Raw genomic sequence first — 70,031 nt, forward strand, 5'->3', positions numbered from 1 at the left:
GAAGAAAAAGTCCTAGCCATAACAGGTCAGGATCAAGGATGAATGACCCCCATAATTAACTACCTCAAAACAGAAACACTCCCCACATATGAAAAGGAGGCAAAGAGGTTAAAGCGGGAGGCACAATACTACACTATCATAAATAATACTCTATACAAAAGAGGGATTTCAATACCATTGTTAAAATGTGTGCCGACTTCCAATACAAAGGAAGTTTTAGAAGAAATACACAGTGGCATTTGTGGCAACCATCTCGGAGCACAAGCACTTACCAAGAAAGTACTCTGAGAAGGATTTTATTGGCCAACTCTACAAAAGGAGGCCACAGAGTTTGTAAAGACATGTCCACCATGTCAAAAACATGCCAACTTTCACATCGCCCCGCCAGAGGAGCTCATCAGCGTAACCTCACCTTGGCCATTTGGAAAATGGGGACTCGATCTTCTCGGACCCTTCCCTCAGGGGTCAGGACAAGTTAAATTCCTCATAGTAGGGGTAGACTATTTCATAAAGTGGATCGAGGCAGAACCCCTAGCTAACGCCACTGCTCAAAGAAGTCGAAAATTCCTATATAGAAACATTGTCACAAGGTTCGGGGTCCCATACTCCATCACCACAGACAATGGCACACAATTCACAGATACAGGCTTCAGAAAGTTAGTGGCTGACTTAAACATAAAACAACAATTCACTTCCGTAGAACATTCTCAAGCCAATGAACAAGCCGAAGCTGCCAACAAAGTCATATTAGCTGGGATAAAACGGAGGTTACAGGACGTAAAAGGGGCCTGGGCTGAGGAGCTCCCACAAGTTCTATGGGCATATCGAACAACGCCACATTCCACCACAAAGGAGTCACCCTTCCGATTAGCGTACGGAACGGAGGCAATGATCCCAGTGGAGATTAAGGAAGGGTCACCTAGAGTGGTCCATTACAATGAAGAAGCCAACTCCCAACTTCAAAGGGAAGAGCTCGACCTACTTCCTGAAATCCAAGAGAGAGCGCGGATCAGGGAAGAAGCATTAAAACGTCGAATGGCTTACAGATATAATCAAAAGGTAGTGCCACGAGACTTCGCTGAGAATGATCTCATTTTAATCCGAAATGATATCGGAGCAACTCGACCTGGAGAAGAAAAGCTGGCAGCAAACTGGAAAGGACCCTACCGAGTCATAGAAGTACTTGGGAAGGGCTACTACAGACTGTCCGAACTCGAGGGGCGAGAGCTTCCCAGGTCGTGGCATGCCTGCAACCTAAGAAGGTACTATAGCTAGGGATGGTAAAGGATCTCGGCATAGGATGCACTCTTTTTCCTGAAAAGGTTTTTTAATGAGGCACCAAGTTGAGATCCACAAATTATCCGACTTAAAAGGATAAAAACTCCACATGTACATATTTGCATTTTCTTTTAAATAAAATATATTAAATGTTCTACAAGTTTTCAAGACGCATTAATCTGAAAAATTCATCGCCCGATTATAAAGCAACAGATCGGCAGAAAGTGAAAAACAAATTCATTGCACGATCACGATAAAGACCAACAGAGATGAAAACCAAATTCAGCTAAAGATCGACCAAACAAAGATTGAACCCACCTTCTACAAATCAGCAAAGATGAAAACAGAATAATGCAAGAAGTTATCGAAAGTGATCCGGAGAAAGGACCTGACGAGGTCTTGATAAGATGGATTGTTAAATAATAACTTAAAGACTGGACGACGTTAAGAAGTCAAACCAAGTCAACCAAAGTTATAAGTAAACCCTGGAAAGAGGTCTGGCCAACCCTATAAAAGAGGATTACTATAACTTAGAAGGGCTCGACATGACGAAGTCAGCCCAAAACATAAAGTTATAGAAGTAATCCCTGAAAGAGACCTGAACAAGGTCCAAGAAAGAGGATTACAAAAATAACTTAGAAGGGCTCGACATGACGAAGTTAGCCCAAAACATAAAGTTATAGAAGTAATCCCTGAAAGAGACCTGAACAAGGTCCAAGAAAGAGGATTACAAAAATAACTTAGAAGGGCCCGACATGACAAAGTCGGCCCAAAAACACGAAAGTTATAAAGGTAATCCCTAAAAGAGACCTGAACAAGGTCTAAGAAAGAGGATTACAAAAATAACTTAGAAGGGCCCGACATGACAAAGTCGGCCCAAAAACACGAAAGTTATAAAGGTAATCCCTAAAAGAGACCTGAACAAGGTCTAAGAAAGAGGATTACAAAAATAACTTAGAAGGGCCCAACATGACAAAGTCGGCCCAAAAACACGAAAGTTATAAAGGTAATCCATGAAAGAGACCTGAACAAGGTCCAAGAAAGAGGATTACAAAAATAACTTAGAAGGGCCCGACATGACGAAGTCGGCCCAAAAACACAAAAGTTATAAAGATAATCCCTGAAAGAGGCCTGAACAAGGTCCAAGAAAGAGGATTACAAAATAACTTAAAAGAGCCTGACATGACGAAGTCGGCCCAAAACAAGAGATCACAAAAGTAATCCCTGAAAAGACCTAAACAAGGTCCAAAGAGGATCACTAACAACAACTCGGACGAAACCGACACGACGAAATCGGCCTCCCGAAAGACCTTAAGTGTTATACAAAGCAAAGGAATCAAGCCTATCCAAAGAAAGTCAGACAATGAAAGGTTCCAGCATTCACAAAACCTAGAAAGGTGCCAAGTCGAGTGCAGACAGACATAATATAAAAGCATAAAGTTATAATAATAACAAGCTTCAGAGGCCACCAAAATCAGCCCCAAAGGCTTGAAAATACTTTGTTTTTCAAAATAAAGTTGCTAAACAAGCAACTAAAAGAGTGTCAACAATCAGCAAATATCATTTACAAAATAAAGAGTTTAAAAAAGCCCACAAGACAGGCTATCTACATAAAGCATTCGCACAATCAGGGAAGACTCGAAGGCTCCTCGGCAGCACGAGGTGAAGGAGGGTGAGTCTGAATAGGCACAGCATCCATAGTCCCATCATCCCGATTCAATATTTGACAGTCAGGATCTGACACGGGATGATCGACCTCAGCTGAAGGAGCGGAAGAAGTCGGCACTTCAGAGGTTTTGGCAGCAAGCACAGGGGGAGGTTCAACATCGTCGTCATCAGGGTCGTCAGGAACAATCTTGCCATCCTTTACAACATTGTCCAGACTGAAGAGAGTAAGGTCGACCTCGGGAGCAAGAACTCGAACTTGCTCCTTCAGGTTCTCATAAGCAGCATTTACGCTGCCTACAAGGTGACCCTAGAGCTCAGCATAATCAACCCGGGCAGACTCCAACTCCTCCCTGAGACGCATCACTTCCCTATAGGCCATAACATAGCTATCCTTGTGCCTCAAAGTGGTATCCTCAGCCAACCTCACAGAAGCCGCCAAGGCAACAGAACTAGCCTTTTCGGTCTCCAACTCCTTCTCCAGTTTGGTCACTTTCACTTGGAGCTCCTCCTTTAAACCATTCATACGGTCGAACTCTTGCTTAGCCTCATCCATAAAAGCTTTGGTAGCATGAAGAGGGAGGTCTTGGGCAGTTCGGTCCAGGGCAGCTCCCATATGCGCCATCTTGACGCTACTCCGAGTAATAAAATCTAAGTGGCGAAGGAGAGAGACATTGTCGGTAGGAATGGTACCATAAGGACCAATCTGCTGATCGACAAACTCAACCGCATCAAAGTCAGTGGCATCAAGGTTGAAAGGCTCAGTTGTTTTTTGTTTTTTATTCGGAGGAGCACCAGAAGTGGCAACAGAAACTTGAGGAGGATCAGCCAAACGAACCCGGGGAGTAGGGATTACCTTCCTCACCCCCGGCGAGTTCGGTATGGCTGGCTTCGACTGAACCTGAGATGATCCCTCACCGGCCGCCTTAGTTGAGATGTTTTGAGCTGCAGTAGCCTTTCTTGCCCTCTTAAAGGCCTTCATAGATTCCTTATTCTTAATCATCTCTGCAAACAAAACATCACAGTAGGAAACCAAGTTACAAATAAAAAAAAAGCTCGTAAAGAAATAAACTCAACAAAACAAGGTAAGCCAAAATTGAACACTACCAGCTCATCTCGAAGGAGTGAGGGGTCCCCTAAAAATTTCTTGGTATCAAGATAGGGAGGTTCCCCCCCAATTCTCCTCCAACACAGTCACAAAAGCCTGCTCGACTTCGTCCAACATCTCCCAAGAATACCTCGACACAACAACGTTCTTTTGCCACTCTAAAGGAAAAGTGGGCTCATCATTCTCGTCTAGAAAAAAGGGACGAGCTCCTTCAACAGCTCGGACCTTGAAGAAATAGTTCTTAAAATCACGAAACGACTCGTCATACATAGAAAAAACTTTCTTCCCTTGCGAAGCTCGGAAAGAAACCCAGGCAGCCTTTTTCTTCATTACCTCAGGTTTTGTCAAGACAAACAAATAAAAGAAAAGGAATTGCGAAGCAGGGACGTCAAACTCACGACACAGTAATTGAAAAATCTTTATAAAATCCCAAGAATTGGGGTGAAGTTGGGATGGAGCTATATTGCAAGACCACAACAGGTTGGTCTCAAAAGGAGTAAAAGGAATGGTGATATTCATCTGGCAAAAAAAGTAATCGTATGCATAGAAAAAAGGACGGTCTCCAGCAACTCGAGTAGAGAAACAAACTCTCTCTTCAGGAGTGGGGGGCACAAGCTCATAATTCTTTTCCTCACTACCACTACTACAAACCCTATGGAATTGCCTAAGCTGTTGACAAAATTCGGAATCAACCAAAGAAACACACAAAAGAACCATCGAATCCACCCAATCAGCCATGCCTTCAGGGACTTGGGAAGATGTCTCAACAATGTTCTTGCGAGAAGACATGAGGTCAACTAGTCCTACAGTAAGAAAAGAAGAAAATAGATTACTAACCCGAAACATCTCCGATAAAGTCAAAAACAAACCACATCAGAACAAGCTCGGACAAGCATGACACAGAGCAATACAAGCAACAAAAGGCAACCCCAGGACTCACACTAAAAGATCTAGGGGCACCTTTTGGAGGCAAGTTATGGAACAAGGATTCAGGAAAACCTACAAGCTCACATACATCCTAACAGAAAAACAATAAACCCTTACCTCTCCTTTTTGATCTGCAACTAAAGTGACACTCCGAAAAGAAAGCTGCGAGCCACAAGTCGAGCAAAGTCATCAAAATAAACTACCCTCCAGACCCACAATCCCAGTTTAATCAACAAACGAAGCAACCAAATAAACAGCTCAAGAAGAAGTCATCAAAGACACAACCTTTTTCAAGAATAATAAAAAATAGAAGTTATCTTTTGCAAAAATTTGTCAACAAAACATCAAAGGAGCAACCTTTTGAGAAAAGCAAATGGGTTCGTGCAGATCACAGAAGAAGAAAAATAAACAACAATAAGCAAGCAGATGCATGGCAATACAAAAATATTCAAACTTGCTAAAGTCAAAAAACGCACAATGCAAGCGACGAGGAAGGTAAGAAAGAACCAACCTGAAAAAATGGAGGAAAACCCTGAAGAAAGGCTGAGAGCAGAAGCGACAGGGAACAGAACCACCTCTCGAACAGAAAAGCCTCACAGAAGTAGAAAATGGAATCCAGAGTCGCCCCTTTTCACAGTAAGGAAAGCACTAATAATCGCCAAAAGTACGACACAGGAAAGAAATACGAAAACCACAAATTTCAGAAAACAGAAAGAGAGGAAGAAAGGGGAGGTTACGGAGAAAAGAAACCGTTTTTCTGAAATATGAAATTCAAAATAAAGAGGCTAAGAGAAACGGGGCAATTAAAACCAATTAATGAGGGTATTAAGCCCTCGCACGTTCCCAAGAACAGGACGCTAATACAAAAGCGCGCGCTTTCAGAAGAAAACGTTTCACATTCAAAAAGGAAGATTCTGCAAAGAATGAAGTCGACAAATGCTCGAGTTCGGCTTCACCAGAGAAGGATCGAAGTCTTAAGAACTAGGACTCGACCTCAAAAAGAAAGACCGAGCTCGAGCAGGGGCACTGTTCACACCCTGGGTCAAGCTATCCGACCCGGGATGTTCAAAGCGACCGACCTCTTCAGGTCAGACTATCCGACCTCTTCTCAAAGAGATCAGCCAAATTGCCAGGAAAGCCCAGTAAAAGGCCCAAATAGAGGAACACGACCCATATCCAAATGCAGTACAAGCCTATAGAGATAAAGGCGGGGTTCCCTTGAGGATAAGCTGACCTCACCCAAAGATAAGATAAGATAAGATAAGATAACTAACTTATCTTACCTAAGAAGGTCAGCCCACGACCATTATAAATACACTGGAACACCCAGGTATAAATCATACTCTGAATCTACTAAAAACCTGCTTAATACCCTTGCTAACTTAAGCATCGGAGTCCCTTGCAGGTACCCCCCACCCTCCGGTGACGAAGGATCAACAGCATAGCCAGTCCACCAGTCGGATACAACAGCTCCGGCCGTCACTCACCAGTCGGACACGTCATCTCCTACCAATACAGAAGATCTCGTCCGAAATCGACCTACAGTTTCAGGTAACCCCCGGAACAATATGTGGTATAGTTTGGTCGTAAAATTAGTAAAAAAGAAGGGATAATTCTTTAATTTTAATAAAAAAGATTTGATTTTAATTATAATAAAAAAGTGATATGTGACCTATTTTAATTATAAAATTAGTGATGTATAATAGTTTTATTACCTATTTGAAAGTGAAAATCAATTCATTTTTTGTTTTTATTTTTAACAAATACTGATTTAGTTCCACCTAAGCAAGCAAGCACCCGGGGGTAATGGAGTAAAAGACAAACACACAATACAACAATCAGCGTAACGCAAGTGGGGTGGACACCAAAAACGACGCTGTGCAGAACGACCTTTTCGGCTTTCTTAACATCGCGACGTAGACGACGACTCTGTCCGACGAAACGGTTACGCTTTAGTGCTCCTTCCTGGTGCCGCTCTTGTACGCTACTTTCCTTTGTACATCGCCATCTTCCCGAAAAACGACGTCGTATCCATCACCCTCCATCGGAAGAAAACCCGATTCCTTCCTCTTAATTCCGAAACCCTACTTATAATTCGTCCCAAATTTAGTAGGTATAAGCGAGTTCCCTTTACGATCCTTTCATAGTTTTGTCAAATTCGATTTTCTCTTCATTTTTTCTGAATTGTAATTTGAGCGCTGCTGGATGACCTTTAATTCGCCGAAATTTCGTGTTTTCGTGTCTGATTTTGATGTGTGTTTTGAAATTTCTTTAAGAATCATGTATTTTTGTGAAATTTTGATGTTTAAGTTTGTTATGTTTATTTGTATCCAATGACGGGTGAATTTTGTGATTTTGTTATCCCTGTTCTGTGATCATGAGATGAGCTTAAGGGATTCTTTGTGCTGTTTGTTATTACTTGATTTTTTTAAAAAAGAATGTAAAATAAAATGCTTGGAAATTCCGAGGTTCACAGCAACCGTGGTTTGGATTTGAAATTGAGGGAACTGTTGCTGAGGGAATTAGTCACCATTCTGTGGAGAATTGAAAGTTTGATCGGGGTAACAATTATGTCGGTGATGGTGCTGCTAAATGTGACCGTTGACTAATTGTTTGTAGAGATATAATGGTGGAAAATGAGGGAACATGTGATAGGATTAGCTAATGGGTGCACTTGTTACAAGATGAAAGGTTTTAATTTTTACTGCTTTCAATGTTTGTTTTTATCAATTGTTCAAATGTTTTGGCAAGTAGGACGCCCAGCCATATGAGAAGAAAACCCTGGTTGCTATTCTGTTTGTTCGTGACATGTTTTTGGCCACTCTTTTTCCTTTTTGTTTTTTCTTCATTCGGTCTAAAGGGTGGCTCTTTGGACTTTTGAGGGCTAAAATTCAGGATGAATTATTAAGGATTTTGCTATTTTCCAGCAATTGTTTCTTCCAATGTATCTTTATCCGCCAACATTGTTTATTGTTTTGTTCCCTCTATGTGCGTGCCTGCACTGGTGTTTATGAGGTATGCAAAAGTATAAGATACCCGTTTGTAGTGTAATGTTTCTTTCTCTCTATCTTAGTAAGTTTCTTTAGCTGGGGAAAAACCATGCATATCTTCTCAGTCAATGTTGTTGGCACTTGAATTATGATCTCCAAAATATTAGTTGGCCGTATATATTTCTAGTGAGTGGAAAGCCCTTTTACATTTGGTGTGATGTATGCAAAGGGAACATTTCATATATATGTTTGAGTGCTGAGTGCTTGCCCTGAGGCAGCTGAGTAGGTAGGAAGCTAAGAGTGTTAAATTAAAAAAAGTGGGGGTAACTATAACTTGACATATTTTGATATGTATGAAGGTATTGGTTTTACGAGGTTCTCTTAACAGTTAAACTTTAATATTTGTTAGCGGTGAGGGCTGAAAAGGTTAATTATCTTATTAGAATAAATGAATTTTTGCTGATGATTTATTCAATAAAAATCGTCTGGCAGTGACTTTTTATTCCATTTCACTTATTTTCAGACCAATGGCATCGTCATCAGACTCATGGATGAAGGAATATAATGAAGCAGTGAAACTCGCCGATGATATCAATGGCATGATTTCTGAGCGGAGTTCATTATCAACATCTGGACCAGAAGCTCAGCGTCATGCATCTGCTATAAGAAGGAAGATTACTATCTTAGGGACCAGACTTGATAGCTTGCAATCCCTTTTATCTAAAGTCCCTGGAAAGTGAGTGTTCAGCTGGTGTTTATGCTAATTAAGGAAGATCTTGCTATTACAGCATAGAAACTAGGACCTGAAATACTGTACTGCAATTGTCCAGTACATTGTTAAGGGTTGTCCTGATCTTAAATATTTATTTCTTAAGATTTGTTTAGTTGCATTGTAAAAGTTATGTGATAATAGCATAAGGAAATTTGTATTATCAATCATTCATTGTCTTCTTTTCATCTGTCAAGTGTCAAGTTATATGATGAAGTTGCTTTATTGATATCTGATGCTTTCACTTCTCAATGATGCACAGATCTGAGAAGGAGATGAATCGCCGCAGGGAAACACTTACAAATTTGAGGTCAAAAGTTAACCAAATGGCTTCAACACTGAACATGTCAAACTTTGCAAATAGGGATAGTTTATTTGGTCCTGAAATAAAACCAGATGCAATGAGCAGAACTGTTGGCCTGGATAACAGTGGACTCGTTGGACTTCAAAGGCAAATTATGAAAGGTTACTTAACTTGAATTGTTTGAAATTGAAATATAATATCTGTAATCTGTAATTTGGAATTTAGATCTTGATTTGGGGGAGTGGTGTTCAAGCAGAGCAAGATGAAGGCCTTGAAAAATTGGAGGAGACTGTTGTAAGTACAAAGCACATTGCATTAGCAGTGAATGAAGAGCTGAGTCTACACACTAGACTAATTGTATGCTACTTTCCTATGTTAAATTTCTTTTTTCTTGTTTCTACAGACCATTTTCACCTCTCCTTTCTAAAATTGAATATTCTCTTTCTGTGCTAGGATGACTTGGACGAACATGTAGATGTTACAGATTCTCGTCTAAGGGTAACACTCCTTTAACTTTATTGGAACCATATCTCCCGTTTGGGCATATAAAAATTGAATGTTCTCAAAGTTTACAATATGCTCAGTCAGTTAAGGTCTTGCAATAGTAATATCCGCTTTGTGCTCTTTAGGGTCAATATTTTCATGTTTATAAATTCCTTAATTTTGGTGGCATAAATCTGTGAGTTAAGTTGTTGATAGGACCCTTGTTGGATACTTCCATTGGACATATGAAGTTTTTATTTTTATTATTCTTTTTTTTAATATAGTTGGTCTTTTTCTTAATATAGTTAGTCTTTAATATTTGTTTGGTATGTAATATACTTTACATTATATGCTTTGTCAAATGTGGACCAGTAGGGATTTGTGGTTATGGTAAAACTTTTTTTTTCCTAGCACTAATCAATTTGTGTATTATTTCACAATGTGAAGAAAAAAAAATAATATATGCTCTTGGCCGGTGTTCCAAAATTTCAAATGCATGAGCAAAACTAGATGAAAATAACTTGTTCTATTTGGTAGCATTTGATTAGGGGGACTGAGATTGAGACTGGAGGATTGGAACTCAGTATTGTGTTTAGTGGCAATAGACTGGAACTAAAATTTTAGTTTCCGTCCCAAAAATTTCAGTCCTTTCAGTACCTCTAGAAAGTAGAGACATAGGGGACTGAAATTTTGGGATGGAAACTGAAACTTTAATAATATTTCTTCTAAAAAATATCTTAATTTAACTTTTCAAATTCCAAACCTTAATCTCCATGTTTATTTTAAATTAAACATAATATTGAGTCATAATTCAGTCCTGCACATTTTACACCAAACACAATATAGAAATTTAATTTAGTTTTAGTCTCTCAATCTTTGTCTTCCAGTCTCAATTTCTCAGTCTTAGTCTCTTTGACACAATATAGAGATTCCAAATGCAGCTTTTATGTGGTTCCCTTGTACTCTTAACATGTTTCCTGCATGCATGCCTACCATTTTTCATTTTCCAATGGTATCTTCTCTTTTACTTTTTAAAGCTCCAAATCCCTCGAAATTCTAATATCTTTTCTTAGAACAGGGAAACATCAATATTTCACCACTATTTTGTAACTCATCATTTCTTTTTATCTTGTGTTAACAGCGTGTCCAGAAGAACTTGGCAGTTTTAAACAAACGTACCAAGGGTGGTTGCTCCTGCTTGTGCATGCTTTTAGCAGTGGTTGGGATAGTGGTTTTGGTGGTTGTGATATGGTTGTTGGTCAAATATTTGTAGACACAAAAATACCCTACTAAGCTTTTCCTTTCTTGTTGTGCGTACTGAAACAGCATAATCAAGTTTCTTTGATTCTTGGTGTCTTGAAATGGCATTGTATCTCAATTTTCGTTTTCTAAGTGGTTGATGTCTGGGTTTTCTCACTTGTAAAAATATGAGCTTCCTTTGTGACAGATTGATCGTGTGCAAAGAGAATATTAATGCCACGTATTGCCTATCAATCAAAATCTAATGCTTCATCAGTTCCAGCTTCGTTGTACGTCTGAATCCGAATTTCATACTCGTTTTTGGGTTATATAAATACTTATTTTTCAATGAATATATTAATGTATCGATGGTATAAAATATTTATTACATTTGATTAATCATATTTGATTTTATTTAAATGATCATTTATGCTATTAATATAAAATGTCACTATCTTTGTTGATATGACATTATGTATTTATATTAAAATTATATATATATACTTAGTAAATTCATATCCATAAATATATAAGTATGATGTGTATGCTTATAAATCTTAATCAAATTATTAATAAATCTAAGCACTATTTATAACATAAACAAATTATAATGCTCGCGCAATATGCAAGTAATTAATAGTAAATGTTCCTAAAGGCACTAATTTTTAATAGATTTAGCTTAAATTTGAAATATAATTTATTTCAATCTTTTTATCTCGTGAGGAAAAATATTATATGATAAAATATCATATTTTATAATATTATTTAAAAAAAAAAGATTTTTACTCTAAGATAAGTTTTTACGGCATATGGTAAGATTATGGGTTAAGTATTGGTTTGGAATTTATGATTGTGAGTAAAAAAATGAAAATTGAAATCATCTTTAAAATTTTTATTTTCAAAATCATCTCTAAAGATTATCAATTTAAAAAGATTATTTATTCTATAAAAGATTACCAATTAATTTTTTTTTATAGAAAAATAGAAAGATTAAATTTTCAATATATTTATTATAAAATTTTTTAAACTTTTTATTAATAACTTTAAAATAAATTGATTATTTATTGATATATATTTTTTTATTACTTATATCGTTTATATTATTAAAAAGATAATAGTACATATATCGTATTGTCACTCCTAAATAGTATAATTTAGATCAATTTAAAAACTAAAATCGATATAATTTATTATTATTTAGATAATATTAATTTGATTTTTATTTAATCCAATTTTATTTAAAGGATTGAGATTAATATTATATTAATTTAAATCTATTTTCTAATTTAATCCGATTCAAATTATCGCGATTTAGATTGAATTAGTTTATATTTTGTCTAAATTAAAGTTTTAGAAGTCTTGTAATTTAAAATATTTAAATTATTATAAATAATAAAAAGAAAAAATTTAAATGTTTTAAAAAATATATCAGTAAATAATCAATTTAATATATTTATTTTAAAAAATATATCTTTATGAACACTTTTATTTATATTTAAAAAAAGAAAAGCAAAATTACCTCTCCAAAGTCCAAACCCGTTCTTTCGAAGGGGAACAAAATTAGTAAATTACCCCAATACCATGGTATATGTATGTAATGTGGAATGTAAGTTGTAACTTTGAATCAAGTTGCAAAACTTAAAGAACGTGATACTTGCGGGGATATTGGAAACAAAACCTTACAGGACCGAACCCAGTTTGAGTTACTACTTCGTATGCTTATCGACATCAAAGTCCACACCTCCTTCTGCTCTCAAATTGTGCTTTTTTGTTCATAACTACAACCGCCTAAGCTCTGCTCGCATTGAAATCTGGGAGAGAGAGATGAGCACGGTCCCAAAAGAAACGATCGAAGTGATAGCACAGAGCATTGGCATCACGAATCTGTCCCCTGATGTTGCCTTCGCTCTCGCCCCCGATCTCGAGTATCGAATTCGCGAAATCATGCAGGTCCCTCTCATAAACCTCCCCCTTTCTCTCTGTTTTCTTTCATTATTATTGCAAAAATGTGCTTCCTATTTTGTTCAAAATTGCGCAATTTCAATACTCCGTTTAAAATTGAACCTTTTTCTTCTCTTCTCTTTTTTCCTCCTTTATCGTATGCACTTGTTGATTTTGGATTGTACAGGAGTCCATAAAATGCATGCGTCACTCAAAGAGAACTATTCTTACAGCAGATGATGTTGATAGTGCACTTGCATTGAGAAATTTAGAGGTAACCTTGCTTTACTCTTTTTGTGATTAATTTTCATTTCAAATTTTGTAATATTTATATCTTTTTATGCTTGTTTTGATTTGGTGAGATTACTCTTCAATACAATCATACATTTTTTCACACAGTAAACTTTTCGTTTGGTACTCAAGTTGGAGCATGTTAAGCTTTGATAGTGCGCCTATTAAGAGATGCTTTTTTGAAATTACCATGTCTCTTAGTATGGGCATGTGTTGGTATGGCAGGTTCATATTTTGATATTGCTTTAAAACGGTTAGGGTGGCAAAACACTTCTGCTTCACTTGCTTTTGGTTAAGGTTAAAATTGACATAATTGGTGCCAAATCGCTTCTTCACCCAGCTTGTTCAAAAAACTTTTCATTTGATTTTGTTTTCATTTTGCTTATTATGCTTATTGTTCTTTATATTTATGTATCAGCCAATATATGGTTTCACCTCTAACGACCCTTTGCGGTTCAAAAGAGCTGCTGGACACAAGGATTTGTTCTACATTGATGACAAAGATGTGGAATTTAAAGATGTAAGATATTACTAGGTATATAAATGCTGCTATTGTAAAAGTAGTATTTGAATTGCTTCCTAATATGATGTTCTTACATTTTCCCCTTATTTGAATAGCTGATTGAAGCACCGTTACCAAAAGCTCCGCTTGATACATCAATTACCAGTCATTGGCTGGCTATTGAAGGTGTACAACCTGCAATTCCTGAGAATGCTCCAGTTGAAGGTATTTTTCTAGTGATTAAACTGAAGTCACATCTTTTGTATAATATGTTACTATTTGCCTCATAATGATCTGCTACTTAGTATGCCTACCTGCTGGATTAATGATCTGCTACTCTGAATTTTGTTCTCATCAACAGCACTTCTTATTTTGTTAGGTTTAAATGGTTTGTCATAGATGTGATTTATGATAGGAAATATGATGTATGATCTATATAGATTGCTTCACCTAGAGGGAATGGATTTGCTGTATGTTGTATTGAAAGGCTTGATTTTCGCAGTATTGACATTTTTGCTTGTACTACGTTACTTGTAGCTCCCACAGAAATAAGAAAATCGTCTGAGTATAAGGAAGATGGGATTCCAGTTGACATTAAATTACCTGTTAAACACGTAATAACAAAGGAGCTTCAGGTATACACTATTTTATGGAATGTTTGATTGCTTTTCCCCCTTATTGGTAAACTTCAACAATTTTGTTTTTTTTCTTCTGCAGCTTTACTTTGACAAAATAACTGAGCTAGTTCTAAATAAGCCTGCTTCTATTCCCTTTAGAAGGGCACTAATTAGTTTGGCAACAGACATGGGACTCCATCCTTTGGTTCCTTATTTCTCACGCTTTGTAGCTGATGAGGTACTTACAAGTTTATATCAGTGACATTCTTTTTTGGTTAACCTTTGAATGATATAGTCATATTTTACAAAAGAGACTTAAACACTCTTCTTTAATATTTTTTCCCAATATCATAACAGGTGGCACAAAACTTGCATAATTTAACACTTTTATTTGCCTTGATGCGTCTTGTCCGGAGCATTCTACAAAATCCTCACATACATATAGAGCTTTATGTAAGTATGCTGTTATTGAAAATGTCTTCACATCTGTAATTTATCAACTTCTGAAGATTGCTTCCATGCTAATATGACAAACTCTTATGGTATCGTGAACTGGTTCAGCTTTCCTTATTTTAATGAATTAATAGAGTAATAACAAACACCATTTTGGATGCTTAACTGAAGCAAAGACTGAAGGGAAGTTATACCTTCCTGAACCTTGAGCTATAACTGCAGTTATATGTCCTCTTAGTTATTGTGTCTTCCTAATTCTGTTCTTTTTCATTTAATTCTGCTAGTTACATCAATTGATGCCACCTATCATTACCTGTGTTGTTGCAAAAAGGATTGGAAACAGACTATCTGATAATCACTGGGAGCTTAGGAACTTCAGTGTTAATCTTGTTGCTTCAATATGCAAAAGGTTACCTTCTTTCTATTAAACGATGTCGATCTAGATCACCACTATATTAGAGCTCCTTTAAACATAATGTTCAACTGATTGTTCCCGGCCATTGTTATCCCTCTTGATCACCATTATTGCACATTTTTTTCCAATTTTTATATAGTTATTCCATAGTACAATGACCAGGAGCAACTAGAAAGTCCAGTAATAAAATGCTTACTTTGGTTTCTCTGTTCAATATGCTTTCATTGTTTAGATCTGAATAGTTCTGGTGTTGAATGCTATTTCTTGTTGTTGTTGAGCTGTTAGTTATATAATTAGATTCAAATGGAACACTATATCTAGATGACTCCAAGTTAACTGACTCTATTGAATAGTCAATGACCAGAAGAACTGTAGTTGATAGGTCCTTGACATGCTTTGCAACTTGTTAATTTAAGATTGTGCCTTGGAAGAAACATGTTAAGGGTTTCCTTACTAGTCCAGAATATCAAGAGGTACAGTAGCAGATAATTAGCAATTAGAGTAATAGGAGGTGAGAGGTAGAAGATAGGATAGAGAAGGGTTGAGGTATCAAGATGATACTCTCAAGGAAATATTATTTAGAAAAGAAGGAAGAAAGAACAAGTAATGACAGAAGATTCACTTGGCATTCGAGAGGCCAAACTCTCCACTAAATATCACTCCACTTATTCCCTACCTAAAAGCTTTTCAGCTTCCTTATTTATAATATCCATATCCTAACTACTTTCCTAAACATGTGGAGTAACAATATTTTGAAATTTCAATCAGTCACGTGTTTTCCCCTCCTTCTATAAGTAAATTTAAAAGGAGTTAAATTCTGATTTGATTTCTCCTGGTTTGTTACAATACCCTCCCCATGAAGAGCCACCTTGTCCTCAAGGTGGAAAGATGGAAAAGCCAACTGCAGTTTGTCGGCCCGCTCCCATGTACTTTCAAATTCGGGAAGATGCTGCCACTTGATTAGCACTTCCAGGTGTCCTTGGTTGCTCATACGACTATCCAGAACTTGTTCAGGTTCCACTAGTAGTTCTCCTTCCTCAGTGAGAGACTCAGGCAGGCTTTGGGGTTCCACTGAAGATCCCAAACTCTTCTTAAGTAGTGAAACATGAAAAATAGGATGTATCTTTGCAGAGGCTGGTAACCGAAGTTTATAAGCCGCTTCACCAATTTTTTCTAGTACTTCATATGGACCATAAAATCTGGCGCCGAGCTTCTGATTTGGTCTGGTGGCAAGAGACCGCATCCTGTATGGGTGGATCTTTAAAAACACGAAGTCTCCTACTTCAAAAGTGACATCTCTCCTCTTCTTATCAGCAGCTTGCTTCATGCGATTCTGGGCTCTATTCAACTGAAATTGTAACTCATCGAGCATCTGATTGCGGTCTTCCATTAGTAGTCTAACTTCCTCTACAGTAGATTCCAGCCCCCCTCTTAACAATGGAGGCGGCTCCCTCCCGTATAAGGCCCGAAAAGGGGTCATGCGAATGGACCCGTGATAAGTAGTATTATACCAGAATTCGGCCCAAGGCAGCCAAGTGGACCACTGTTTTGGCTTAGAGCCTGTGAGGCAGCGGAGATAGGTCTCTAAGCACTTGTTAACAGCCTCCGTTTGGCCATCGGTCTGTGGATGATATGCAGAGGACATCTTCAAGGAGGTTCCAGCCTGTTTGAATACTTCGGACCAAAAGGCACTCATGAATATTTTGTCGCGGTCGGAGACAATGGAGGATGGAAACCCATGGAGGCGAACAACCTCCTTAATGAACAAGAGAGCAATGTCTTTTGCTGAGAAGGGATGTGCAAGCGGGTAGAAATGAGCATATTTGGAGAGTCGATCAACCACTACCAAAATTGTGTCCATCCCTTTAGACCGTGGTAACCCTCCGATGAAGTCCATAGAAATGTCAGCCCATACGTTTGTGGGTATGGGAAGAGGTTGAAGTAGGCCTGCCGGTTGAAGGGTGGAATGTTTATTTTTCTGACATACTTCACAATTTTTTACGAACTCCATCACATCCGACTTCATACCTTCCCAATAGAGAATGGAAGAAATTCTCTTGTAGGTTCTAAAAAACCCAGAATGGCCCGCCAATTTGGAGCTGTGAAACTCCATCAAAAGCTTAGGGATCCACTTGGAGGTCTTGGCAATCACCAACCGCCCTTTATACCTTAACTTGCCATTGATTAATTCAAATCCAGACACTGTCTCATCTCCTTGTAACAGTTTCTGCATAATGGTCTTTAACTTATCATCTTCCAAAACCTCGGTCTCTATTTCCCCCCATTCAGCAGCCATGGGAAAAGAAAGAGATGAGAAGTGGAACTTCCTTGAAAGAGCATCCGCAACTCGGTTTTCAGTCCCTGCCTTGTATCGAATGTCAAAATTATACCCCAATAGCTTAGATAACCATTTTTGCTGCCCTTCATCTGCCACTTTCTGGTCAAGGAGGTATTTTAAAGATTTTTGGTCTGTGAATACCGTGAAATGCTGTCCGAGAAGATAGTGCCTCCATTTTTGGATGGCCAATACAATAGCCATTAATTCTCTTTCATACACGGATTTGTTTTGAGCTGTTGTAGAAAGTTTTTGGCTCATGAAGGCAATGGGGCGCCCTTCTTGCATCAGAACTGCACCAACTCCTTTTCCCGATGCATCTGTCTCAAGCTGGAAAGGTTTGGAGAAGCATGGGACTGCCAACACAGGTACTGAAACCATTGCTTGTTTAAGCTGTTGAAATGCACCTTCCGCCTCATCAGTCCAGTGGAAACAATCTTTCTTTAGTAGCTGGGTCAATGGCCATGCAATGCCACCATATCCTTTGACGAATCTTCGATAATATCCCGTGAGGCCAAGAAAACCACGTAAACCTTTAAGGTCCTTAGGTCGCGGCCAATCTAACATAACCTGGAGTTTTTTGGGATCGGCTGCCACACCTTTTGATGATATGATATGGCCCAAATACTCAATGCAAGATCTTTCAAAGCAACATTTCTTTTTGTTGACCAACAATTGATTTTGTCGTAACAGTTCCAACACTTGCAGCAGATGTCCGCGATGGCTGGCCACATCCTTGCTGTAAATTAGGATGTCATCAAAAAAAACCAATGTAAACTTGCGCAGAAAGGGTTTGAGGATATTGTTCATTAGTGCCTGAAAAGTAGATGGTGCGTTGGAAAGCCCAAATGGCATTACTAGGAATTCGTAATGACCCTCGTGCGTGCGGAATGCGGTCTTGTGGATATCTTCCTCTTTCATCCGGATCTGATGGTATCCCGATTTCAAATCGAGTTTGGAGAAAACCGCAGCCCCCTCCAATTCGTCCAACAACTCTTCGATTATAGGAATCGGAAATTTGTCCGGAACGGTGATTTTGTTGAGCGCCCGATAATCAACACAAAATCGCCATCCGCCATCCTTTTTCTTCACAAGAATTACTGGACTAGAGAATGGACTAGTACTAGGTCTGATAATTCCTATTTGAAGCATTTCTTCAATTATCTTTTCCATTTCCTCCTTCTGATAGTGAGGATACCGATAAGGGCGTATGTTGGGAATATCTGAATTCTCTTTTAATACTATGGCATGGTCATGTGATCTCTGAGGAGGAAGACCAGATGGGGACTGGAACAGATCATCGAATTGGCTCAAGAGTTCAGTGGTCTCGGAAGAGATGGTGATAGAATCTTCATCGGCATCAGGGCGGAATAGCGGAGTAACCAAAAATCCATCTTCAGCATTTCGCAGGGCTTGTAGAGTCACCTTACTACTCGCATGAGTCCTTCCCAAGGTTGGATCACCCTGTAATGTAACCTTCGAACCATCTTGTATCCAGCTAAGTGATAAAGTGTTGTAGTCACCTTCAAATTTTCCAAGACTGGCGACCCAACCAGCACCCAAAACTACTTCGGATCGTCCTAAGTCCATAACCAAAAAGTTTGCAATGATGGAAATTCCTTGCACCAGAATTTTGACGTTCTCGCATCCACCTAACCCCTGCTCAATCGCGCCATTACCCACCTCGATGTGGAACGGAGGTAGGCGCATCAGTGGTAAACCCAAAGTGGAGACTAGAGTAGAGGAAATGAAATTAGCCTCAGCACCTGGGTCGATCAAAATAACCACCTCCCTACCATTGATGACCCCACGAACTTTCAGAGTTTGATGGGATGTGAGACCCCAGTAGCTAAGGGACGAGAGGTGCAGAGACAGTGTGTGAAGAGCTATATCAGGTTCTGCCAGGGGAGGAGCTGCCTCAAGGTCTTGTGGTTCGTCGTCATCTTCACCCAAAAGGATCAGCTGTTGGTGGCGGAATTTGCATATGTGACCCGGATTCCACTTGTCAGCACATCGAAAACATAGTCCTCGCCGTTGTCGCTCACTCCATTCTTCATGGGAAATCCAACGGGAAGTAGGCTTGGATCCACTAGAATTTGAAGTAATAGAGGGGCCAGTGTCATTCTTTGAGTCTGATTTGGAAGTAGTAACAATGGTGGGCTTACTCTGGTCTGCCGGAGGAGAGTGAGTATTGGGCCTGGCCCAATTAGAGTTTTTAGAAACCCCCCACCCTGAACGTGATACTGTATCTTGCTTTTTACCCCCTGGGTGCATTCCTTCTGCTTCCCATGCTAAATTCCTGGCTTCAATAACCATTGCTCGATCCATTAACTCTTGGAGGTTCTCAAAATCCTCCACTTTCAACTCTGATTTGATGGTCGATTTGAGACCTTCATGAAACATGCACAATAAGGTGTCACCTCCCAATTGTCGGTGAGAGCGCGCCGCTAGTTCGAAATCGCGGCGGTATGCCATCACTGAACCTGTTTGCTTTACCCGCAGTAATGGAGCTAGTGGGTTGGCCGCCGCGCCAGGTTCAAAGCGCTTAAGCAAGTCCTGTTTGAAGCGGATCCATGTGTGGAAAGTGGATTGGGATTCCCACCATTCGAACCAAGTCAAGGCTTCTCCATGAAGTGCGAGCACCGCGTATTCAAGCTTGTCCCCCACCGGAATTTCTGAGATGCGAAAATAGCGATCCATTTGCACTAGCCACCCGCTCGGGTCCGATCCATCAAAGGAAGGGATGTCCACAGAGCGATTGCCGTCACCTCTGTTCGGAATGGGATGTCGTCGACGTCCGCCTCCAGGATCATCGTTGCGTGAGTGTCCACCTTCGGCTTCGGGTGTTGGTTGCTGTGAACGTAGCACCAGTTCTTCCATTCGTTTCATCATTGTTTCCAGTAATTGGGTTTGTTCAGCGACCTGTTTTTCCAAGCCATCCACGCGTTCTTCCATGGCAGCGGTGGTGCGAGTAGAGACCATCCACGGGTACTAATCCCAGATCGTTTTCTGATACCAATTGTTAAGGGTTTCCTTACTAGTCCAGAATATCAAGAGGTACAGTAGCAGATAATTAGCAATTAGAGTAATAGGAGGTGAGAGGTAGAAGATAGGATAGAGAAGGGTTGAGGTATCAAGATGATACTCTCAAGGAAATATTATTTAGAAAAGAAGGAAGAAAGAACAAGTAATGACAGAAGATTCACTTGGCATTCGAGAGGCCAAACTCTCCACTAAATATCACTCCACTTATTCCCTACCTAAAAGCTTTTCAGCTTCCTTATTTATAATATCCATATCCTAACTACTTTCCTAAACATGTGGAGTAACAATATTTTGAAATTTCAATCAGTCACGTGTTTTCCCCTCCTTCTATAAGTAAATTTAAAAGGAGTTAAATTCTGATTTGATTTCTCCTGGTTTGTTACAAAACATGACTTCTTTTCTTACACCCTTTCATCATTGAACTGGTTAGGGTGGCCCTGTGCACAAGGTTACTACCTATGCACAACTTAACCATTGCATGTGGAGAGGTTGTCTAGTGGTTGGCCATGGGTTATGTAATGATAGTAAACAAGAAAATTTTGATCCTGTATGTTATGTATCATTTTCTATTTTGTAATATCACTTCCCTAATCTGTGAAATTTTACAGATTTGGGAATGTTTATCATAATCTTCAGCCACGAGTGACAAAGACTTTTCTTCATGCATTTTTGGACCCAACTAAAGCTCTACCTCAGCACTATGGTGCAATTAAAGGAATAGCAGCTCTTGGATCAAGACTGGTATCTTCTTAGCTCTGCTTTTTATACGAACATGATACCTTTTTACCATCCATGTTGTTGTGCACAACAACAGCAAAATATTACTTCTCTATCTATGGGGTCAAATGGATGAACTTCATTTTTTTTGTTTTTATTTAGAACTAGTTATACTTGTGCCAACCGGTGCATAATTCTTCTTCGCTTTGAATAGGTTCGCTTGTTTATACTTCCAAACCTTGAGCCATATTTGCTTCTCCTCGAGCCGGAAATGCAACCAGAGAAACAGAGAAATGAAACAAAGAGGCAGGAAGCATGGCAAGTATATGGGGCCTTGTTGGTGAGTTGCAATGTTTTAATATATATAGATACCTTGTTTTTGGTATGCATTAATATATTTGTTTCCCAGAAACATCTCTTTAGCTAATTACCTTGGTCATAAATCTTTCAGTGTGCTGTTGGACAATGTATGCATGAAAGGGCCAAAATCTTCAGCAATTTGCTCTCTCCTCCAACACGTGCTTCTTCTAGACCCAATGGAAAAGCCATGATTGCTATGTCAAGTATGACTTCACTTTGCTGCAATGAGATTTATACTGGTGTTTCAAAATAATGCATGTCCTTTCTTCAATGGATGAATTTGATAAATTACTTTGTGTGCATACCTTTCGATGCATCTTGTATGCTTTGGTTTCCTCTCATTTTAACTTTTCAATTTTTAATTCTTGAAAGAAATGCAAACTAAAGGGGGGTAATTGCAGGGCTGATAGTGGAAAATATTTTCTTCTTGATAGAAGATAATGAACAAATGTATTGTAGGTAAAAAGAAAATGCGACAGGTCTTACTAGCAATCAGCTAGTTAATACCCCATGATTCGAAATAGATTATGTGAAATAAGTATGAAGTGTGAACTAATAAAAATAGTATGAACAAATATGTTTTCATTATGTAGGTTAGTAATATACATTTTTGATAAAAGTACGAAACACACGAAGCTTGTGTGAAAATACACAAATCTCATCCATGAAATTTAATCCTCTATTTTATCCACATTCCAAACACACCAACAAACAAGAAAACCTTGTCTCAGAAGGTGGGTTTGGCTACATACATACCCAATACCATTAGTGTTAATTTTCACGGGTTTAGAGCAACAATAAGAAGTCAAAATTATCTATAATGTAAGACTATTTTTGGAAAAGCGTAGTACACAACCTTAGATTGAAATCCTTAATATTGTAAGATGTGTTATTCTACCGTTGGACTTTCACTGATAGCTCATGCATTCAATTAAGTGATATCTGAGTCTTGTTGCATGTCTTGAATCTTCACGTGTTAAATTCCCTTATGTCCAAACTTTTCATTGCCAAAATAGGAGATATACAAGTTAATTGCAGTTTGCATTAGAAGCATGAATTTCCAACTTTGTGCTCTTGTATGACTAGAAAGGTCTCCATAGAAAAAAGTTGACTTTTTGGCACCCATGTTTTCTTCAACTACATATTTACAATGTAACCATTACTGTGATAGTTATGCTCTATATTTTGACCTTTCAATTAATGAAGGCAAACGTAAAGCCAGCACAGAAAACCTAATGCAGCAGCAGCAACCTCCATTGAAGAAACTTGCCACGGATGCCCCCGGGGGTGTGGTACCAATGAACTCCATGTCTGTTGACATGCAAATGCAAGGGTCAGCAGGTGCATTTTCGACCATGATGGGGGTTCCAAATGTTGGCGCGTCATCGATGGCTCGGCAGATATCTAATGACAACACAATGGGGAGAGAGGTTGGCGGTCAACAATCGAAGGTATCTTCCATTCTCGCTCAAGCCTGGAAGGATGACATCGATGCAGGACAATTACTGTCATCGGTGTATGAATTATTTGGTGAAAGTTTGTTATCCTTTATTCCAAAAGCTGAAGCAGGTGTATTTTTGTAACACAAATTGGAGTACTGGATTTTGTTTTGTATCATTGTATGTGGAAAAAGTATACTTAACTTGGTGAGGTGTCGTATGTTATTTAGTGCTGAAGAAATTATCATAGGCTAGAATAGAAACCTGTATTTAATTTTGCTAATACTGAAATTCATGGAAAAATTATGTAAGCTTCTCAGAGTTTTTTTTAATGACTTATTTATCATAGATTCTATTATATTCTAACCACGTTGTTTTGTATGTTCTGAAATGGTAATATGTTTTCTTTCTGGTTTCTGAGGTGCAATCAATAATGTAACTTATAAGTGCAAAATATGTACAGTTAATCATCGATTATGGGCAATCTTTTTCGCAAAAGATGCGATCTCTTATTCATTCCACTAGATAAAACTAACCCTCAAGGGTATCACCTACTCAGATCTTTTGAAGTAAAAGTTCCTTTTCATTTATTTTTGTATTTGTTCAATTTAACTCATAAAATCGGTTAATAGGTTAACGCTGATGTGTCAGGTAAGTCTCTTTCGTAATAGGGACAGATTGCCTCCTGAACTCTTCAATCATCTCCCTTCTCTGAAACTCTTTTTTCTTCCTCTTCTTCCTCTTCTCCACCGTCACCACACTCACACTCCTCCCTCTCCCTCCGATTCTCCCTCTTCGCCATCGCCACTGCACTCACAATTATCATCGTCATTAACAATATCATCACCACCATTTATGCATGATGATTAATGAAAATTTTATATTTTCTTAAACTCTCTCTCCCTTCTCTCCTCCCTTTCCTCTCTCTATGCATTTCTTTTTTTTACTTTTTCATTTCTCTTCATCACTCACCACTACTACTACCGATACAACATCATGTCATTTATTTTAATACTCAAACTTTACTTTTTATTTTTATTTTTCTGGTAATTTTTTCGAAAAACAAATGGATTTTTTTTCCAAGGGACATGATACTTCTTTAGTGTGATTATGTTTTTGGTTTTTGAAGTTTTGGATTCTGATGATAATATTATTGATAACGATAATGATTGTGATGAGGATGAGGAGATATGAATACAGTAATTTTGATGATGATTGCGGTGGTAATGATTTTGATGATGATTCCGGAAAAGAGTTAAGGCGAATTGGGAGTATTGAGGGTTAGGGTTTTGGAGTTGAGAGAAGCATTGGAGAAGAGGGAGAAGAGGAGGGAGAGAGAGTTTCGGAGGGAGGGGGGGAGGCGATGGCAGTGAGGGAGCAGGTAAAGCGGAGAGGGACATAATTGAAGACTTGAAGGGCTCAGGGTCAATTTGTCCCTATTACAAAGGGACAAAGTCACATAGACTCAGTTACCTGACACGTCAGCATTGACTTGTTGTCAACCGGTCTCAGAAATTATTAGATTGAACAAATACAAAAGTGAATGAGGACCGATTTGTAATTTTATAATTGTTAGGAGGTGCAATGTCTATCGGATAAATGGTTAAGAATCGAAAAAAACATTTACTCGATCTTTGTCAATGTTTATCATAATTAAATTATGTATTTATCTGAGAACATTATTTTGCCATACCTAATTTAATTAAATGTTGTAAAAATAAAAAATAAATAGTAAAATTTAATTATTTTCATTTTGTTCTCAATTTTCTTTTGAAAAAAAAAACTAAAATAAGGAAAAAATAAAATTATAAAATCTTTTCTTAAACAGGATTTTGGAATTAAGGTAATTTCAGTTGGCTTCTACTTCTTTGCCTGATAACAAAGATGAAAATAATAATTTTCAACTTCTCCTAAAACCCTAAACCCCCCACTCTTTTTCCATTTCCATATCCGAAGAACCCTAAAACCCCATAAACCTCAAATTAGGGGAAAAAAAAGGAAGAAAGAAAAAGAATAGCCATGATTCCAATTTCAAACCCCACTGATATGCTTTCATCTTCTTCCTATTCCATCGTCAATCCCATATATCACAATGCATTGCCTTACTCTTCTTCCTTCACTCAGAGAACTTGCGTTTCTCTGAACCCCAAACGCATGCGACGTCGTTTCGCGACCGCCACCTGTTCCTACGCATCTATTGACAACGCCAGGATTAAGGTTGTTGGTGTTGGTGGTGGTGGCAACAATGCCGTTAATCGCATGATCGGTTGCGGATTACACGTGAGTTTTTTAAATTTTTTTCTTACCAATAGTTTTACTTTTATTGCAATTGTTTGTTGATATTGTTATTGTTATCAAATCCTTAAATTCAGAATGGTGTATATGTGAATGGGTCTTCTTTTTCCTCTTAGGTTTCTGACATGTGGAATTTTAGTGGCTTGCTTTGGGTGCAATTCCGAACCTTTCTCTTGTGCAATTAGTAATTTTTTTGCAAAGTTTTGTTTTATATTCATTTCCATAAGCAAATTTTGTTATTTCTGTTAATGTGGCATTTTAGTTATTTATTTTTAAATTGTTTAAATGAAATATTCGTGGATGTTTTTTTTGGTTACAAATTTTGGATACATATCCAAATGATGGTAAAGATGGTATGATTATTCAATGAGCTATAATTGGTGTTTTGCTGCTATTAATTGAGTGCCAATGTTAAATTCTGTTAATTTTTTTTCTATCAGGGTGTAGACTTTTATGCTATAAATACGGATGCACAGGCTCTATTGCAATCTGCAGCTGAGAACCCTATTAAAATCGGAGAAGTTCTTACACGCGGATTAGGTCAGGCACTTTCCTTCCACACTTATTAGATTCTTCTGTGCTCAATTGTAACTGGCATATTATGTATTCTTCAGAGAATTTGAACTCTGATTTGAATTGCTTGATAGAGATGCAGGTACTGGTGGGAATCCACTTTTGGGTGAACAAGCTGCTGAGGAATCAAAAGAAGCCATTGCTAATGCTCTTAAAGGCTCAGATTTAGTTTTTGTAACTGCTGGCATGGGTGGGGGAACAGGTTCTGGTGCTGCCCCGGTTGTGGCCCGGATATCAAAAGAGGCTGGTTACTTGACTGTAGGTGTTGTTACCTATCCCTTCAGCTTTGAAGGACGAAAAAGATCCTTGCAGGCAGGTGCCATTTCTTTCCTTAGTTCAAAATATGGCTACTGAGCTTATATTGCGTAGAAGCTATTAAGTGTTCAAATAATTGTACATTGTTAAAATTTTATTTGGTCATAAATAGTTGTCCATTTAGAAAGTGCAGGCACATAAATTTTCTACAACTTTATTATATGAAGGAGAGTAAGTTTCAAGATTGGATAATTAAGGATACCATTCTACACTCAATTTATCTAAAATCAAGATATTTCTAATAATTTCCTTAACCCATGTCATTATAAGTGGACAATTGGGATTGCTGGGAGTTATATTTAGTACCAATATCTTAAATACGTCCGTAAACCTTTGAAGTTCCCTTCTCTTTCTCCTTTTTCCCCCATTTTTATTTTGATTTGCAATAGTAGACAACAATGCATGAGTTATAGTCATATTTGTTGTGGATGAATTGTGGTCAACTAGCCATATATTTGATGAATTTCTTGTTTTGTAGTTTTTATATATTCCCAGATATTGTGCTTCTCTGAGGACACTTAGATGTGTTAAAATTCTGATGTCATCCTTTCAGGCACTAGAAGCCATTGAAAAGCTGCAGAAAAATGTGGATACACTTATAGTGATTCCAAATGACCGTCTTCTTGACATTGCTGATGAGCAGACACCTCTTCAGGATGCTTTCCGTCTTGCAGATGATGTTCTACGTCAAGGAGTGCAGGGAATATCGGACATCATCACAGTGAGTTGTTCATAAACAGTTATTTGTATTTCCTATCTTGTAAATGGAATGTTAAGTATGAAGTTGGTCATCCGACTAGATTGGTAGATTGCAAGGAGTCTCTCTCCACCTTCTTTCTCCCAATCCATTCGAGCGATTTCTCTCCCTAGCCCTTAGCATTTTTAATATAATGTGTACTGGTATTTCTTTTTATAGATACCTGGGCTTGTAAATGTGGATTTTGCTGATGTAAAAGCTGTGATGAAAGACTCTGGAACTGCAATGCTTGGGGTAGGTGTTTCCTCCAGCAAAAACCGTGCAGAAGAAGCCGCGGAACAGGCCACTTTGGCACCCTTAATCGGATCATCTATTCAATCAGCCACCGGGGTAGTGTATAACATTACTGGTGGAAAAGACATAACCCTGCAGGAAGTGAATAGAGTATCTCAGGTAATTCAGAATTTTTTCAGCACGTTGTTGAATGAGCATTTTATCATTCTTTTTGTTCTTTTATCCTGTGAAATTGTTGCGCACATGTCTTAAAACATTTTTTAATATTTATAGGTGGTGACAAGTTTAGCTGATCCGTCTGCCAATATCATATTTGGCGCTGTTGTCGATGATCGCTACAACGGGGAGATTCATGTGACCATCATTGCCACTGGCTTCTCACAGTCCTTTCAAAAGACATTACTAACGGATCCAAGGGCGGCAAAGCTGCTTGACAGAGTACCTGAGGGACAAGAAAGCAAGGCAGCGTCCCCTGCCCTTAAGTCCTCAAACACACCGTCAAACGTTGCATCTAGAGCATCCCTACGAAAGCTCTTCTTCTAGTTGCTTAGTTATATTAACCCTTCTTTTTATTCAGTATGGTTCAGCTGGATCTTGAAGCTTAATTGATAGCCCTCGAATATGGAGTGATTATAACGAACACTTTTTCTTTTTCCTTTTTTTTTTTTTTTTGGTTTTTTGTTTTTTTATTCTTTTGTTCCTGCGGACATAGTTTGCATGTATAGCGCCATTGTTCACTCAACATTTTTTTGTTAGAAGAATGCATGTAGTTATAAGTTGATAAGGGAGCTTCATATATTCTCTACCAAAACGAACATGTTTATAAGTACCTTTTCCAGGGAGCTAAGACTGGGACCGACCAATCAGAAATAATCAAATAAGAAAGGTTTCATAATCACCTAAAAGAGATATAATAACGACGATATACTAAGACACACAAACATTTCATAATCCCTCTCCTGTCTCCTCTTTCTCACGCCTCTCCCTTGCTTTTTTTCTCTCAATGTCGTCGCTTTTCAGTTTTCATATATTAAATTTTCGTTCACTTGTTTGTTCATTTATTTATCAATAAAATTAGTGTTTTCTTACACCAAATCTTCAACTAAGTCATAGTGCGTTTTTTCTTCGAACATGTGCCGCTACCATTGTCGTTGCTGCCATCGCCACTCCTCCTTCTTCTTCTATATTACATAAAAAATTTATGTGCTATATTAATAAATTTTTGTATTATATACAAAATTTTTTATGCTATATCTATCAGTTTGTGATATGTGCAGAATTTTCTGTACTGTGTATAAAAATTTATGTGTTCTGTAATAATTTTTGTGTTGAAGAAGTACGAAAACAAAAAATTTCTTTCGTCGTAATTTTTTTTTATCGAACTTGTACTAACTTGGCTAAATTTTGTTATAAAAAATGCTTATTCCTGTAACATCACCGATATTTTATTAATCTTCTTCTATTCCATTTAATAACATGAACCATCAGGTACTATCTTATTTTAGTTTTCACTTCTAAATCCTCTTTGAAATAGAAAAAAAAATCACTTTTAATTCAAGTCTCACCTAATATTAACACATCAAGTTGACTATTTAATTTAATACTTACTCGTATCTTTAACTTTTGCCATGTTTATATTTATGGGTATCAATAAATCCAAAATTTGAGTTAGAATAAGATAAAATCTGAATTTTCTATAATTGGATTCCATTATATTAATTAGTGTCAATGTTAACTCATTAGAATTATTATTATTATATTTGTGATATTAGATTCTCAACAAAATTATTTCCCTTGTCTACTCAAACTTGTAGAATTGAAATCACTCTCTTAAATCTTAGTCAGCAAATGTAGTTAAATTTTAGTATTATATATTTTTTTTAAGTATTATATTTACGTTAGTTATTTTTACAGAAAATTTCATGAGACATAATTTTTTTTACTTTTCCTTTCTTCTTTTCTTTATGTAAAAATGATATCAAATTCACTTTTTATTAATTTACTTATCCCCATTCTTCCATATAATTAATAATGCTCAAGATAAAATAGTGGGCAAACCAAAATAATCATCCGAATTATCTTGATATAGACAAAAATATTTTTAAATTTTATTATCGATAAAAATAATTTTAAATTATTTAAAAATATGACGAAAATATTTAATTATAATCAGAGACTTGTTTTAATAACGAAATGTTATAGAGTATTTTTATTATGTTTTTATGTAGTTTAAGAATAACAAAATTCAAAACTATTTTTACTGGGACAAAAAATAATTCGGATGCATTTTGGTAGTTTAATAAAATAATCTTTCAAGGGAAGGATACTAACGGAAATGAGTGGAATATGAATCTTGAGATAAACGATGCGTTTTCAATGTGAGGAATATACTTTTGAACCACACAAGTTGCGTATTTCAATTTGGTCAATGATGAAAAACGTTGCCTCCTACTTCTTCATCATTTTCCCTCTTTCCTTTCACTAACTCACCGCCAATAACAGATATAACCAATTTTTCACCACATGGGGGTCTCAAATTTTTCATCTTTAACTGCATAAACATCACAAAATCCATTCTTTTACACACTTTGTAATAAGCAGCTGCTTCTGTTTCGAAGTTCAATGTGTTAAAAGACACACTCAGGAGAAAAATTCATGGCACCCTTTATTCTTTTGGTGCTTGTATCCCTTCTATTTGTTCCAACAAGTTCTTATGTTCAACAAACTAAAGAGGGTTTCATCTCTGGAGTTATATCTGACAAGGGTCTTGATTTTGCAAAGGATATACTAATAGAACAAGGTATTGCCTCCATTGTTCAGCTTCAGCTGCCAGAGATTGAGAAATCTGTTCAAGTCCCTTTCATTGGAAATGCTAAAGTGATTCTTTCTGAGATCACGATCAAGGATATTCAAGTAAATTCATCTTCTGTTGTGAGTGGAGAGAGTGGAATCTTTCTAGTTGTTTCTGGTGCCACTGCGGATTTGGCTATGAAGTGGAGGTATTCATGTAGCAGTTGGTTAATCCCAATTGGGATTTCGGATAGTGGAAATGCAACTGTGAAGGTATGATGCTAGAAATGTTACATATGTTTATAGTTTATTGTTTGTACCATGCTTTTATGTTCTTTTCTATTGTTGCAATTGGGTTGTTTAGGCTCTCTTTAGTAACTGTCTCGAGATAAAAAATATCAAAACGTTGAAGGATGTAAACCTGTTTAAAGGAGAGTTGTTTTGAGACAAATACAAAGACAGAATGAGACAGAAACTGTGTTTTGAGACAGGGTAGTTTTTGTATTCATGTCTCTAGTTTTAGTCCCATATAGTGGGCTCATGATAGAAGTTACAAATTCAATTGCAATTAACCTCTCACTTTATTACTTTACCAATCTCATCAGTTTAAAGGATCTTTTTCCTTCTTTTTCATTACAAGACACTTGCCAAACACAACTTCTGTGAATTGTGGTTCACTCGGTTTTATTATGCTTGGTTTCAAAAGGTTTGTCCTTGAAACAAATAACAACTGTGTACCTTAAGTTGATTATTTTGATTAAAACTTGGTTAGAATTGGTTGTGTTGGGGTATCTATAAAGAAGGTTAGAATGGAATTTTTTTAGTCTTAGAATGGGATTTTACACCATAGCTGTCTAGTTCATGGGACTTGTTACAAATTATTTTGATGTATGTGCACTGCATAAATGAAATTCCTGAATTCATTTCCTAGTCAGGTGAACAATAACATTAGTGTGTTTTTGTTATTTTGTGTCAATATTTGACAGTGAAAAACCTGTGAGAATTTTAGCTCACTCACACTAAGTTGTGTTGTGCTATATTTGGAAGGTTAAAGGTATGCAAGTGGGGCTTACAGTAGATTTAAGGAATGAAGAAGGAACTCTTAAGTTGATTCTCTTAGATTATGGATGTTATGTTGGAGATTTGTCTATAAAGTTGGAAGGTGGAGCATCTTGGCTGTACCAAGTGTAAGCAATCTTCTTAAGCCATTCTCTTGATAATGGATACTATTCAAATGTTCTTTCTTAGAGCATTAATTTTGCTTCTTGGAACATAGAATTACTTGTTCAATTTGGTGTTTACATTGGTTTTTGGAGACATAAAGACATCTAAAGTGAATGATCCCTATCTTTCTGTTAACATAATTTTCTTTTCATGATATTTATGAACCTAGCTTTTGTTAGGGAGAAATTCTTGCATGATCGTAGCACATTTTATCCGTGTTTCAAGATTATTCACAACAATACATTTTAATGTATAATGTAAATTTTATATATATATAAAAAATCAAGAATGAATGGTTATGAATGTTCCTGGAACATGCGTTAAATGTGCTCCAACCTCTAGGCGCATGCAAGAATTTCTTCACATTATGCGCGCATATACATTTAGGAAGATTTATGTCATTAACCTCTTTATGTGTTTGTTTCAGCTTAGTGGATGCTTTTCAAGGGAACATAGCATCTGCAGTTGAAGATGGCATTTCAGATAAAGTAAGTGAAGGCATAGGGAAGCTTGACACTTTATTGCAGTCTCTTCCAAAGCAAATCTCTGTGGACAACTTTGCGGAGCTAAATGTTTCTTTCGTTGGCAATCCTGTCCTGAGTAGTACTTCAATTGCGATTGCGATTAACGGCTTATTCACAGAGAGAAATGTCTTTTTAGTACCTCAACGTTACCGAAAAAGATTACAGGTTTCTTCTGCATGTGGTGGTTTACCAAAGATGATAAAGGTTTCAATCCATGAAAATGTGTTCAGATCTGCTTCTCTAGTTTACTTCAGGGTAAGTTCAAATCTTGACTTTTTTTATTTATAGGCTTTAGTCCAATCACACTTCTTTTCTTTTTTATTTATTTTTCAATTTGGTTTCTTTGTATGTATGATTTATGTTATCTTATTATTAATATAACCTGTTACATATGATCTAAAGCTAAGATTGGTCAATATAAATAAGCCAGTTTCTGTTAAAGCCATGACAAATCAGACATTGGAGACTGCAGAAGATAGAGATTGTGTGTCTGACTTTACATGAATCCCAAAAATATATATAAATTTAGTTGGTGAAATAAAGGGTTCTCTTTCCAAGTTTGCATTAGAAACCTTCGGTTAGGTGCTCTGATAATTTTTAATTATCACTGGATTTGGAACAGCAGGATTATTATCTGAGCTGAAAAGAACTTAGATTGCTCACAAGATCCTTCAATTAACTTTGACATTTGGCACTTGCAAGAATTTTTGTTGGCCAAGAAACATTGAACTCCGTTCATTCAATGTTGATGGTTGTTTTGAATTTCTTGATGCATTCATAAATCTATATATTTGGATGCAAACAGTATTCCAATTCACTAATTCATAAGCGTGCGAAAAAAATCAAAACGACCATTAATATGGTGGAGTTAGCTATATAATTTCTTTTACATTGTATTATAGAGCAGAGAAATTCTTAGATGCTCTTAGAGCAAGAGAAAGATTATACTCTATACCATTCATGATTTAACACTGTTTTTGCGAATCACTGATGTCTTCTAGTTTTTTACATTTTAAATGTAATTGCTAGTATAAAATAACAACCATGCTACATGTACATAAAAAACTAGTCATCTGTATAAAATATATATTGAAATACAAAATAGTTAAATATACATTGAAAACTAAATGTATTTGTACACAAATATATGGTGGTTGATTTTTGGTGTCTAAATAGCATTTTTCACAAACTAAATGATACAAAATAAAAGCTTTTTCTCTTTCTCTATAATATGAAATGTGTTTTGATTCTTTATATTGTTTTGAAGGCTGATAATTGCCCTTCTTCTTTCTTTTGGTTTCAGGAAGGTAGTATGCAAATGATTATTGATGAACTACCTAATCAAGCCATTTTGAACACTGCTGAATGGAGATTCATAGTTCCTCAACTATACAAAAAGTATCCGAATGACGACATGCAGCTTAATATATCTGCATCTTCTCCCCCAGTGATACTAGTGGATAACCAAGATATTCGTGCGTCTGTTTTAGTAGACATAACGATTGATGTTCTTGAAGCTGGTGAAGTCATACCTGTTGCCTGCATCTCAGTGGTAAGTTTGATGGAAAAAGTGCACATAGTATTCTTGAAGCATTCTTTTCAACTTTCTGATTAAGCTATCTGAAATTCAGACTTTTCACAATTTCATCTTAATATTGTCATTGCAATAGCCACATTTTGTTCTTATCGACGTATGATCCAAAATCCCTATAATTTTGCTTAATTTTCAAGTGGTTTTGAAGTTTGCAATGAATTCCTTATATCAAAATTTTCACTCTTATTCTTATAGTTTGAACTTTGAACATTTCTAATTTAGTTCTTATAGTGCACAAACATATTTGAACTGTTAAAAAATTTGTGATCAAAACCCTATACTAAACGATAAATCGCCTTTTCTTTTGTTGAAATTTTGTGCATAAAGCAGCCATACATGTATTTGCTCACAAAATTTTCAAATCGAAGGGATCTATGGAATAGGACTTAATTAGAAATGTTGAAACTGTAGGAACTTGAATAAACATTTTTTGTACAAAATATAGGGAATTTAATTTTTAAACTTCTTTTAATCTGTGAAGTTAATTTAGTGCTCCAAAATCTCTAAGTGACTGTTTATAGTGATTCATAAACTTCAAAGGTATAAAGACCTAATTGAAATTTCAGTGAAACATAAGGATTTCTAGATTATTATCTAAACCTATTTTGAAGTTAAGATATATCTTGCTCTTTGCATGCTTGGATCCTATTGATCAGATATGACTGGTCGCCATGATCATTATTCTAACACATGCAATTATTCTTGGTTATGCCGCAGGATATTAGTGCTTCGTGTTCTGTGGACATTATACGAAACAAAATCAATGGTAGGCTCAAATTGGAAGAGTTTTCTGCATACCTGAAATGGAGCAAAATAGGAAAATTGCACATAAGTCTGATTCAGGTAAATGAAAATAGATGTAATCATTGGGTAAGATTTCAGCTATTTATTATTTAGAAGCTGAACCAAATACTTTGATTTTTAGTTAGTTTTTCTGTTTTAGTTATTTACTTTGTTCTACGACGAGGAGTGCTAGGGGGCCAGCAACTTTTATGTTTTGTAACCATCAATTAGCCATCAATAATGTTTTTAATGGTGTGAGATTACATCCAATAGTGGGAGATCACTCACTTTTCTTTTGATGGTTAAGTGCTGACCACAAAACACAAAAATTGCTGGCCCCTAGACTTTCTCTATCTCAAATTAGTCCTTAAAAAATTTTTAGTCAGATACTTTAGTCTTCAACAAATTTTAATTACCAAATCAATCTCCAAACTTTTATTTTGTTAGACAAATCAGTCCCCATATCAGATTGTTCGTCTATATAGAAGAATTGATATGAAAATTTTAAAAATTTTTAAAAACTGTTACGTCTTTATTAAATAATAACAGGAACTGATTTGCGTATCCTTTTACCAAAATTTGATTGAGGATTAATATGTCTAACAAAATAAAATGTTAGGGACTGATTAAGTGATTAAAATTTGTTAACCCATAAAATTCTTCTTTATAGACTGATTTGGGATATTACTCTCTAGTATATCCTCTCTGCTAGTTAAAAGTTAAAACAATCATTGTAAGGACATTTCAGCATAGTTTATGGCTTTATGCTCTTATTATTTCATTTTATTTTTCTTTTGGTTTGTTATTTTATAGAGTAAACTGCTGATTTAACCCCCAAAAGTTTGTGACAATGACAGTTTAGCTCTCAAGAAAAAGAAATACACTTTTGGCTTCCAAATATGAATATTTTACAAAATGCCCCATCTACTGCTTAGATTTTGGGATATTTGTCAATTATTGTTCATCCTTGAGAGACCACAAATTTCTTTCTTTTATGGACTAAATTGTCAACGTCATAATCTTTCGGGAACTAATGTGAAAGTGCATATTAACATAATCTCATATGTTTTAGAAAGATGACTCTAATTTCTATTCTCAACGATATGATTTTTAAATCACAATCTTTGCATGTATCCACGCATTCGTGAATATTTTTCTTTTAACACTTCATCTTTTGTCAATGTTTGCAGTCATTAATATCAACGGCTCTGAAAACCGTTGTCATACCGTACCTTAACTTGGAACTGAAGAAAGGATTAGCACTGCCAACCATTGATGGTTTTGCCTTTCAGAATGCAAATATCTTGTACCTTCCTCCATGGATTGCAGTGTGTACTGATGTTTCTTACTTAGAAGACTACTATCTCACTCAGCATTCAGCTTATGTATCATAAAACTACAGCATAAGAAGAAATTTGTACGAGGCTATGAAGGTTGTAGCATGTAACAACATCTCGGAACCAATTCTATCAGGATGCGAATTCAAATCGCCCCCACACGGTTGGTGGACTGATCAGTGCCATACCCACATAAAATTCATATATCAAAACACAAATGGTTTCTCTGTTTTGTTCTTGTGGAAAGGGTATGAACTATTTTTCTAAATGAATGTAAATAATAGAACATATGCATAAGTTTGATGCATTTGTAAGCTCTGTATATAAGCATTAGAGTAATGGTATACACTTCTTATGTCGCCTTTTGTACACCATACATTCATTAATTAAGATTATTTGTTCAAAAAGAAGTCGCCACTTTGATATATAATTATTCGAAAATGTTTGGTAACTAAAAGGTTTAGCCAAAATCAGTTAAAATTTGCTTTATTTAATATTCATTAATTGCTGTAACAATGAATAAATGTTAAATAAGAAGTTCTAACTGTTTTTTTTTCTCCTTAACATTATTGTATCTGAGTCAAATAGTTTACGATACTCAAAGATGTAGTTTATGACATAACATTAAAACATCCATAAAACAAGAGGTTTATAGTTAGAGAAAGTATATAAATTTACGGAAAAGCTCTGCATACAAGTTCATTAAACAATAAGATCAAAATACGCGCTGCTTCAGGTACGTTGATTACACGCGCTATATAACATCGCGCGTATATCTAACTACCAGATTTAAAATATTTCTTTCCCTTTTCGTTTTCGTTATTTTGAGATTTCGTTCTTCTTCTTCTCCCGCGTTTACCCTCCTTCTTCTCCATTGTTCTTTTCTTCTCCTTTTCTCACTAGCATCTTCTTCGTTTAGGTTACCTTTGTCTCTCTCTGCAACTCGATCTTCGTTTTCTATTTTTGATTTGTTGTTTTTCGAAATCAAAGTTTGATCTCGTTTTGAAGATAATGGATCATTCAACCTCAGATTGTCATCTGAATGCAGGCGAAGTGGATTATGAGTCAGAATCTAACGAAGTCCCTGAGGTTTGATTTACATAGGATTAGTATGAAATTTCTTTCAGTAATTTGTATAGCATTGTGTAGTTGAAAAATTGCTGAACATTACTGTGAAAGTAACACGTTTACCTGAATCTGTCGATTCAATGTATTAGTTGTGATTAATTACCTGGAATTTGTAGCAGACGCTCGGGTGTAGATCAATTCTTGTTTGGGTGTATTTTAGCTAGAAGTGTGGGTGTATCTACACTTTACTGGTTTTTTGTTATTTTAATTTACTTGTTGTTGTTCAGCTGTATTATAACAGACATGATTAGGTGTGTTTTTAGAACTGTATTATATCTGCATGCTGTGTATTTACAGTTTATGGCTTTAAAAGTCATTCTGTAGTTGAGTTGTTGCGGTTAGGGTGTATCGTATTAGACATGATTGGGTGTATTTGAATCATATCTATGGGTGTATTTACAGTTCTGACACGGTGTATTTTGCAGCCTCTCTCAGTTGTTGATGACGAGCTTGTTCCAAAGGTCGGAATGACCTTTACCACCCTTGAAGATGCTGGAAAATTTTACAGGAACTACGCCAAGGCTGCAGGTTTCTCTACAAGAGTTCGGTGCACAAATAGGAAGGGAAACGAGATTAAGAACCAACTGATTACATGTAGCAGAGAGGGAAAATGGAAATCTAAAATATCTCCGACCGAGAAGACCAATCCGACAGCCGGTCTAAACTGTCCTGCAAGAATTTATATACACACATTGAAGGATGTCGGTGCTTGGATCATTTCAAAGGTTGTGCTGGATCATTCACACCCCTGCTGTCCAAGCAAAGCAGAGATGCTCAAACAGCACAGGGAACTAAGCATGTCCATTCGTCGTACGATAGAGAATAACGAGGAGGCCGGTATCAGACCAAGCAAAACCTACCAATCATTTGTTGCGGCTGCCGGGGGTCACCGCGAGTTAAATTTTATCGAAAAGGACGTGAGGAATTACATTACCAGGGAAGTGCGGAATGTTTCCGAACAAGAAGATGCAAAGGAATTCGGGAAATATTTCTTAAGAATGAAAGAGAAGAATCCAAATTTCTTTTTTGAGCTCCAACTCGAAGAGGATCAATCGATTAAGCTGGCTTTTTGGGCCGATGCAAGAAGCAGAGCCGCCTTTGAGTATTTCGGAGACGTCATTTCATTCGACACCACCTACAATACAAACAGGTAACAAACTGTCCCTGTTTATGATGCCCAATTAATTTATTTTTACGAATCCGCAGTAGAGGTGTATATTGGCTGTTTCATTGGGTGTATGCGAAGCATTTGTTAGGGTGTAGCTAATGATTTTGCATTCTGGACCATGGTAATTTGTTTCAGGTATAATTTGGTCTGTGGTTCTTTTGTCGGGGTGAATCACCACGGTCAATCAACACTTATCGGATGCTCTTTGATGAAGAACGAAGAAATTGAATCATTCAAATGGTTATTTCAAAGCTGGCTTCGTTGCATGGGAGGAAACGCTCCGAAAGGGTTTCTCACCGATCAGTGCGCATCCATGAAAAGGGCTTTAGAGGCCTGTATGCCAACAACAGTTCACCGCTGGTGCATTTGGCACATCATGAAGAAGATTCCAAACAAATTAAACGGGTACAAGGGACATGCCAATATCGAACAAGAAATGAGCCAAGTTGTTTGGAACTCTCACAGCAAAGACTCATTCGATAGGAATTGGAACGATTTTCTGCTGAATTTTGGTCTTGGGGACAACAAGTGGCTTTCAGGTAATGTCTTTTTAAAATCTGCATCAGAGGTGTAAATTGCATGTTTTTTCGGGTGTATTTATAGACTGTCTTTGGGTGTATTATGCAGATCTGTACGAAGACCGTCACATATGGGTTCCTATCTATCTGGATCACCATTTCTGGGCAGGGATGAGAAGCACACAAAGGAGCGAGAGCATGCATTCATTTTTTAACAAGTATATCACCCGGAACAGCTCGCTTATTCAGTTTGTCAAACAATACGATAATTGCCTCGGAAGCAGGGAGCAAGCAGAGAGAGAATCAGATGCTGCAGATTTTCATACGGTCATACCGTGTGCAACGAAATCTTGCATTGAAGCTCAGTTTCAAGATGCGTACACTCACGCAAAGTTTAGGGAAGTCCAAGCGCAATTCAGAGGAAAGGCGAATTGCATCACCAGACTAAAGAATTCCGCTCTAGGCTATTCAGTATACGAAGTCGGAGAACAAGTTTCCAGCTCAATATTCAACAAGTTCGTGGTTACTTACGACTCGGTTGCAGCCGAGGTAAAATGCCATTGCTTATTATTCGAGTCGAGAGGGATACTGTGCCGTCACGCACTAAGCGTGTTAAGCTTCGAACAAGTAAGCCAAGTGTCACCGAGATACATACTGGAACGATGGAGCAAGAAGGTAAAGAGGCGACACACACACATCAAGAGCAGCCACGACGAGCCACTAATGGAGCCAAGAAGCAAGAGGTTCGACCAATTGGTTTTTCGTTCGCAAAATATATGCGAATTTGCCTCCGAATCGGAGGAGCTGACTGCAATTCTGCACCGTGCGTACGATAACGTCATGGCCGAGATGGAAGCATTAAAAGCCAAAAGGAAGGGGACATCTTCTTTATCCCACGAAGACGCCAACTTGGAATCCGTTAACGAGCTTCAAAGCCCGCCAAGGATTCGAACAAGAGGACGTCCAAAAAACAGGCTAGGTTCAAAGCTGGAGAAACAGATCGCAAATGCCACAAAGAAGAAGAAGACGAAAGTTTTAAGCGAGGTAAAAGTAATGTTCTTTAAATTTGTGGCGATTGAGTTTATTTTTCTCGTTAATAGTTTAGGTAATGTGTGTGTGTTATATTTCAGATAAACCTGTTTGATGCTGCATCAGCGGCGCATTCAAATTGCAGCCAATATCAAGGACACGTTATGAGTTATCAGTTCAGGGTACCAGCAGCAGGGGATAACTCGTTGGGTGTATAGTTTTACAGAATATGGGTGTAAAAGCACCGTTATTTTGGGTGTATTTTCGTTAATTCACAATTTAGATATAGACACATATATAGATATATATAAAACAAAAGCTGTAAAAATTCTCAGGTTATGGGTTTATATTTGATTTGATGTTTTTCTTCATATTTTAGTACATGTAATTCATACATTTTGAATACAGCGCAGACAGTTTGGGTGTATATTTTATACAACCTTGGGTGTATTATTAGACTTGCGTTGGGTGTAGCAGTTTATAATTTGTGTTTATATATGCCTTGATTTTTTCCTTCATATTTTACCACCTGTAATATAGCTTTTGAATACATCACAGACAGTTTACCAGCACAGATAGTTTAACTATGGGAAAAAATATACATGGAATAGAAGTTGTTGATAAATGGCAAATATTTACATCATTTGTTCAATTTACAAACTACCCAGTTTCTATATCAGCAGAATTAATCTGACAAAATGGACTTAATAATATAGAGGATGGCTTCGACAGCCTTATAGCACTACTCTCTCTAATTGCCTGATCTCTCTGTGTATTCATCTCACTGAATAGTATCCGGGATGTGTACTCCACTCTACAGTGGTCCACCTCCTCCTACAATAAAAAAGTATATTCTGTTTAAACAGCAATATTAATTCAGTAAAGTAATACAGAGTTATATGGTTTTAAAGACAGTTACCTGTGGCCAATTATCCCATTGATACTTCCCCTTTTTGATGTTTTCCGGCTCAATTATCTCCATCCACTTCATAACGTACACAGCGCAGTCATAGCTGAAAACGAAGAAAATAAATTACAAATCTCATTTACAAAAGTTTAATGTTCAGACTCACAAATTTATACCTTGTTTTTTGGCCTGATATTTTAACATATGGTGATTTAATTTCCTTCTCCCTCTCCCCTTTCTGAAGAGGTTCCCCGCCGGCATATGTTATCAATCTTGAAAATACGTATCCCTTAAATACGAAAATAAATCAGTAATACACCCGAATGAATGGACAAGATACATCCAACTGAATGGACAATATACACCCATCACAACTAACGAAATAGACCTATCTATTAAAGTAAAGAAGACAGAGGCAACTTACAGTGAATTTATTAATGGCCTTTCTCTCATCGGTGGGAGCTTTTTTGTGTAGCGGGTCAAGTATTTGACATTTCCGCTTTCTTGTATTTATCAGCCATAACCACCAATGCCCGGCATAGCAGACAGGGGCAAAAATCTGAAGGATTGCCACACATGAACAGTGTGTTATTTTATTTTGCAAATAAGTAAATAAGTGTACTAACAAATTTAGCAAACGAAAACTTACATATGGGTGCGAAGTCAATTTTTTTCTATCTATGAAGGGAATGAAACTCGGGTAGGCTTCCACCCTGAATTCCTTTTCCGTTTTTGGTGATACGAATTCCCCGTTTGGGTGATCCGAAAGTGCCATGCACTGCAAGAATGGGAAACGAGAAATGAAATACTAAACTTACACCCAATCGAACGTGACAAATACACCCAAATCAATATAGAAAATACACCCGAAGTTCGTAGAAGTAACACTTACCACAATATCGGGGGGGAGACAGTATATTTGTTCTTGAAATCTCTTTTCATTTTTGTTGTTGAGGATGAGGCAGATGGCAGATACAATCTAGAAATATATGCCGAAATCAATTTTACATTAATAAGCATTGTAATTGACTTTGGTGTAAAAACAGTAATCTTATTCTAATATTACCTGAGATTCTATATCACTTTTTGCCTGGAGGGAAGCAAGGTGCATTCTCATCAAAATGTATTCTCCTTGGCCAATCAGAGTGCACATCTCCTCATACTCGTTAGTATTGCCATCTGCATCTTCCTTCAGTCTCGTCCCCCAGATGTAGCACTTTTGTTTCATATCATCCGTAATCTGATATAATCCCCGAGGAGTTTCAAACTTTGCAGAACTTTCTCCCCCAGTCTCCCTCTGAATTTGTGGACTTGTGTTTTTTCCCTTCGTCGCGCTGCTTGCTATTCTTTGGACCAAACTGTCCAATTGTTCTATCAAATTCGCAGCTTCTGGAGATTTTTCCCTTTCTGTCTCCTGCGTTGACGCCCCCTCCTGGCTTGAATCAGTCAATCCAAGGCTGAATGATGGCACCCCTGGATCTGTTTTAGGAACATAGGAAGCTGTCCATGCCATCATCAACAGGGCAGCAGCGTCTTCTGCGTCTGGATGACTGCGTCATCATGTATAAGAATAAGAATAAGAATAAGAATATACAGATGATAAGCAAAGATTGATTTTAGTCTGATGAACTTACACTTTAGTTGGAGCTGGGGGAACCGTGGGTGTGGTCTCTTGAAGTTGTTTGGGGGTTTCAGGAGTGCTGCACAGTTACAAAAAATTAATCACGGCGTAAAAGAAACTAATCAGGAACAATATACACCCAAACTGTTAGCTAATATACACCCAAACTCCAAACAAATATACACTCAATACTATTTCTTACGTTTCTGTAGTCCCTTCAATCTGTAGCATAGGGGTTGGTTCAAAATCTGTCTCAGTGGTTGTTTGGGATGCCGGCACAAAAACCTGAATTGGGACTCTAAACAAGAAGAAAAATGAAAGGTTAACAACGCCTTTGAAAATAATAAGGTTATAAGGTTGAATATTGTTGTAAAACTCACATTGCAAGCGCTTCGGACGGTGTCTGTTCCCTCACAACCATCATATTCGAATCAAACGGACTCAACCTAAAATACACCCAAAGAAATTCAAGAAATACACCCGAACAATTCAAAAAGAAGACAGGCTTTGTTTTTTTGAGAACTTACATACTTGCAGTTTTTGCTTTTTTTTCCTGCCTTTTTTTTCTTGAATAAAATAATAAAGGGCTTTTTTTTCTAAAAAAAATATATACAGAATTAGAAGTAGAAGGGTAATAGAAGAACAAAAGTAACGGTTATTTGAAAGAGAAATTACATGCTCTGTGACGGCTGGTTTACACTACTCTGTTCTGTGTTTCCTTGAGAGGAAGGAGCATCAGTTCCCAAGTTCACAGCCGGTATTCTAAGACAGATTTGATCCAAGCAACACAACAAAGTTAATATTCCAACTTATTAGACAACATACACCCAACTTGATCCACTCAATACACCCAAATGGTACCACAAGACACACCCAATTCATGATAACAAGATTTTATTAAATAATAAAGCTTCTTACGTTTCAGACGACACATAGCGACCTTCTGTCGATCGCAGGTCAGGTTGGTTCTCCCTGCGAAACAAGAAACAATTATTAGCATGCAAAACACAACAAAATATGAAATAGACAGCCCATCAAGACATACCCCTCTGCAGCAGATTTATCAACGTTTTGCCCTAGCCATTCATCCAGTTCGTCACTTGATATTTCATATGTCTCACTACATTCATAAAGGAAGATGTTAACAAAAATAATTACGACGATAGACGGTAATATAGCTTACGAGGTACTGTACCCGTCAAAGTATTGGTCTTCTTTAGGAGGTGAATCCTCCACGAGAACTTTTTTCTTTTTTGGTTGTGTTCTGGGTGGAAAAAAAAGAGTACCAATCAGAAATAAAAAATTAATTTTATCACAGAATATTATGCAAAGAAGTGCTTACTTTTTTGGTGTTGTTTTTGTTTTTTTCTTCTCCTTCTCCTTCTCTGCAGGTGATGATTCTTCACTCCTATAAGTTAATAACAGACACTTCAGTTAATACACGAAATCTTTATAATGAAGCCAAAAGAAAGGAGTAATAATTTCAGGACATTACTCATCACTTTGTTCAGATTCAGATTCTGAATCAGAATCTGGCTCCTCTTGCCTCTGCTTTCTTTTTCTGGAGTCCATTCTGAAAGGCAAACAGTGATTATTTAGAACATACTAAAATACACCCAACGTGATCTACAAGATACACCCAACTCGAAAAAGAAATTACACCCAAGTATGGTACTTACTTTTTCCCCTTTTTGATGGGGTGTTTTCTTGCTGAATCCTCCGAGTCTTGTTGAGTCTCAGACTCAGAGGTAGAAGTGTCACTGTCAGTAGCTGTTTCTGTCTCCGAAGACGATGTTGGACTCGCCTTCCTTTTTTTTCTTTTTTTTATTTCTTGTTTTTTTTCTTTTTTTTCTTTTTCTTTCATTTTTTCTCTTGCTCTTGTCTCCGCCATCTTCACAATCCCCTGAAACATGAGATATTTTAGCTAGCAGCATTCAGGTAAATAAAATACAAGCAACATATTATGTTTACTTACCAAAATTTCTTCTTTTTCTGCAGTCATTCTTTCCACCAACTTCTCCTTAGTCCAGTTGGCAATCCAAGGCTTTGGTGGTCTTTCAGCCCTCTTCTTGCCTTTGTTTTCAGAAAGATGAAAGTATATTATCATGAGGGCAAAGAGGCAACCATCAATTGCCTTCTTCTTCTTCTCCTGGTAGTCTGTGATGCCTTTGATCAAGAAGGTCAAAACATGCGCCCCCCAGTTTCTCTCCGATATGCCGTCCATCTTAAAAATTGGGGCGAGGTGCACGGGCGATATTTTGTTTATCGTCGTTGGCAAAAGGAACGCCATCTGTATGTAGAGGATGAATATCCTCTTGAACATCAGGCGTTCCTCTTCGCTGCCAACGCCGATTTCCATCATTTCATCGGTAAGACTTTTGAGGGTCTTACCCTGGAATCTTCTATAAATTATTTTGTCATCATCAGAAAGTTGCTTATAAAGTTGCTTATACTCAACTTTCTCAGGAAACAGATTTCCTACAAAAAAGAAAACAACAAAGTATCAAAATCGGTTCAAAAACACCCAAGTATCAACCTTAAATACACCCAAGCATGAACTTAATATACACCTATAATTTTGAGCTAGTTACCTGTTGCATTGATGCCAAGCGCATCACCTATTGTCTTTGGTGTTATTTGGAAAGAACCATATCCTGTCTTCAGTCTGTTCTCCCCAAGTTTGAAGTTGTTTGCCAGTTCCCTTAAGAGTTGGTGATCCACCCTTAGAGGTGGGACGTGCATCAACCCACCAAATCCGAGATCCCTGACAATTGCCTTCTTCTCCTCAGCCATGTTTCTGAACTTATCACTCAGGAGATGTGTGGCACACTTAAGGTCTTTCGTTTGGTTTCTTGCTGCCATTTTGTCTGAAACAAAAAATACACACAAATATACTCCCATTAGTAACAGTAAGATACACCCATATGTAAGAATCAGATACACCCATTGATAACAGTGAGATACACCCATTGAAATTATTCAGATACATTCATATATATCAGTCAGATATCAGTCAAGCATGTTTCAATATCAAGCAACATTACAAGGTCTAATAACAGTAAGATACACCCATATGTAAGAATTCGATACACTCATTGTTAACAGGGAGATACACCCATAGATATTATTCAGATAAATCCATATATATCAGTCAGTTATCACTCAAACATGCTTCAATATCAAATTAATTCAGATATCAGTAAGATAGACGCATATATGAGTCAGATACACCCATTGATAAGAGTAAGATACACCCATATGTAAGAATCAGATACACCCATTGATAACAGTGAGATAGATATTATTCAGATACATTCATATATATCAGTGAGATATCACTCAAACATGCATCAATATCAAGTCACATTACAAGTTCAAACAGTATACAACCCCCAATCTACGGAATAAAGCCCCAAAAATCAACAACAGTAGCAAGAGAACTTAGAACAAGAATGTAGAATGACGTAGAACTTAGAAGAATGACGTAGAACTTAGAACAATGTGACAAAGAAGCAAGAATAATAGCACAGTAAACCCTAGAAGAACGACGTAGAAGAAAACTAAAATATACAGTAATCTTGATGAACTTACGTTGAGTGTATTTGCTTCGTTTTCTCTTCAGATTCTTCATGGAGAGTTTGATGTTTTTTGATGGAGGTTTCGAACAACAATTTGTATATTTTGAACTTTGATTTTTGCTCGAAAATGGGAGCGTTTCCTTGGTTTCCAAGCGTTTTGAGAAGTGGAAGAAGTGGAGGAAGTGGAAGAGTCTGCCATACGTAACCGTTTGTGTTGAGCGCGTGATTTTGACGCGCCATGTTATGCTTCCTTATGCGCGTGTCTTCGATTTGGGCTGGGCCAACTTGGATGCTTGGATACTTGTATGTGTAGCAGGCCCGATAAATTTAACTTTTAGTTAGTTAATATTAGAATTTATATTTATAATTTAGAATTTAGCATTAAGAGTTTATGATTTAGTATCTAGAACTTAAGATAAATAAAATAATTTTAAAAAATTTGATTGATGGTGACCGAAAAAAAGATTAATTTTCTAGCATTACTTTTATAGTTATTATATCTTTTTTTTTCAAAGATAATAGGTTATATTTCATTAATTATTAAAAAATGAAATACAAAGATGTCCAAAAGTAGGACAGCATAATAAAAGGTGGGGATTTCCCAAAAACACTACACTGAAGGTATTCATCCGACGGTGCGTGGTCGAAAAACGAAGAAAAATCTTAAAGAAGAAAGAATGATAAATCCAATTGCATGCAACTAAGAGCTTGCCTCATGGAGATGACGACCTAAACCGGGAGTTTTTTGAATTTCACGGAGCAACTTGACAGAGCTTGCTAGAATGGCAGACGGCATAGAAGTAGAACCTTCAAAAATCAACTGGTTGCGAGTTTTCCAGCAGACAACAGTTCCAGCAAATGATAGCAAGCAATTGAGGATTACGGTCAGCATTCTTCAACGGGTTAAGTATCTCTGTTGATGCAGTCCACCATGTCCAAAAGTCGTTAGAACTCTGAGGGGGAAGACAGTCACGAAGATAACTCTGAGACCATACGTCTTTAATTCTAGAGCAATCGATTAAACAATGAGTGACTGTTTCCGTTGCTTCATGACAGCAGGGGCATATTGGTGATATAGATGGGATGCGGTGATGAATCTGAGCAAGCACCGGAAGTCGGCCATGGAGAGCTTTCCAGATAAATAGCTTAATTTTGTGAGGCAAGTTCAACTTCCATAGATCAATCCACGGCTTTTTCTGCTGCATATAATTAGGGCAAAGCTCCAGAGGCGGATGGTAAAATAAATAGCCAATTCTGTAACCTGAAGCTGTATCATATTGCTTGGATTTGTTCAAATCCCATTGCAATTTGTCCCTACCCTGCTGAATTTTAACTGACAAAATCCTGTTTGCAACGTCTTGGGGAAATAATTCTTGAATGAGATTCTGATTCCAATTCCTATCTTCAGTAATTAGATCTTTAACTCTTGGAACCAACTCAGAAATAGCCTGTCTATTTGGCATGTCAGAAATCATTAAAGGATACGGAGGAGGCAACCAAGGATCCTCAAAGGTTCGGATATTCTCACCAGTACCCACAGCCCAATTAAGACCTTTTTCAACAATCTTTCGGCCTTCCAGTATGCTCCTCCATCCCCAAGAAGGTAAGACTCCAATTTCTGCCGTTATAGCATTACCATTGCTAAAGTATTTACCTCTTAGTATTTTAGATAATAAGGAAGTAGGCTGTGTTACAAGTCGCCAAAATTGTTTGCCTAAAAGCGCCAGATTTTGGATTCTGAGATATTTAAATCCAAGGCCTCCTTCTTTTCATGGGCGAGTCATAGTGTCCCAGCTAATCCAAGCCATCCGCCTTTCAGAACCTTTTTGTCCCCACCAGAACTAAAAAAGTAGAGAGTGAATTTCCGAAATTAAACCATCAGGCAACTTGAAGCAAGACAATGTATAAATAGGAATAGCTTCTCACACTGCCTTAAGCAATATGTGTCTACCACCTGACGAAAGAAGATTATGCTTCCACCCTTGGATTCTTTTTCGAATCTTTTCTTTGATCATACTAAAAGAAGCCTTTTTCGATTTAGAGACTGTAGAAGGCAAACCAAGATATTTATCCTAAGCCCCAATATGATTAATATTTATAGAGTTAGCCAGTAGTGTACGAGTAGTGGAGGGAGTGTTGTGGCTAAAGAATGCAGCAGATTTATTAAGATTTACCCTCTGGCCACTGATACTTTCATAAGAATTCAATAAATGTAGGATATTTGAACATGCTTCAGGATTAGCCTTACAGAATAAGATGGAATCATCAGCAAATAAGAGGTGGTTGACCTTGGGACATCGCCTATGTATCTGAAGTCCCTGAATTAGTCTGTTTTGTTCTGCCTTGTGTAGCAAGAAGGAGAGACCTTCTGCACAGAAAAGAAAAAGATAGGGGGATAGAGGATCTCCTTGTCGAATACCTCTATTTGGTTTGAAGAAACCATAAGGTTGTCCTTCCACAATAACAGAATAAGAAACAGTTGTCACTAATTCTCGAATCCACATGATCCATCGGGAGTCAAAACCAAACTTCTCCAATATAAACCAAAGAAAGTGCCATTCCACCCTATCATATGCCTTACTCATATCTAATTTTAGCGCCATTTCATTTTCGAGACCCCTTTTTTGTTCTTCAAGTAATGCATACACTCGTGAGCAACTAGGATATTATCAGAGATTAATCTGCCTTTAATAAAAGCACTCTGCGTAGGGCTAATTAGTCTATTCATCATACCCTAAAGCCTATGTACAAATACTTTGGAGATAATCTTGTAAAAGACTGAAGATAGGCTTATTGGTCTTACCTGAGTCATATCTTTAGCATCAGAAATCTTGGGAATAAGACAGATCTGAGTGTGGTTAAAACCCTTCAAGATTCTGCCCCAGAAAAGAAGCTCTTAACTGCTCGAAACACATCACCACTAAGTATGTTCCAGAAGCTTTGAAAAAATTTTGCTGTCATACCATCATCTCCTGGAGCACTTTGAGGATGAATGCTAAATGTTGCGCGTTTCACTTCCTCCATAGTCACTGGTCTTTGAAGCCTACGGTTCATGTGAGCTGTAACCTTAGGTTCAAAATCAGTAAACATAGGTTCAGGGTTCTCATGACAAGTGGAGGAAAAGATGTCCTTGAAATAAGATTCAGCCACAGAAGCAATACCAGCATTTGAAGTAGCCACTTCACCATCACTGCCAGTTAGTTGCCAAATTCTATTCCTTCGGGTTTGATTTCTAAATTTCTGATGGAAGAAAGCTGTATTCTGATCACCAGATTTGAGCCATTTGACTCTAGACTTATCTTTCCAATAAGATTCCTTATTTCGCAATGCTTTTTCAAGTTTGTCCTCTATTTTTGAAATGATGTCGCCTCCATGAATTCCTGCTAAACGAAGTTCCTCTAATTCCGACTGTAGTAAATCAATCTCCACCTTCGAATTAGATCTGTGTTCTTGCTGCCATCTGACAATCTTATGCCGACAACGCTTTATTTTTTGAGCTAGGATATATATGGCTGAACCATCAATCTGTTCATGCCAAACCTCTCTAATAATCTGCCTTATTTCATCATTGGAACACCATCTTTCTTGAAATTTGAATCGGCGTTTAGATATCTCAGTTCTCGGATTAGAGTCTAAGAGAAGAGGGGCGTGATCCGAGCCTGATTCTGACAGTCTAAGAACCGTTGCATTGGGATAGAGTTGCTGCCAATCAACTCCTACCAGGAATCGGTCTAGTCTTTCCTGTATCAACTCATCACCCCTCCGTCTATTTGACCAAGTGAATGGTCTTCCGACCATACCAATATCAATCAAGGAATTATCATCAATAAAACTATTAAAGGTTTCAATAAAAGAAGGAGATTTAGCACCCCCACCTTCTTTCTCCAATTGATTAGAAATGGCATTAAAATCCGCCATTAACACAACCTTACCATCGAACTGTTGGGTGACTGAAGTTAATTCAGCAAATTGAGCCATTCTATGTTGATCATTTGAACTGAGATAAACACCTAGAACACCATAGGGATCATTAGAACCAGCTGTCAGAACTGATGCCGCAATGAAAAATCTACCATGCTGTAAAATCTGAACAGTACAACCATCCCTCCATGCCATTGCCAAACCCCCTGATAATCCATCCGGATCCACAATAAACCATTCCTTGAAACCACAAGATCTTAGTTTTCCTTCAACTTGTCGAGATTGATTTTTTGTTTCACAGATAAAACCAACCTCGGGGGAGTAGGATTTGCAAATCCCTTTAAGAATGTGGATTGTCAGGGGTCTCCCCAAACCCCGACAATTCCACGAGAGCAATTTCATATTTCTTTGGGTGCCACTTGAAGGCTGGCACCCTCCACCGTCATAGCAATTATATGAGAGTTCTGAGTCTCTGATTTGTTGCCCATGGTGTAGAGAAAATCAGAATTGGTATTCAATGATTCCAAAGAGAAATAAGATATATGGAATGAGTGAATAAGAAAACGGAATGAATTAAAAGAGGAATGAATTGGGAGAGAAAACGAAAATTAGGGAGCTAAGTGGAAAAGAAATTAAGAAAAGAAAGTAGAAGAAGATGGAAAAGGGTTTGACGAAGAAAAGACAAAGAAAGATGTAACCATGAAGGCGGCGCAGTGAAACCCTAGCAGAGCGTCGGGCGCTAGATGAAGAGTACGTACTCCCACTGAAAATTTTATATAGTTATTATATCTTTCTTTTCGAATAGAAGTTACATTTCATAATGAAATAAGATGGCTCACATTGTTTAGTTTTATTTTATCATCGTTATCGTTAATAATATTAAAATGAGAAGGATTTGGATGCCAAACATGCCGACATAATATCTTGGTATTAATTTTCCTATAAAAAATACAGATAATGAAATTTGTAAAGAATTAATAATAAAATTTAATCAATCATATCAAAATCAATCATTAATAATGAAATTTGATACATTACTCTGTTAAGTTTTATATCTTCATATGATTTAAAAATTATGATTAACCAATTTTAAAAAATGGTGTTGCTTGTTTAATTAAATATATTGCATAATTTAGTTTAAAATGCTAACTAGTTATATCCCCATTTTAAAATTCTTTGCCCGATATAATAAGCTTAGTTTTTGCATTCAAGTATTTTTAGGTTTAAAATTATGATGTGTACATAAAAAAAAAAAAAAAAAATCAACGATCAAATCATAAGCACTACGTAAATTTGACTATGCATTCCCTAAATTTCATACACATGTCTTTCCCAATATAATTGAATTTAAGACTCACCATATCCTTTTGTCCTGATAATGATTTCTTGATTCAACAGTCTTCTCGTATACACAAATATGGTTGCTTCAAATAGATCCAACTAAAATATCAACAACTTCTTAATGAGCCTAACAAATTTCATGCAACAAGATAGGCATGTGAGTGCATTGCCTCATTTTCACCAATGCTAGTAGCTTCTTCTTTATTAGGTTCATTATTATTTTGTTTATGAAATTGCACTCTGGGACTTGGAGACTATAATTTATTTCTACCTTATTAGCCAATCAGCATGGAATAAATTTAATAATTGGTAGAGTCTAGTACCTAATAAATGTCATTTTCCTCGAAAAACAGAAAGTCAATTTTATAGTAGTTTTCTTTGTCGTGTGTTACCCACTACCAATGTCTTTTTATTTTGCCCCAAAAAATATTGTTACAATACTTGCTGTTAGAATAAGTTTGGGAAAAATGTTCTTTAACAGTTACATAAATCAAATTAAATTCTAAGATGATAGTTACTTTTAAAATTTCCATAAGTGGATGAGTATTCCCTTAAAATCTAAGCGTTATAGCAACTTTAATAAAATCAATTTTAGATATTATTTTTGACTTTATAGTAATAAAATAATTTAAAATTAAAATTTATATTAGATATTATTTTTAAAATGATAGTCATATTAATAAGGAGAGATTTATTATTTTAAAGAAAGATAGTGATATGTTATTACTTGTATAATCTATTAAATTCATTAAATGAACATTAGAATGTTATTATGGTAATGTTGTTAATATAATATTACAATAAATACTCAATTAAAATATACTCAAATAAAATATATGTATTCAATTATACTCTTATATTTTATTATTTTATTTTTTATTATCTTCTTATCAATTTAGTAAAAAAATAAATTTAAATTAATTTAACATAAGTTTTCTCAGTTATTTATAAAATTCTAATTTTTCTTTCAATCCAAATGTACAAAATTCTCAATCTTCACATTCACATAATTCTAATTTTTTTCTGATTTTTAAAATAATTAAAAAATAATTTAAAATTTTAAATTAAAATAAAACTAAGCATTGAAATAATAAACCTCACATTGAGTTTCAAATTAACTTTTATAATATATGGTCTTACAAATATTTATATGACACTTTGTAAGATCCAAAATAAAATAAAACTAAAATCAAGCAATGGAAATACTCTTAGCTTGTATATTTTACAAATTTTACATTTTTTTGAAAATATAATTTTTAGATGGTTTATGTACAAGATGTCTCTGGTACGGGTTAAGAGATGGATCGAAAACTTGCGGGTTGAGGCAGATGCCGGATCGCTTGACTGGAGCAATGGGGGGAGGTACCTGCAAAGACACTCCGACGCTCAAGTCAGAATGGATCTAAGAGGTATAAGGTGTGTGGAATGAATGAATACTTGGAGGGACTTGGGTCCTCCTTTTATAGGTGTTGGTGAGCCTCTTATCTTATCTTATCTTATCTGGCTAAGATAAGGGAGATGTTTGAATTCGAAAGTTAGTTAGGAGCTCTAGAGGGCCGATTTCGGGCCTTCCGGAAGATGGAGACGGGTCGGACCCGAGGAACCGGGTTCGGGTTCAGTCGTGGGTCCGGGATCTGTGGGCCGGATCCGTAACAGTTGCCCCCGCAGCGGGAGAGCGAGCAAGGTCGGTCTGTCGCTGGGAGGTGTGGTATTCGACTGCGAGCTGGGTCTTTAGTTTTTCTTGGGTGTTCGTTTGATTCTCCGTCGTGAGATCGGTGTCTCGGCTTCGGCTTTTGCTGGAAGGTTCGTCTGACCATTTTGGTTTGACGTGACTCTTCCGAGCCTACTGCGTCTGTTGCGTTCTTCGAGGCGTGCTTTATTAGCTTCTATTTTCGAGGGAGGTGTTTAATGCGAGGGAGCATTTTCCTCTTTTGCCCCTATGAGCCTTACCTTGTTTTAGGGTTATTTGTGTATTTTCGCCCCCCTCCTTTTGTAACCGTTTTGGCCTTTTAATTCCCTCGTTTGTTTTATTTTTTCTTTTTTCGTTCTTTCTCGAAGAAATCTTCTCTTCTCTCTGTGTTACTGTTCTCTGGTGCTTTTTGCCGCTTCTGCTTCTCAAGCTTCCCCAGGATCTTTTTCTCCGTTTCCAGGTTGGTGTGCTTCTTTTCTTCTTTTTTGTTTTGTGCTATGCCTGTTTTGTATTTGCCATGCGTTGTACTTTGTTATTTCCTTGCTGCATTGTGTTTTCTGCGGTGGTATTTTGAGTTTTGGGGGAGGGGGCTGAGTGTGGTTGTGTTTGGTTAGTAGTGGCGGTGCACCACCGTGTTGGTTTTGGCAGTAGCGGTAGGTTTCTGTTCTTGCTTCTGCGTAGGGTTGGTAGGCTGATGGTGGTGCTCCTCCCTGTTTTAGGTATGCATCGGCGGAGAAATGAGGGTGTTGGTGCTCCCGTGGCTCCCTCCAGGGGCGTCCCCGCTCGCTACACTTGGGTGACTAGCGACGTGTGGGGCGTTCCGTCACGGATGACGGAGGTCGATCTTCAACGCCTCTGTGATCAGGGGGCGATTTGTGGTGGCGGTGAGATGGAGCGGCAGTACGAGCTTGCCCTTCCAGATGCCGACGAGCGTGTCTGTTATTTAAATCTTCATTCGCCCACTGTTCCGGACTAGATGTGGGTTTACGAGTCGATGTTTACACGGCTCGGCGTGCGGTTTCCTTTCTCACCGTTTGTTCAGGATTTGCTGAGTCGGTGTTCCGTGGCGCCGTCTCAGCTTCATCCGAATAGTTGGCTGCCGTGCGGTCTTTTGAATTGGTGTGCCGGTATCTCGACCTTCCGGCTTATGTTCCTGTTTTTCTTTTTCTCTTCTTATGCACTCTCCCGACTAAAGAAGGGAAGCATAAGAAGGGATATATGTCATTCCGTGCTCAGCCTCATCGCCGAATTTTTGGGTTGTTTGAGGATTCCTTTCACGGTTTCAAAAGGGAGTATTTTAAGGTGCGTCCCGTTTAGGGGCATCATCCGTTTTGGTTGTCGCCGGAGGGCGTCCGCCGGTTTCCGACGTACTGGAATTTCCGTGCTGGCCCGTCGGTTTTGACTAAGTTCACTTATGATGGCTTGTCCCAGGAGGATAAGGATGCCGCCAACATTTTGTGGCATTTGTTTGGCGAGCATCCGTTGAATCCTCGGGATGTCATGGGGGACCCCGAGGCTTGTCGGGCGTATATCGGTGTGTGCCTTGTCTCTTTCCTGATTTTTTATGTTTTGTTTTCCCGAGTTTGTAACTTGATTTTTTCTTTGGTTTCTTTCAGTTGAGATGGCTGGTGGGCTAACTTCTTTGGCTAGGTTGAAGGCCGCGATGGGTCGGGAGGAGGGATCTTCGTCTCCTTCTACCCCTGTCTCCAATCCTGCCGTGGATTCTCAGCCGGTTTCTCAGGAGGTGGTTTCCTCGGGTGCGCGGGCCGATGCTCAAGTTTCTCCTGGTCTTGCGAACTCTCCTGAAGTCGTCGTGGTGACGGCTGCTGAGGCTTCTCGGAAGAGAAAAAGGCCTGAGGACCCGAGCAGCGAGACTTTTGAGGAGGAGGGTTTGGTGCCTAGTGTGATGGATCGTCATTTTGATGCCCCGGGTTTTATTGATCAACACTTGATGCCTGGTACGGAGTCGTTTTTTGATGGTTGCAATGTTTCGTTCCAGGCCAAGTCGGTGTACCGTGCCCTCCTTCGGTCTGCTGTCGTTGTTCGAAAGGCTGAGCCCGTGATGGCTCAAGTTGGTTTGCTGGATAAGAAACTCCGTCACTCTCAGGCTGAAATGGTTAAGCTGAAGGAGAAGCTTGAGGCTGCCAAGATTGCGAGGGAAAAGGCAGTGAAGTCTTCTGAGGAGGCCGGGGCGGAAATTCTCTGGCTTTCCGAGGTTGAGACTTCACTTCTTTCTCAACTGGGTGAGGAGCGGCAAAAGGCTTCTAATGCGGGTTCCCAGGCTGCCGTGCTTCTCGGTGAGACGGAGGCTTTGAAGGCCGAGGTTGCTGCCTTGAAGAGGGAGAAAACGGAGTTGTTGGCTGATGCTAAGGATGCGATTGCTTCTACCGAGGAGACGATGAAGGCACAGGCCCTGGTGCTGGCTCCGGGCGTGGACGTGTCCGTGATGGGAGCGTTCAAGACCGTTCGTGATGGCCGAATAGTCGACCTCGAGTAGCTTTATCTCTTTGTAATTTTGTATTTTTGTCTTGAGACTTGGCTTGTTTTTTGGATATTTTGGTTTGGCCGTGGGCCGTGTAACCGTGACTTCGTAACTCCGGATTTCATTAAATGACTTTTTCGGCCGTTCGGGCCTTTTTGTATATTCCGTTTAAGACTGTTCCGTTTTTTGGTTTATTGCATTCCGTTTGGGATGAGCGGACCGTCGTGTGGTCGTATTTTCGTGGATATCCGTCTGTTGGGCCTGGGGGGTGATCGGTCCCCCAGTCGTGGCCGTAATTGTGTTCCGTATTTGGGACATCTTAAAATTGAAGAATTTAGGGATAGCCTTTTAATGGAATTTTATTGATGGGTGGGCCTCGTTAAAACCCTCCGTCTTTGGGGGGAAAGAGTACCCGGGATTGATACTTAAGCAATTTTCAAGAGTTGTAAAATGGGAAGATAAGCAAGAGTTGTAAAATGGAAAGATACATAAACAAGTAAAAAGGGGTGACCTAGTTAGGTCGGCCTACGTGTAGTATCGCCGTAAATTTGCGGCGTTCCAGGTGCTTGGGACTTCGTCGCCATTAAGCCGTTCGAGTTTGTATGCTCCTTTTCCAATTACCGCCTTGATTCTGTATGGTCCTTCCCAGTTGGGGGTGAGTTTCCCTTCTCCTGGGGTCGGGGGACCGATGTCGTTTCGTCGTAGGACGAGATCGTTGGTCGTGAATTCTCGTCGGATGATGCCATGGTTGTATCTTAAGCTGATTCTCTGTTTTAGGGCTAGCTCTTTGATATGAGCTATGCTTCTTTCCTCGTCAATGAGGTCTCGTTCTGCTTCTTCGTCGTTACCGCCGACCGTTTTTCTGGGGCTTGGGTCTCCGATTTCTACCGGGATGACCGCTTCCACACCGTATGTTAATCGGAAGGGTGTTTCTCCCGTGGTCATTTGTGGTGTGGTTCGGTATGACCATAGGACCGATCCGAGTTCGTCGGCCCTTAGTCCTTTGGCTTCGTCGAGCCGTTTCTTGAGTCCCTTGACGATTATTTTGTTTGCGGATCCACCTGTCCGTTTGTTTGGGGGTGTTCTACCGAGCTGAAACGGTGAGATACGCGTAGTCCTTCTAAGAATTCTCTGAACTTTTTGTCAGCAAATTGGGTTCCGTTGTCCGAGATAACGATCTTGGGGATCCCGAATCGGGTGATGATCTGTCGCCAGAGGAATTTACGGCATTGGGCTGCCGTTATGGAGGCTAGGGGTTCGGCTTCGATCCACTTGGTGTAGTAGTCTATGGCGACGATGAGATACCGGAGTTGACCGGGTGCCGTAGGGAAGAGTCCGACGAGGTCGATCCCCCAGGTGCCGAATGGCCGTTCTGCCGATATGATGCTGAGCTGGTGTGGCGCGGCTTGGTGGATATTGGCGTGCCTTTGGCATTTGTCGCAGCTTTTAACTATTTGTATGGAATCCCGAATAACCGTGGGCCAGAAGTAGCCTGCTCTGATGACTTTTTGGGCTAATGTTTTGCCTCTGACGTGGTGGCCGCAGCAACCTTCGTGGATTTCGCGGAGTATGTACTCCGTGTTCTCGGGTTCGACGCATTTGAGCAGGGGTTGCGAGAATCCGCGTTTGTATAGCTATCCTGCGACAACGGTATAGTTGGCGGCTTCCCGTTTTATTCGTTTTCCTTCTTTGGGATCCGGTGGCAGTGTTCCGTCAAGGAGGTACTGTAGGATAGGGTAGGTCCAAGATCCTTGGTTCGAGAGTGTCAGATGAGCGTTGGTTGTCGTTGACACGGAGGGTGACTTGATGACTTCCTGGATTAGCGAATTGTTACCGTGTCCTGGTTTGGTACTGGCTAGTTTGGAAAGTAGGTCTGCCTGGCGTTTCGTTCCCTAGGGACATGCTGTATGGTAACTCGCTCGAATCCTTCTTTTAGTTTGTTTACCTTGGCGAGGTACTATTGAAGTAGGGGATCTCGTGTCTGGTAGTCTCCGTTGATTTGGGAGCTGACTACCTGTGAGTCGGTGTTTACCTCTAGGACTTTTGCTCCGACCTCCCGAGCTAGGGCTAGGCCTGCCAGGAGGGCCTCGTATTCTGCCTGGTTGTTTGAGACTGAGAATTCGTATCGTACTGATTGTTCGATTACGACTCCGTTCTGACTTTCGAGAATGACTCCGGCACCTCCAGAGGTGACGTTTGATGAGCCGTCAACATGTAGTTTCCACGATTCGGGGGTGGAGTTTCCTGGGGTCATCTCGGCGATAAAGTCAGCCATGGCCTGTGCTTTGATCGCGTACCAGGGTTCGAACTTGATTTGGAATTGAGATAGTTCGATGGACCACGCTAACATTCTTCCCGCAAGGTCGGGTTTTTGTAGTACTTGTTTGACCGCCTGGTCGGTTCGGACCGTTAAGAGGTGGGCCTGGAAGTATTGTTGCAGGCGCCGGGAGGCCGTGAGGAGTGTAAAAGCTAATTTTTCTAGTCGTGAGTAGCGAGTTTCCGCTTCTTGCAAGACTTTGCTTATGAAGTAGATAGGTTCTTGTTCCTTTTTCATGTTTTCACGGATGAGTGCTGCTACGAGTGCCTCTTCCGTAATGGAGAGGTACAGGTAGAGTGTTTCCCCTGTTTGGGGTTTGGCAAGGATTAGTGGTTCCGCTAGGACTTTCTTGAAATGCTGGAATGCTTCTTCACACTCCGTCTCCCATTTAAAAGGGGCTCCTTTTTTCATTAGTTTGAAGAAAGGGATCGCTTCTTGAGCCGATGCCCCGAGAAAGCGTGATAACGCCGTCAATCGGCCGGTGAGCTTTTGGATGTCTTTGAGGTTTTTTGGGCTCGTCATTTCGAGGACGGCGCGACATTTCTCCGAGTTTGCTTCAACTCCGCGTTGCGTGATCATAAAGCCGAGGAACTTCCCTGCCTCCATCCCGAAGGCGCATTTTGCCGGGTTAAGTCGCATTTGGTGCTTTCGTAGGGTGTTCATTATGACCTTGAGGTCGTCGGTGAGTTGTTCGTCGGATTCAGTCTTAGCGAGCATGTCGTCTATGTAGACTTCTAGTTTGCTTCTGGACAGGTTTTGAAATATCTTGTTGACGAGTCTTTGATAGGTGGCTCCAGCGTTTTTCAGGCTGAAGGGCATCACTGTGTAGCTGTATGTCCCGTCTGGGGTGATGAACGCTATTTTTTCTTCGTCTAGTCGGTGCATCGGAATCTGGTTGTAGCCAGAATATGCATCCATGAAGCTGAGGTATCGGTGGCCGGATGCGGCATCTACTAATCCGTCGATGTTTGGTAGGGGAAAGGCGTCCTTCGGGCAGGCTTTGTTGAGGTCCGTGTAGTCGACGCACATTCGCCATTTCCCATTAGATTTTTTCACTAGCACGACGTTTGCTAACCAAGTCGTGTAGGGGAGTTCCCTGATGAAGTTGGTTCGAGTAGGGCTTTGACTTGCTTTTTGACCTCGGCGGCTCGGTCTGGTGACATTTTTCGCCTCCTTTGTGCCACTGGTTTAGCTTTGGGGTCCACGGCTAGCCGGTGGGACATTAGGTCGGGGTTTATTCCCGGCATGTCGGCTGGTGGAAATGCGAACAAATCTCTGTTTTGCTTCAAGAGTTGGGAGAGTTCTTCTTTGAGATCATATGGGAGGTTCCTATTAATGAAGGTGTATTCCTCTTTGCTTGGCCCTATTTGTAGCTTTTCCATGTCTCCTTCTGGCTCTGGCCTGGGTTGGCCGTCTTGCCGAGCATCCAGGTCGGCTAGGAATACCCTGGCCGCGTCTCAGGATTTCTTCCTTAGGGCTAGGATGGTGTTGTCGCATTCGGCTGCGACTTCTCGGTCCCCGTGGATGGTACCGACGGAGCCGTCGTCGGTTCTAAACTTCATGAGGAGGTATTTGGTAAAGATGACTGCGGAGAAGTCGTTGATTGTTTTTCTTTCGAAAATCACGTTATAGGCTGTGGAGTCTTTTAGGACTACGAATTCGGATAAGATTGTCTTCTTTTGGTTGCTTGTTCCTATGGTGATGGGAAGGGTGATTGAGCCATCTGGTTTGAGAAAGTTGTCTCCGAGTCCCGTGACACCGTTGCGGTGTGTTTGGAGGTTGTCGTTGTGGAGCCCGAGCTTATCGAAGGCTCCTCGGAAGAGGATGTTCGAGTCTGCCCCGGTGTCTACCAGTATCCTTCGTACTAGTCCTGTTCCGATTCTAGCCGAGATGACGAAGGGGGCGTCTTCAGCCGAGGGGCCGTGCTGGCAATCCTCTGGTAAGAAGGTTATCGTGTTGTCGGCCGCAATGGTTGGAGTCTGGTTTCTGACCGCCATTACTTTGAGATCTTTTTTCATTGTTAGTTTCGACTTGCTCGATATGTCCTTACCCATAATGACGTTTACGATGATGGTCGGGTCGTCTTCTGGGCTTTCCCTGGGCGGTTGCTTTTGGGTTCTCGGGTTACGCCCGTCTTTTTCCGGCGACCTGTCTCTTTCCGCGCGTCTTGGTTCTTTGATGATTTTGGCAAATTCTGGGAGTTTGCCATCTCGTATGGCCTGTTCGAGGGTATCTTTAAGGTCGAAACAATCTTGTGTTTTGTGACCGTAACCTCGGTGGTAGTCGCAGTAGAGGGTTTTGTTGCCTCCCGTCCTTTCTTTGAGTTGTCGGGCTTTCGGAATGATGCCTCGATCTGCTATTTGGTGGTATATTTCAGTAATTGGTGCTGTCAGGGGCGTGTAATTAGAGAATTTGCCAATTCTTGGTGGTCGGTTTGTATTTGTCGGTCTGGGGTGATCCCTTTGATTCTCTCTGGGTGGTGGATTTTGGCGAGAAGCCGGGTTGCCGTGTTGGGTGTTGTCGTGCTGCCGTTTGTTAGCGGCGACAACCTAGCTGACTTCTTCGTCATTGATGTAATCTTTGGCGACATTCTGGATCTCATGCATGGTCCATACTGGTTTGGTGGTGAGGTGTTTGCGAAAATCTTCGTTCATGAGTCCGTTGGTTAAACAAAGGCTCGCGACGGAATCCGTGAGTCCGTCGACCGTTAGGCATTCGTCTTGAAGCGGTCGAGGTATTTCCTTGTGGATTCTTCTTGCTTTTGCGTGACCCCTAGCAAGCTTATGGGGTGCTTGGCTTTGTTGATTCTAGTTGTGAACTGGGCCATGAACTTTCGTGTTATGTCGTGGAAACTGGCTATGGATCCGTTTGGGAGGGCGTTGAACCATTTGATTGCCGGCCCTGCAAGGGTTACCGGGAAGGCTCTGCATCGGACCGCGTCGGCCGCTCCTTCTAGGTTCATTCTGGCCTCGAAGGCCGTTAGATGTTCCTGGGGGTCCTTGGTCCCATCGTACTTCATGTCGGTCGGTTTGTCGAATCCTTTGGGGAGTTTTGCTCTCAAGATTCTTTCTGTGAAGGGTGTAGCTCCCATTATTGTGTGGTCGTTTCTTGTGCGCTTGGTATTTCGGTATCTCCGATCTTCGTCTGAGTCATGTTGTCGACTTAGATCTCGGGAAGTGCTGCGGTTGTGTTTCTTGTTGTACCGCCGTTCCGACGATTTCTCGTGACCGTGGTCTCGTGAGGCGCTGCGACCGTCTCTCTTATCGGGTCGTCGGGTTGGCGACCTGCCGCAGCGAGATCTTGACCTGGAAGTTGCTTGACTTCCGTGTTCGTTGTTGTGTTTTTCTCTATTAGTCAGTTTGCCTTCGAGCTCCTGAACCCGAAGGCAGAGATCCTGGATGATCTGTGCCGCTTTGTCCCTAGCTTTCTCGGGATGTCGTTGGTCCGTGACGACGTGGTCGTTCGTGTGATGGACAGTACTCGCTATTCTTGCTTGGTTTGTGACCTCCCGGTGTTCTGGGGTTGGGTTAAGCGGTCGAGAGTCATCTTGACTTGAGGGGGTTTCCTCCAGGACGTCCCCCATCCGGCTCGGCTGGCGCAAGTTCCCCACAGACGGCGCCAATGTACAAGATGTCTCTGGTACGGGTTGAGAGATGGATCGAGAACTTGCGGGTTGAGGCAGATGCCGGATCACTTGACTGGAGCAATGGGGGGAGGTACCTGCAAAGACACTCCGACGCTCAAGTCAGAATGGATCTAAGAGGTATAAGGTGTGTGGAATGAATGAATACCTGGAGGGACTTGGGTCCTCCTTTTATAGGTGTTGGTGAGCCTCTTATCTTATCTTATCTTATCTGGCTAAGATAAGGGAGATGTTTGAATTCGAAAGTCGGTTAGGAGCTCTAGAGGACCGATTTCGGGCCTTCCGGAAGATGGAGACGGGTCGGACCTGAGGAGCCGGGTTCGGGTTCAGTCGTGGGTCCGGGATCCGTGGGCCGGATCCGTAACAGTTTATAAATACAAATCATCTTTTATTTTTTTAGTTAGTTTTTAAAATTGAATTTAGATCTATTTAATTTCAAATTTAATATGATATTAAAAATTTAAAATCTATCTGATCTAATATATTATTGAATTATTCAGTTATAAATATTTACACTCTAACTAATAATTTAAAAAAATAAAAGAAATATATATGGATGTTAATTATTCATTGTTGTAAGAATCCTGTAAGTATCTTTATAAGTACTTTTAAATTTTTTAATCTATTATATTTAACATCTTTTTTATTTTTAAATCCCAAGTCTCAATAATTTAATTGCTAGGTGAAGTTTATTTGAACTTTTATTGATAAAAAAAATATAAGTTTTGAGAGTTGATTTTCATGACTAAAAGGTAAAAGAGAACAAAATCATGAAATTTTATAATTGGAATACACATCATAGAATAACACAAAAATATTGTATTACCTTTGTGGTCTTTAAAACTTTTTATTAGATCTTCATTTTTATTTGAAATGTATATTCTTAGTTTATCATTTAAAGGGTGGGAGTAGATAATAAAAGAAATTTATATGAGTGTGGATGAATATTATTATTGGAACCATCCGTACGTGGCAAAGCCACCAAAAAGATTATTATTTCTTTTAAATTTAAGGGAAGTTAATTAGTTCTGATAAATTTTTTGGACAACTGATCCAAAATTCAAAAAAGCTAAATATACTCAATAATAAAATTTTACACTCCAAATAATAATTTAAGAAAATAAAAAAATATATATGAATCTAAATTATTTATTATTGTAAGAATTTTGTCAATAAATAATTTGTGAGTATGTTTATAAATATTTTTAAATTTTTTAATCTATTATATTTAACATTTTTTCTGATTTTTAAAACCCAAAATCCCAACAGTCTAACGATACGTAAAGTTTATCTAAACTTTTATTGATAAAAAATATAAGTTTTAAGATTTGATTTATATCATTAGAAGATAAAAGAGAATAAATTTATGAAATCTTATCCTTAGAGTACACGGGATAAAGTAACATAAAAATATTGTACTACCTTTATTTCTTTTAAAATTTTTTATTAGGTCCTCATTTATATATGACATAATACACTCTTAATTTATTATTTAAAATGAGAATAGACTATAAAAAAATTAGGTGAATATATATTACTATTAAAATCATCCATAGTGAAGAAGCCACAATCAAGATTATTATGTTTTTTTTTTATTTAAGAAAAGTTAATTAGCTCTTAATTGGTTTTAATAAATTTTTTGGATAACCTATTTAAAACTCAAAAAAATTAAATATACTCAGTTATAAATATTTATACTACAAATAATAATTCAAGATAATAGAAAAAGATATATAAAAATCTAAACTATTCATTATTTTAAGAGTTTTCTCAATAAATAATTTAAGTTATAAATATTTTTGAATTTTTTAATCTATTATATTTAATATTTTTTATTTTTAAATTTCAAGTTCCAACCGTACAGCCACTATGTGAAGTTTATTTGATTTTTTATTTATAAAAAATATCAATTTTGAGATTTGATTTTTATGAATAAAAAATAAAATAATAAAATTATAAAATTTTATTAGAGTGCACACGATAGAATAATATAAAAATATTGTATTATCTTTGTGTCTTTTAAAGTTTTTTATTAGGTTTTTTTTTTATATAACATATACACTCTTAGTTTATTATTTAGAATGAGAGTAGACAATAGAATAAATTTATATGAGCGTGGATGAATATTATTATTAAAATCATCCGTGGAGAAGCCACAATCAAGATTATTATGTTTTTTTTCTTTTTTTTAAATTCAAGGAAAGTTAATTAATTAGCTCTTAATCGGTTCTAACAAATTTTTTGGATAACCAACCTAAAACTCAAGAAAACTAAGTATACCCAATTATAAATATTTACACTCCAACTAATAATTCAAAAAAATAAAAGTGATATATATGAATTTTAGTTATTTTTTATTGTAAAAGTTTTGTCAGTAAATAATCCGTGAGTATCTTTTTAAATATTTTTTAATTTCTTAATCTGTTATATTTAATATCTTCTAGCTAAATGAAGTTTATCTGAACTTTTATTTAAAAAATATAAATTTTGAGGTTTGATTTCAGATAAAAAAAAAAACAAAATCATGAAATTTGATAGTTAGAATACAGATGATAGAATAATACAAAAATATTATGCTACTTTTGGAACCTTCAAAATTTTGATTAGGTCTTCATTTCTATATGATGTATACACTATTGTTTTATCATTTAGAATGGAAATAAACAATTAAAAAAAATTCATATGACAATGGATGAATATTAGTATTGGTACCATCAGTATCAGAGCCATAGTCAAGATTATTATCTTTTTCCATTTAAGTTAAATTAATTACCTCTTAATTGGTTCAAATAAATTTTTTGCATAAACGACCTAAAATTTGAGAAAACTAAGCATATTTATTTATAAATATTTACACTCTAAACAATAATTTAAGACAATAAAAAAATATATGAATATAAATTATTTATTATTTTAAGAGTTCTCTCAAAAAATAATTTTTAAATATTTTTATAAATATTTTTAAATTTTTTTATCTATTATATTTAATATTTTTTATTTTTAAATTTTAAATTTCAATAATTCAACCACTATTTGAAGTTTATCTGAATTTTTATTTATAAAAATATAAATTTTGAGATTTGATTTTCAATGAAATCTTATCGTTAGAATGCACATGATAAACTAATACAAATATTATACTACCTTTGATGTCCTTTAAATTTTTTTATTAGGTCTTTATTTTTATATGATATATACATTCTTAATTTATTATTTAGAATGAGAGTAGATAATAGAAAAAATTTATATAGACATGAATGAATATAACTATTGAAACTATCAGTGGAGAAGTCACACTTAAGATTATTATATTTTTTTTTAATTTAAGAAAAGTTAATTAATTAGCTCTTAATTGATTCTGATAAAAAGTCTCGATAACTTACCTAAAATTCAAGAAACTAAGTATACTTAATTATAAATATTTTTTTTCCCAAAGATAGTAGATTATATTTCATTAGTTATTGAAAAATGAAATACAAAAATGTCCAAAAGCAGGACAGCATAATGAAAAGTGGGGATTTCCCAAAAGCACTACACTGAAGGTATTCATCCAACGGTGCGTGGTCGAAAAACGAAAAAAATCTTAAAGAAGAAAGAATGATAAATCAAATTGAATGCAACTAAGAGCTTGCCTCATGGAGATGACGACCTAAACTGGGAGTTCTTTGGATTTCACGGAGCAACTTGACAGAGCTTGCTAGAATGGCAGATGGCATTGAAGTAGAACCTTCAAAAATCAACTGGTTGCGAGCTTTCCAGCAGTTCCAGCAAATGATGGCAAGTAATTGAGGATTACGGTCAGCATTCTTCAACGGGTTAAGCATCTCTGTTGATGCAATCCACCATGTCCAAAAGTCGTTAGGACTCTGAGGGGGAAGACAGTCACGAAGATAACTATGAGACCATACATCTTTAATTCTAGAGCAATCGATCAAACAATGAGTGACTGTTTCGGTTGCTTCATGACAGCAGGGGCATATTGGTGATATAGATGGGATGCGGTGATGAATCTGAGCAAGCACCGGGAGCCGGCCATGGAGAGCTTTCCAGATAAATAGTTTAATTTTGTGAGGCAAGTTCAACTTCCATAGATCAATCCACGGCTTTTTCTGTTGCATATAATTAGGGCAAAGCTCCAGAGGCGGATGATAAAATAAATAGCCAATTCTGTAACCTGAAGCTGTATCATATTGTTTGGATTTATTCAAATCCCATTGCAATTTGTCCCTACTCTGCTGAATTTTAACTGAAAAAATTCTATTTGCAACGTCTTGGGGAAATAATTCTTGAATAAGATTCTGATTCCAATTCCTATCTTCAGTAATTAGATCTTTAACTCTTGGAACCAACTCAGAGATAGCTTGTCTATTTGGCATGCCAGAAATCTTTAAAGGATACGGAGGAGGCAGCCAAGGATCCTCAAAGGTTCGGATATTCTCTCCAGTACCCACAGCCCAATTAAGACCTTTTTCAACAATCTTTCGGCCTTCCAGTATGCTCCTCCATCCCCAAGAAGGTAAGACTCCAATTTCTGCCGTTATAGCATTACCATTGCTAAAGTATTTACCTCTTAGGATTTTGGATAATAAGGAAGTAGGCTGTGTTACAAGTCGCCAAAACTGTTTGCCTAAAAGCGCCAGATTTTGGATTCTGAGATCTTTAAATCCAAGGCCTCCTTCTTTTCGTGGGCGAGTCATAGTGTCCCAGCTAATCCAAGCCATCCGCCTTTCAGAACCTTTTTGTCCCCACCAGAACTGAGAAAGTAGAGAGTGAATTTTCGAGATTAAAGAATACAGCAGATTTATTAAGATTTACCCTCTGGCCACTGATGCTTTCATAAGAATTCAATAATTGCAGGATATTTGAACATGCTTCAGGATTAGCCTTACAGAATAAGATGGAATCATCAGCAAAGAGGAGGTGGTTGACCTTGGGACATCGCTTATGTATCTGAAGACCCTGAATTAGTCTGTTTTGTTCTGCCTTGTGTAGCAAGAAGGAGAGACCTTCTGCACAGAAAAGAAAAAGATAGAGAGATAGAGGATCTCCTTGTCGAATACCTCTATTTGGTTTGAAGAAACCATAAGGTTGTCCTTCCACAATAACAGAATAAGAAACAGTTGTCACTAATTCTCGAATCCACATGATCCACCGGGAGTCAAAACCAAACTTCTCCAATATAAACCAAAGAAAGTGCCATTCCACCCTATCATATGCCTTACTCATATCTAGTTTTAGCGCCATTTCATTTTCGAGTCCCCTTTTTTTGTTCTTCAAGTAATGCATACACTCATGAGCAATTAGGATATTATCAGAGATTAATCTGCCTTTAATAAAAGCACTCTGCGTAGGGCTAATTAGTCTATTCATCATACCCTGAAGTCTATGTACAAATACTTTGGAGATAATCTTGTAAAAGACTGAAGATAGGCTTATTGGTCTTACCTGAGTCATATCTTTAGCATTAGAAATCTTGGGAATAAGACAGATCTGAGTGTGATTAAAACCCTTTAAAATTTTGCCCCCTGAAAAGAAGCTCTTAACTGCTCGAAACACATCACCACTAAGTATGTTCCAGAAGCTTTGAAAAAATTTTGCTGTCATACCATCATCTCCTGGAGCACTTTGGGGATGAATGCTAAATGTTGCACGTTTCACTTCCTCCATAGTCACTGGTCTTTGAAGCCTACGGTTCATGTGAGCTGTAACTTTAGGTTCAAAATCAGTAAACAGAGGTTCAGGGTTCTCATGACAAGTGGAGGAAAAGATGTCCTTGAAATAAGATTCAGCCACAGAAGCAATATCAACATTTGAAGTAGCCACTTCACCGTCACTGCCAGTTAGTTGCCAAATTCTATTCCTTCGAGTTCGATTTCTAAATTTCTGATGGAAGAAAGCTGTATTCTGATCGCCAGATTTGAGCCATTTGACTCTAGACTTATCTTTCCAATAAGATTCCTCATTTTGCAATGCTTTTTCAAGTTTGTCCTCTATTTCTGAAATGATGTCGCCTCCATGAATTCCTGCTAAACGAAGTTCCTCTAATTCCGACTGTAGTAAATCAATCTCCACCTTCGAATTAGATCTGTGTTCTTGCTGCCATCTGACAATCTTATGCCGACAATGCTTTATTTTTTGAGCTAGGATATACATGGCTGAACCATCAATCTGTTCATGCCAAACATCTCTAACAATCTGCCTTATTTCATCATTGGAACACCATCTTTCTTGGAATTTGAATTGGCGTTTAGATCTCTCAGTTCTCGGATTAGAGTCTAGGAGAAGAGGGGCATGATCCGAGCCTGATTCTGACCGTCTAAGAACCGTTGCATTGGGATAGAGTTGCTGCCAATCAACTCCTACCAGGAATCGGTCCAGTCTTTCCTGTATCAACTCATCACCCCTCCGTCTATTTGACCAAGTGAATAGTCTTCCGACCATACCAATATCAATCAGGGAATTATCATCAATAAAACTATTAAATGTTTCAATAGAAGAAGGAGATTTAGCACCCCCACATTCTTTCTCCAATTGATTAGAAATGGCATTAAAATCCCCCATTAACACAACCTTACCATCGAACTGTTGGGTGACCGAAGTTAATTCAGCAAATTGAGCCATTTTATGTTGATCATTTGAACTGAGATAAACACCTAGAACACCATAGGGATCATTAGAACCAGCTGTCAGAACTGATGCCGCAATGAAAAATCTACCATGCTGTAAAATCTGAACAGTGCAACCATCCCTCCATGCCATTGCCAAACCCCCTGATAATCCATCAGGATCTACAATAAACCATTTCTTGAAACCACAAGATCTTAGTTTTCCTTCAACTTGTCGAGATTGATTTTTTGTTTCACAGATAAAACCAACCTCGGGGGAGTAGGATTTGCAAATCCCTTTAAGATTGTGGATTGTCAGGGGTCTCCCCAAACCCCGACAATTCCACGAGAGCAGTTTCATATTTCTTTGGGTGCCACTTGAAGGCTGGCACCCTCCACCGTCATAGCAATTATATGAGGGTTCTGAGTCTCTGATTTGTTGCTCATGGTGTAGAGAGAATCAGAATTGGTATTCAATGATTCCAAAGAGACATAAGATATATGGAATGAGTGAATTAGAAAACGGAATGAATTAAAAGAGGAATGAATTGGGAGAGAAAACGAAAATTAGGGAGCTAAGTGGAAAAGAAATTAAGAAAAGAAAGTAGAAGAAGATGGAAAAGAGTTTGACGAAGAAAAGACAAAGAAAGGTGTAACCATGGAAGCGGCGCATTGAAACCCTAGCAGGGCGCTAGATGAGGAGTACATACTCCCACTAAAAATTTGGAAAGATCTAAAAATAATTTTTGTTTTTTTTGGTGACTTGAAATACTTTTTGTTTGAAAACACATATACTTATACTTAATTATAAATATTTACACTCTAAATAATAATTCAAGAAAATAAAAGAGATATATATGAATCTTACTTACTTATTATTGTAAGAGTTGTGTTAGTAAGATTCTTTTCCTCGCGTGCGAAAAGAAAGGTCGTCAACTCCATTTATTAGAACAGCTCCCATTGAGTCTCTGCACCTATTTCTTTTTTATTCTCGCTTTATTTCTTAATGATTATTTATTTTCCGAAATTATTTATGAATATCTTTATAAATACTTTTGAATATTTTTAATCTATTATATTTAACATCTTCCTGATTTTTAAATTCAAGTCCGAATATTTCAACCGCGGCATGAAATTTATCTGCACTTTTATTTACAAAAGTGATAAGTTTTAAGGTTTAATTTTCATAATTATGAAATAAAAGAGAATAAAATTATAAAATATTATCATTAGAGTAACGCAAAAATATTGTGCTACCTTTGGATTTTTAAAGTTTTTTAGTAGGTCTTCATTTCTATATGAAATATTACACTCTTATTTTATTATTTAAAATGAAAATAGACAAAAAAAATTATATGAGAATGGATAAATATTACTATTAAAACTATCAGTATCAGTATCAGTATCAGAGCCATAATCAAGATTATTATCTTTTTTCATTTAAGTTAAATTAATTAACTCTTAATTGGTTCTAATAAATTTTTTGAATAAGCTACCTAAATTTTGAGAAAACTAAGCATAATTAGTTATAAATATTTATACTTTAAATAATAATTCAAGACAATAAAAAACATATATGAATATAAATTATTCATTATTTTGAGAGTTCTCTCAAAAAATAATTATTAAATATTTTTATAAATATTTTTGAATTTTTTATTTATTATATTTAATATTTTTTATTTTTAAATTTCAAGTTTCAATAATTCAACCACTATTTGAAGTTTATCTGAACTTTTATTTATAAAAATATAAATATTGAGATTTGATTTTCAATGAAAACTTATTGTTAGAATGCACGTGATAGAGTAACACAAACATTGTACTACCTTTGATGCCCTTCAAATTTTTTATTTAAGTCTTTATTTTTATATGATATATACATTCTTAAATTATTATTTAGAATGAGAGTAGATAATAGAAGAAATTTATATAGACATGAATGAATATAACTATTGAAACTATCCGTAGAGAAGCCACACTTGAGATTATTATATTTTTTTAATTTAAAAAAAGTTAATTAATTAGCTCTTAATTGATTCTGATAAAAGTGTCGATAACTTACCTAAAACCCAAGAAACCAAGTATACTTAATTATAAATATTTACACTCTAAATAATAATTCAAGAAAATAAAAGAGATATATATGAATCTTAGTTATTTATTATTGTAAGAGTTCTATTAGTAAGATTCTTTTCCCCGCGCGCGAAAAGAAAGGTCGTCAACTCCATTTATTAGAACAGCTCCCATGAAATCTCTGCATCTATTCCTTTTTTTATTCTCGCTTTATTTCTTAATAATTATTTACTTTCCGAAATTATTCATGAGTATCTCTATAAATACTTTTGAATATTTTTAATCTATTATATTTAACATCTTCCTGATTTTTAAATTCAAGTTCCAACATTCCAACCGCTGCATGAAATTTATCTGCACTTTTATTTACAAAAATAATAAGTTTTAAGGTTTAATTTTCATAACTATGAAATAAAAGAGAATAAAATTATGAAATATTATCGTTAAAGTACACATGATAGAGTAACGTAAAAACATTGTGCTACCTTTGAATTTTTAAAGTTTTTTACTAGGTCTTCATTTTTATATGAAGTATTATACTCTTATTTTATCATTTAAAATGAAAATAGGCAAAAAACACACACACACAAATTTATATGAAACTGAATGAATATTACTATTAAAACTATCAGTGTCAGAGCCGAAATCAAGATTATTGTCTTTTTTTCATTTAAGTTAAATTAATTAACTCTTAATTGGTTGT

General features: G+C 37.5%; 7 protein-coding genes across 7 annotated transcripts; 5 read left to right on the plus strand and 2 right to left on the minus strand.

Annotated features, from left to right (window-relative positions):
• The first annotated feature begins 6,724 nt into the window (after positions 1-6,724).
• On the plus strand, positions 6,725-11,039 carry LOC112720221 (syntaxin-52). The gene is made up of 6 exons (XM_025771083.2): positions 6,725-7,091; positions 8,492-8,704; positions 9,000-9,202; positions 9,298-9,398; positions 9,495-9,539; positions 10,666-11,039. Exons 2-6 carry the CDS (start codon positions 8,496-8,498, stop codon positions 10,795-10,797), a joined length of 690 nt encoding a protein of 229 aa, XP_025626868.1. The 5' UTR covers positions 6,725-7,091; positions 8,492-8,495; the 3' UTR covers positions 10,798-11,039.
• Positions 11,040-12,355: 1,316 nt separating this feature from the next.
• LOC112720222 (transcription initiation factor TFIID subunit 6) lies at positions 12,356-23,244 on the plus strand. The gene is made up of 12 exons (XM_025771084.3): positions 12,356-12,713; positions 12,892-12,978; positions 13,414-13,515; positions 13,614-13,722; positions 14,035-14,132; positions 14,215-14,352; positions 14,472-14,567; positions 14,852-14,976; positions 20,971-21,103; positions 21,294-21,419; positions 21,531-21,642; positions 22,646-23,244. The coding sequence occupies exons 1-12, from the start codon at positions 12,588-12,590 to the stop codon at positions 23,020-23,022; spliced, it is 1,629 nt and encodes a 542-aa protein (XP_025626869.1). The 5' UTR covers positions 12,356-12,587; the 3' UTR covers positions 23,023-23,244.
• Positions 23,245-24,718: 1,474 nt separating this feature from the next.
• Positions 24,719-27,705, plus strand: LOC112720224 (cell division protein FtsZ homolog 1, chloroplastic). The gene is made up of 6 exons (XM_025771086.3): positions 24,719-25,158; positions 25,614-25,713; positions 25,829-26,058; positions 26,615-26,782; positions 26,978-27,211; positions 27,326-27,705. The coding sequence occupies exons 1-6, from the start codon at positions 24,898-24,900 to the stop codon at positions 27,593-27,595; spliced, it is 1,263 nt and encodes a 420-aa protein (XP_025626871.1). The 5' UTR covers positions 24,719-24,897; the 3' UTR covers positions 27,596-27,705.
• Positions 27,706-29,430: 1,725 nt separating this feature from the next.
• On the plus strand, positions 29,431-35,711 carry LOC112720223 (putative BPI/LBP family protein At1g04970). Its single transcript, XM_025771085.3, has 6 exons — positions 29,431-30,115; positions 30,890-31,029; positions 31,494-31,845; positions 32,894-33,142; positions 33,902-34,027; positions 35,158-35,711. The coding sequence occupies exons 1-6, from the start codon at positions 29,708-29,710 to the stop codon at positions 35,359-35,361; spliced, it is 1,479 nt and encodes a 492-aa protein (XP_025626870.1). The 5' UTR covers positions 29,431-29,707; the 3' UTR covers positions 35,362-35,711.
• Positions 35,712-38,521: 2,810 nt separating this feature from the next.
• LOC140176490 (uncharacterized) lies at positions 38,522-39,610 on the plus strand. Its single transcript, XM_072208031.1, has 2 exons — positions 38,522-39,162; positions 39,249-39,610. Exons 1-2 carry the CDS (start codon positions 38,842-38,844, stop codon positions 39,363-39,365), a joined length of 438 nt encoding a protein of 145 aa, XP_072064132.1. The 5' UTR covers positions 38,522-38,841; the 3' UTR covers positions 39,366-39,610.
• Positions 39,611-40,868: 1,258 nt separating this feature from the next.
• Positions 40,869-41,967, minus strand: LOC140176021 (uncharacterized). Its single transcript, XM_072205864.1, has 4 exons — positions 41,878-41,967; positions 41,689-41,754; positions 41,121-41,604; positions 40,869-41,033 (listed from the first exon to the last, which is right to left on the minus strand). The coding sequence occupies exons 1-4, from the start codon at positions 41,904-41,906 to the stop codon at positions 40,869-40,871; spliced, it is 744 nt and encodes a 247-aa protein (XP_072061965.1). The 5' UTR covers positions 41,907-41,967.
• Positions 41,968-42,186: 219 nt separating this feature from the next.
• Positions 42,187-45,420, minus strand: LOC112723787 (uncharacterized). The gene is made up of 11 exons (XM_072206464.1): positions 45,267-45,420; positions 44,267-44,542; positions 43,651-44,153; positions 43,355-43,578; positions 43,171-43,248; positions 43,018-43,083; positions 42,871-42,939; positions 42,721-42,795; positions 42,594-42,647; positions 42,351-42,437; positions 42,187-42,271 (listed from the first exon to the last, which is right to left on the minus strand). The coding sequence occupies exons 1-11, from the start codon at positions 45,304-45,306 to the stop codon at positions 42,199-42,201; spliced, it is 1,545 nt and encodes a 514-aa protein (XP_072062565.1). The 5' UTR covers positions 45,307-45,420; the 3' UTR covers positions 42,187-42,198.
• Between the last annotated feature and the right edge of the window lie 24,611 nt (positions 45,421-70,031).

Source organism: Arachis hypogaea, chromosome 11 (assembly GCF_003086295.3).
Source record: "Arachis hypogaea cultivar Tifrunner chromosome 11, arahy.Tifrunner.gnm2.J5K5, whole genome shotgun sequence".
In the NCBI taxonomy this organism is placed as follows: Eukaryota; Viridiplantae; Streptophyta; class Magnoliopsida; order Fabales; family Fabaceae; genus Arachis; species Arachis hypogaea.

Excerpts from the sequence above, each read along its gene's own strand:
- LOC112720221 (XM_025771083.2), top strand. The coding sequence starts at position 8,496 with ATGGCATCGTCATCAGACTCATGGATGAAGGAATATAATGAAGCAGTG. Across the intron at positions 8,705-8,999 it reads TTATCTAAAGTCCCTGGAAA|ATCTGAGAAGGAGATGAATC; the intron begins GTGAGTGTTCAG and ends AATGATGCACAG. Across the intron at positions 9,540-10,665 it reads TTACAGATTCTCGTCTAAGG|CGTGTCCAGAAGAACTTGGC; the intron begins GTAACACTCCTT and ends TTGTGTTAACAG.
- LOC112720222 (XM_025771084.3), top strand. The coding sequence starts at position 12,588 with ATGAGCACGGTCCCAAAAGAAACGATCGAAGTGATAGCACAGAGCATT. Across the intron at positions 14,133-14,214 it reads TAATAACAAAGGAGCTTCAG|CTTTACTTTGACAAAATAAC; the intron begins GTATACACTATT and ends TTTCTTCTGCAG. Across the intron at positions 21,104-21,293 it reads CAGCTCTTGGATCAAGACTG|GTTCGCTTGTTTATACTTCC; the intron begins GTATCTTCTTAG and ends CGCTTTGAATAG.
- LOC112720224 (XM_025771086.3), top strand. The coding sequence starts at position 24,898 with ATGATTCCAATTTCAAACCCCACTGATATGCTTTCATCTTCTTCCTAT. Across the intron at positions 25,159-25,613 it reads TGATCGGTTGCGGATTACAC|GGTGTAGACTTTTATGCTAT; the intron begins GTGAGTTTTTTA and ends TTTTTCTATCAG. Across the intron at positions 26,059-26,614 it reads GACGAAAAAGATCCTTGCAG|GCACTAGAAGCCATTGAAAA; the intron begins GCAGGTGCCATT and ends TCATCCTTTCAG.
- LOC112720223 (XM_025771085.3), top strand. The coding sequence starts at position 29,708 with ATGGCACCCTTTATTCTTTTGGTGCTTGTATCCCTTCTATTTGTTCCA. Across the intron at positions 31,846-32,893 it reads CTTCTCTAGTTTACTTCAGG|GAAGGTAGTATGCAAATGAT; the intron begins GTAAGTTCAAAT and ends TTTTGGTTTCAG. Across the intron at positions 33,143-33,901 it reads CTGTTGCCTGCATCTCAGTG|GATATTAGTGCTTCGTGTTC; the intron begins GTAAGTTTGATG and ends GTTATGCCGCAG.
- LOC140176490 (XM_072208031.1), top strand. The coding sequence starts at position 38,842 with ATGGAGCCAAGAAGCAAGAGGTTCGACCAATTGGTTTTTCGTTCGCAA. Across the intron at positions 39,163-39,248 it reads AGACGAAAGTTTTAAGCGAG|ATAAACCTGTTTGATGCTGC; the intron begins GTAAAAGTAATG and ends GTTATATTTCAG.
- LOC140176021 (XM_072205864.1), bottom strand. The coding sequence starts at position 41,906 with ATGCTACAGATTGAAGGGACTACAGAAAC. Across the intron at positions 41,605-41,688 it reads CCCCCAGCTCCAACTAAAGT|TCATCCAGACGCAGAAGACG; the intron begins GTAAGTTCATCA and ends ATGATGACGCAG. Across the intron at positions 41,034-41,120 it reads AAAGTGATATAGAATCTCAG|ATTGTATCTGCCATCTGCCT; the intron begins GTAATATTAGAA and ends ATATATTTCTAG.
- LOC112723787 (XM_072206464.1), bottom strand. The coding sequence starts at position 45,306 with ATGAAGAATCTGAAGAGAAAACGAAGCAAATACACTCAAC. Across the intron at positions 42,940-43,017 it reads ACAAAAACAACACCAAAAAA|AACACAACCAAAAAAGAAAA; the intron begins GTAAGCACTTCT and ends TTTTCCACCCAG. Across the intron at positions 42,648-42,720 it reads GATAAATCTGCTGCAGAGGG|GGAGAACCAACCTGACCTGC; the intron begins GTATGTCTTGAT and ends CTTGTTTCGCAG.